Here is a 56,451-nt window from a genome sequence, read left to right as displayed (position 1 = left end):
AGACAGTTGTAGGTAAAGAAAAGCAGATTTATGGCTGGGCACGGTGGCTCACGCCTGCAATCCAAGCACTTTGGGAGGGTGAGTCAGGTGGATTACTCAAGGTCAGGAGTTGAAGACCAACCTGGCCAACATGGTGAAACCCTGTCTCTAACAGAAGATACAAAAATTAGCCAGGAGTGGTGGCGTGTGCCTGTAATCCCAGCTACTCGGGAGGCTGAGACGGGAGAATTGCTTGAACCCAGAAGGGGAGGTTGCAGTGATCTGAGATCACACCATTGCACTCCCGCCTGGGCAGCAAGAGCGAAACTCCATCTTAAAAAAATATATATATTTATTAGAGAAAGTAGGAAAATGTGTAGCAAGGAGGCAATGGGCAAGCCAGCAGAAGAGGAGCTGACTGCAAAGTAACAAAGGCTTACTGGAGATTTTATAGGCTAGTGTTTATGCCAACTGTTGAAGAGGGCTTTGTGCAGTACTGGTAAGCCAAGGTTGCAGTGAGCCGACTTGCAGGTGTCTGATGATAGCTGAGTGCGGGAAGATTGTGAGTTATTTGCACAGGAGGGCTTTGTGTCCTGGACCACGAAGAAAGGCAGACTTATGTAAACCGTGAAAATCTGAGACAGATCTCAGTTAATTCAGAAAGTTTATTTTGGCAAGGTTGAGGATGCATGCCCTTGACATAGCCCCAGGAGGTTTTGGTGACATGTGCCCAAGGTGGTCAGAGCACAGTTTGGTGTTTTGTTTGTTTTGTTTTGTTTTGTTTTTGAGACAGAGTCTTGCTCTGTCACCAGGCTGGAGTGCAGTGGTGTGATCTTGGCTTACTGCAACCTCCACCTCCCGGGTTCAAGCTTCTGCCTCAGCCTCCTGAGTAGCTGGGATTATAGGCGCCAGCCACCATGCCTGGCTGATTTTTGTACTTTTAGTAGAGATGGTTTTTCGCCATATTGGTCAGGCTGGTCTCAAACTCCTGACCTCAGGTGATCCACCCACCTTGGCCTCTCACAGTGCTGGGATTACAGGTGTGAGCCGCCACACCCAGCTGGTTTTATACATTTTAGGGAGAACATGAGACATCAATCAACATATGTAAGATGAACATTGGTTCAGTCCAGAATAGGTGGGTTAACTGGAAGCAAAAGCAGGACAACTCCAAGCGGGGAGGGGGCTTCCAGGTCATAGGTAGATAAGAGACAAATAGTTACATTCTTTTGAGTTTCTGATTAGCCTTTTGAAAGGTGGCAATCAGATGTGCATTTATCTCAGTGAGCAGAGGGTGAATTTGAATAGAATGAGAGGCAGGTTTGCCCTAAGAAGTTTTCAGTTTTGACTTTTCCCTTTAGCTAAGTGATTTGGGGGCCCCAAGATTTACTTTCCTTTCACGCTTACCTGCTTTCTGTTTTTGCTTTCCCCTGCTCCCACCAGCCTGGCTCACTTTCCCTAATTAGGACTCCACAATAAAGCTCTGTGTCCTATGGCCTTTCATTACAAGAGACTTATTCTCTAGGCCAGTGCCCCTTTCCCTGACCTTTGACTCCAATCTGGTTCTCTCCCAACACACACCCTGGGCACCCCATGGAATGCCCCTCTGAAGGTGAGGATGGGAGTCTACAGTCTCAAGATGGACTTAGAGCCAGAAGTTTGTGTATGTATTTGAAAAGAAATCTTGGACAACTTTCTGACCAAGTTCATAAGGTAGCTTCCTGAAAGAAATAGAATTACTGTGTTAATGTCCAGAGGCATTTTTTTCTGCACACACACACACACAAACACACTCACACCCATGTGCACACCACATACACATGCACAGTTTTGGTTCCAACAACACTTCATTAGTCTTGAGCTGATGTGCTTGCTCTTTCATTTTTGTTTTCTCAAACTAGGAAGAAATTAATTAACTTAAATATGCATTTCTTTATTTTTGGACTTAGGTGTCACATGTTTATTAGCTGTTTGATTCTCTTTTCAAACTGATCACTTACAACTTTTATCCTGCCTATTGAGATACGGGTCCCTACCCATGCACTTTCTCAAATGCAGATAATAGGTTTCTACTTTCTTGTTTGCAATTTTATTTGGTCAAAGATTTCCATGTGCAGAATTTTTAATGTTAAGAAGCTTAATCTATTGATATATCTATTTTGTCATTGATTATAATCTTATGAAAGTCCCCTCCTGGACAAAAGGTAATGTAAACTTCTTTAGTTTTTTTTTTTTTTTTTTTTTGAGATAGGGTCTTACTCTGTCACCCAGGCTGGAGCACAGGGCTCAGTGCAGCCTCGACCTCCTGGGCTCAAGCTTCCTGCTTCTGTCAAGGGTTTATCCTTCTATTTTATTCTTTGTAGTCATCATGAATAGGATTGTCTTATAGTTATGCCATTTCTCATCAGACCAATAGAATCCTAAATCCTCTTCTCCCACCCTTTTCTCCTCCCCCTACTGTATCCGACCTTGTCCCCTAACAACACCCTACACCGATCTGTCTTTCCCTTCCTCTTTCACCTTCCCTCCTGGCTGTAGTTCAGGGCCTATGTCAGGTAGAGGGCCTCCTGAGGGCCTGCGGAGTCCTGCATGACAGGCACTGGCCCCCGGATTCCTGAGCACTGGAGCTGAGGCTAACCTGAATTTGATGAGCAATTTGATTGCCCTGTTTCAAGAATTTAGTGTACTAGGCCGGGCACTGTAGCTCATGCCTGTAATCCTAGCACTTTGGGAGGCAGAGGTAGGCGGATCACCTGAGGTCGGGAGTTCAAGACCAGCCCGACCAACATGGAGAAACCTGGTGTCTACTAAAAATACAAAATTAGCCAGGCGTGATAGTGCATGCCTGTAATCCCAGCTACTTGGGAGGCTGAGGTAGGAGAATCACTTAAACCCCGGAGGAGGAGATTGCGGTGAGCTGAAATCGCCCCATTGCACTGTAGCCTAGCCAACAAGAGCGAAACTCTGTCTCAAAAACAAAACAAAACAAAAAAAATTTAGGCCGGGTGCGGTGGCTCACACCTGTAATCCCAGCACTTTGGGAGGCTGAGGCAGGCGGATCACAAGGTCAGGAGATTGAGACCATTCTGTCTAACACGGTGAAACCCTGTCTCTACTAAAAATACAAAAACAAAATTAGCTGGGCGTGGTGCCGGGCGCCCGTAGTCCCAGCTACTTGGGAGGCTGAGGCAGGAGAATGGCATGAACCCGGGAGGTGGAGCTTGCCGTGAGCCGAGGTCGCGCCACTGCACTCCAGCCTGGGCGACAGAGGGAGACTGTGTCTCAAAAAAAAAAAAAGAATTTAGTGTACTAAAGAATGTAAAATGTTTCATTAATACTTTATTGTGCATTAATTACATATTGAAATGAGAAAAGTTTGGCTATATTACATTGAATAAAATGTCATGAACATTAATGTCGTGTACTTCTTTCATGAGGATATTAGAAAATATAAATTTGTGTCTTGGCACAGTGGCTCATGCCTGTAATCCCAGCACTTTGGGAGGCCAAGACAGGCAGATCACAAGGTCAAAATATCAAGACCATCCTGGCCAACATGGTGAAACTCCATCTCTACTAAAAATACAAAAATTAGCTGGGCATGATGGTGTATGCCTGTAGTCCGAGCTACTCAGGAGGCTGAGGCAGGAGAATCACTTGAACCAGGAGGTGGAGGTTGCAGTGAGCCGAGATTGAACCACTGCACTCTAGCCTGGTGATGGAATGAGACTCTGTCTTAAAAAACAAAAAAACAAAAAAACAAAAACCCAGAAAATATAAATTTGTGTTCCTGACTCACCTTATATATCATCGGGTAGTGTATGTAGTACATTTCACACACATCTCATTTAATCCTCCTTATAGTCCCTGAGCTGGTAATTCTTGCTCCATTATACAAGGTAAATTATCCCTCAGAGGCTGTTTCCCCCCACCTAGCTCTGCACAGTACCCATGAGTGAAGCTAAGTTAGGTTTAAAACCAAGTTTCTGTCATCAGCAAGATAATTCTACAGGAGGCTCTCCACTTTTCCTCTCTTTGTGGAAGCACCAAATAAACATCTACGCATGAATCAGTTTTATCTGAGAGAAACCCAGAAACTAGTGGAGAGACTCCAACACATGGGGAACTGAGAAAACTCCACATTGAAATGGGCAGGAAAAGCTGGGACACATTCACACACAAACACCACCCCGTGTGCAGTGCTGTGCAATCAGGAGAAAACTCCCAACCCCCAGCTTCTCCCCCGAGCAGTCAAGTGCTTAGGCCACCCAAATAGTACCCCAACTTTTACAGCTCCCCTGGAGGGTTTAGCTTTTACATTACCTAGATGTGGGAGTGACAGGCACCTTTCCTGCTCACTCTTCAAACTGCAACCTGGGCCGGACACCCACCAGAAGGACAACTGGAAATATGGCAGGTAAACCAGGCTGTGGCCCTGCAGTGCCATCGCTGTCCTCACTTGCAGTTTGGCTCTTCTGTTCCTCCATGGCCCCTCCCCATGGCACTCCAACCTAGTCTTTAGAAGCTTCTGCCCCAAGCTGAGGGAGCCGGTACTGAGGTGCAGGTAGGAGCAGGTGCAGCTTCTGCTGGGTGGAGGACATGTGCCCCGGGAATCCAGTCCAGAGTGACTGACACAAGCCCTGAGGATGTGGTTTGTCCTCCCACACAACCTCACACTGCCAACACAGTCCACTGCAGTTTATACAGGCCCTCTGCATAAATAAGGCCTCTCTGTCTTATTTTACAAGAAGGAGCTGGGCAACACCAGAGTCACAGAGTTGAAGAGGAGCACCGCCAACCCTGGCCATCTTTAGCCTCCAATCTCTGGGCTCTTTGACAGCCTGAGTGTCTAAGCTTCTGAGCCTTCAGAATTTCTCAGTTCTCACTTTGATAGAGAGAGGGGCGGGGTGGAAGGACCTGGTACAGAGATTGGACCAGCCCAGCACTGACAGAGCGAGGACCTGGGGTCAGGAACTGAGTTCAGCTCCAGACTCATTTGAGGTCATCCTGACAGCTTGAGGACAGAGACCTTATCTCTATTCACAGCCATGGCAGGTGGTGGGGACTGGCCCCAGCTGACCACGGTTTTCCAAGTGCACAGCTGGGAATTCAGTCTTCCCTGCCACCCTCCTCTGCCATCTCATCTGAGGTCTGCGGATCATTTACACTCAGTCTCAGAAAACTCCCGGACCCTGGAAAATCCTCAAATAATGCTGAGAAATCAAAACCACAACAGTGAGATGTACCATTGTTTACTTCTTAGACTAGCAAAGAATGAAAGTTCAGAGTAGCAAGGGTGTAGGACTCTTGGTGTGAGAGTAAACTTGTTGTAATTTTCTTTTGGAGGACAATTTGTCAAAATCTAAACAAAATTTTTAAATCATTAACTCATCGACTCCGCAATTCTGCTTTTAAGTAGTGCACATGACTATCTGGATATGTAATACCTACAAGATGATTGCTGTTAGAATTTTCAAAAACAAATGCAACTATCCACAGAAGGCAACAGTAGAATGGACCATAGTTCCACTATGAAAGAAGCTACTATGCTTTTGTTAAAAAGAATGAGACAAATGAATGTATTGACCAAAACATCTAATATAATATATTAGCTTCAAAGTTTGGTTTTTTTTGAGATGGAGTCTTGCTCTGTCACCCAGGCTGGAGTGCAGTGGTGCGATCCCAGCTCACTGCAAACTCTGCCTCCCGGGTTCATGCCATTCTCCTGCCTCAGCCTCCCGAGTAGCTAAGACTACAGGCACCTGCCACCACGCCCGGCTAATTTTTTGTATTTTTTAGTAAAGATGGGATTTCACCATGTTAGCCAGGATGGTCTCAATCTCCTGACTTCATGATCCACCCACCTCAGCCTCCCAAAGGGCTGGGATTACAGGCGTGAGCCACCGCGCCCGGCCTAGCTTCAGAGTTTTTAAAAAATAATTATGCCTGTAAATACATCTTTCTGCCAGTGTTTCCAAGGCATCCTGCAGGGTGTGGACCAAGGGGCCCCACCTGGTTTTGCTGACCCATCTCACTAGCATCCGTACAAGGCATTCCCAGGGATCGCTGCATCAGCTCTGGCCATGAGGATCTCATTGTCCATGAGGCTCGGCTGCCTCATGAGCGGGTTCCAGGAGTTAAAGGGTAGGATCTGTCCAAAGTTGTAGAAGCACAGCCTCTGAGCTGGGTGGAGAAAGCCATGTAGAGAGCCAGGTGAATTGGGACTCAGTTCAGAAAGGACAGAAGTTCCCACATCGGGCCCAGAACCCAAGGGGGGAACCTGGAGAGCCCCCTGCATGGATGAACCTACTGCTCCAGCGCCCACCTGCTTCCCATCCATAGAGAGCGCGCCCACACTGCCTGGCCTCCCTGGCACCCAAGGCGCTGCAGGGAGTCAAGGTCATCAGAGAATCAGCCCTCACACAGGGCTGAGAACCCATCCGGTGAGGCTGAAAACAAAGTGGGTGAGAGTCCGAGGGAGGGAGAGAGAGTGGCTGCAGCAGGAGCTCAGAGGAGGGAGGAGGCTGCCTGGGCTGCGCTTGTCATGGGAGCAGGTCCCAGGGTGGCCACTTCTGCATCTGTGGAAACCGCAGGGTCTGTGGTGGGGGATCTCTGTTTACACCCAGCTCAGCCTCATTCCCTGAGGCCGGGGCAGAGGTAGGTGGGGGCAAACAGATCCTGAGCAATAAGTCACCCCAAGAGGGAGCAACCCCACCCAGATCTCAGGACCGTGAGGGTGCGAACCCAAAATATCTGAGACAGGTCTCAATCAAGTTAGAAAGTTTATTTTGTGGCCAGGCACAGTGGCTCCTGCCTATAATCCCAACAATTTGGAAGGCCAAGGCCAGTGGATCACTTGAGGTCAGGGGTTTCAGACCAGCCTGGCCAACTTGGCAAAACCGTGCCTCTACTAAAAATACAAAAATTAGTTGGGTGTGGTGGCACATGCCTGTAATCCCAGCTACTCGAGAGGCTGAGGCACAAGAATCTCTCGAACCTGGGAGACAGGGGTTACAGTGAGCGAAGACCCTGCCACTGCACTCCAACCTGGGTGACAAAGCGAGACCCTGTCTCAAAAATAAATACATAAATAAATAAAAATTTTTTAAAAGCTTATTTTGCCAAGGTTGAGGACACGCCCATGACACAGGCTCAGGAGGTCCCAACCAAAATGGTTGGGGTCAGCTTTCTGTTATACATTTAGGGAGAGATGGGACATTAATCAATATGTGTAAGATGTACATTGGTTCTGTCCAGAAGGGTGGGACAACCAGAAGTGGAGGCTTCTAGGTCATAGGTAGATAAGAGACAAAAGGTTGCATTCTTTTGGGTCTTTGATCAGCCTTTCACTGAATACACAGCTTATATGTAAAAGAGTAGAGGTGGAGGAATAGTCACTCATGCCTTAGTCTGGCTCAGTGAATCTGCATTTTTCATAAACAATAGGGCGGAGGAAGCAGTCAGATATGCATTTGTCTCAGGTGGACAGAGGGATGACTTTCTGTCCCACATGTGAAGATCAGCTATCAATTTACATTGCCAGAGTGAAATTCAGCAGAACTGTTTTAGGGTAAGGATCTTGAGGCCCACAAGGAATTCCCTCATGGGTGAATTGTGAGGGAGGTATGTAGCTTTTTAATCTTTGTAACTATCTTATTTAGGAATAAAACGGGAGGCAGGTTTGCCTGACAAAGTTCGCAGCTTGACTTTTCCCTTTGGCTTAGTGATTTTATGGTCCCAAGATTTATTTATTTTTCACATGGGATTCAATAAAATGTGTGTGCATCACACGGCACACCGCCTTCCTTAGAGAGAGAGAGGGCCAGGAATACGAGCTTATGTTTTGTACAGCCTCGTTTAAAGAATATAAAAAGAAACAAGTGACATTCACTGATATTCATTCACCTTTTTCATCTGAGACCCTTCAGCTTTTAGGTGTCTGTAAAAGACAGTGGGCCGGGCGCGGTGGCTCACTCCTGTAATCCCAGCACTTCGGGAGGCCAAGGTAGGTGGTCAAGGAGGCCAAGGTCAGGAGATCGAGACCATCCTGGCCAACATGGTGAAACCCTGTCTCTACTAAAAATACAAAAATTAGCTGGGCATGGTGGTGTGTGCCTATAATCCCAGCTACTAGGGAGGCTGAGGCAGGAGAATCGCTTGAACCAGGGAGTTGGAGGTTGTGGTGAGCGGAGATTGCGCCACTGCACTCCAGCCTGGTGACAGAGCGAGACTCCATCTCAACAACAAAAAAAAAAAAAAAAAGACAATGGAGAACCCCCTTGATCAGAGTCAGAAGTCGTGGATTCCAATAGTGACCCTGAGAAGCCACCAGCTGTGGGACCTGGTTCATGTCACCTCCCCTCTTTGGTCTCCATGTAAATAATAAACCACCCATCCTGCAGAGCTCACAGATTCTCTGTCCCTGTTTGGTCACTGAGATGTAAGTTAATGCAGTAAACTATTCACTTAAAAAACAAACAAACAAATAAACAAACAAAAAACAACAGGGTCTTACTCTGTCACCCTGGCTGGAATGCAGTGCTGCAATCTCAGCTCACTGAACCTCAGTCTCCTGGGCTCAAACAATCATCCCACCTCAGCCCCTTGAGCAGCTGGGACTAGGGGCACACCACCACCCCTGGCTAATTTTTGTATTTCTAGTAGAGATGGTATTTCATCATGTTGCCCAAGCTGGTCTGAAACTGCTGGACTCAAATGATTTGCCCATCTCCGCCTCCCAAAGTGCTGGGATTACAGGTGTGAGCCACTGGGCCCCAGTCTCAGCTGTTCATTTCTTAAGTGTTTCATTTCCTCTATGACAACTGTATACTCACATGTAACCATTATGCAATCAAGACAGGGAATTTCCACCATTCCCAGAAAGTCCCTTTCTGCCCCTTTTAGGCAATTTTCACCACCCCAACAAGACACAGCTACCTCCTCCCTGGCTTTTAGGAGACTAATGACTTCCATATATATGAGCGTACTTTGGAAAATCTAACGTAAAAGCTCATGCAGAGAATGTGAATGTGTTCAAAAATAACGTACCGTATCAATAGTGTCAATAAGCAAACATCATATCGTCTCAATGGAGGCTGAGAAGCCATTTAGCAGAATTATTCACCTATTCTTGTTCTTAGAACAGAATAGGAGGACAATTCACAATGATAAGAATTTTTGTAGAAAAACAAGAGCCGGCCAGGCGCGGTGGCTCACGCCTGTAATCCCAGTGCTTTGGGAAGCTAAGGTGGGTGGATCACCTGAGGTCAGGAGTTCAAGACCAGCCTGGCCAACATGGTGAAACCCCGTCTCTACAAAAATACAAAAATTAGCCGGGCTTGATGGCGGGTGCCTATAATCCCAGCTACTCGGTAGGCTGACCCAGAAGAATGGCTTGAACCCGGGAGACAGAGGTTGCAGTGAGCCGAGATCCTGCCATTGCACTCCAGCCTGGGCGACAGAGGGAGACTCCAAAAAAAAAAAAAAGAAAGAAAGAAAAGAAAAGAAAAACAGAGCCAATTAATGGTGAAAGACCTAGGTCTTCCCAATGAAATGAAATCAAGATTGGGCCAGGTGCGGTGGCTCATGCCTGTAATCCCAGCAGTTTAGGAGGCCGAGGCAGGCGGATCACCTGAGGTCGGGAGTTTAAGACCAGCCTGACCGACATGGAGAAACCTTGTCTCTACTAACAATACAAAATTAGCTGGGCCTGGTGGCGCATGCCGGTAATCCCAGCTACTTGGGAGGCTGGGGCAGGAGAATCACTTGAACCTGGGAAGTGGACGTTGTGGTGAGTCGAGATCACGCCATTCCACTCCAGCCTGGGCAACAAGAGCGAAAACTCCGTCAAAAAAAAAAAAAAAGAAAAGAAAAAAAGAAAAAGAGGCCGGGCGCAGTGGCTCACACCTGTAAGCCCAGCACTTTGGGAGGTCAAGGTGGGCAGATTAGTTGAGGCCAGGAGTTCGAGATCAGCTTGGCCAACATGGCGAAACCCCAGCTCGCCGGGGTAAAAATACAAAAATTATCCGGGCATGATGGCACACATCTGTAATCCCAGCTACTCGGGTGGCTGAGGCAGGAGAATTGCTCGAGCCTGGGAGGCGTAGGTTGCAGTGAGCCAAGATCATTCCACTCCACTCCAGCCTGGGTGACAGAGTGAGACTCTAACTCAGCAAAAAAAAAAAAAAAAAGGAATAACTTATCTGAAGAAAATCACAAGACCTAATTGAGTTATAAGAAAATACTTGAATTGAAGCATGTTCTATGATTTAAAAAAGTATTGAAGAGATCTTAATTCTATCTTTTTTAAGTGTTTATTTTTAAGTATATAAATTTTTTTTTGTCTCACTAGGTTGGTCTTGAACTCCTGGCTCCAGTGATCCTCCCTCGGTCCTTCCCAAAATGCTGCGATTACAGCATGAGCTACTTAGCCCAGCCTCTTATGATCAGCTTTTTGGTAAGGAAACTGCTCCTCATTGTACAGTTTTACAAATGGCCCTTGTTCTCATTAATCTGAATTTAAGATGTCATATGTTATCCTTCTAGAGGCAGGTGGCACCACATTAGTTAGAAATTTCATGAGCGGATTCTGGTAGGAGTGCCCAAGACATCAATGGTGGACAACATGGATGAGATGTCTATTCTCTTGTGCCTTCTGAATGACACAATCCGTCTGTCCTTCCTTCACGCACTCGTGCAGTAAACATTTACCAACACCTGCTTTGAGCCAGGCACTGCTCAAGGTTCTCATGGCATATAAGGTGATAAAACAAGATGGGGCACCTCCCACACGGAGGTGACAGTGTCCTGTGTAATATATGTAGTCTGGGCTACGTCGTCCAGGCAAACTTTTTGGTGAATTATCAAGTAGACAGGAAAAGCAGAATTGGGAATCAGACAAGGGAGGCTCAGGTGCAGCTGAATTGTTAAAGGCAGGGGCCTTTCCTGAACACATTGAATTGTCTTTCTGGGTCTCGGCTTTCCTTATCTGCAATAATGGGCTGCTAATACCTCCTTACGGAACTATTGTATTAATTAAAGAAGGCAGCGTATATAAAGCAGTTAATTCACTGTCTGTAAATATTGGGAGCCCAACAAAAGCTGGATCCCTTAAGTCTGTGATATAGATATTTTTGATGAGACAGAGTCTCACTCTGTTGCCCAGGCTGGAGTGGAGTAGCACGACATTGGCTCACTGCAACTTCTGCCTCCCAGGCTTAAGCAATTCTCCTGCCTCAGCCACCCGAGTAGCTGGGATTACAGACGTGTGCCATCATGCCCGCATAATTTTTGTATTTTTGGTAAAGCCGGGGTTTCACCATGTTGGCCAAGCTGGTCTTGAACTCCTGGCCTCAAGTGATCTCTGCTTTGTGGCTTTAGCCATTGGCAGTTTGCACATTCCTAAGGAACACACCCACAGTGCCGCAGGGGGTTCTGGGCTCTGTCCATTGACAGTTCCCTTTGACTGTGAGGATGGAGCTGTACTGCTTTACACAGATGTCTGACAGCAGGTCCTCAGGCTGTGGTCATCCATGTCAGGTCACAGATCAGGAAGTTGCAATATCAGAGCCAACTCTGAACTTTCTAAAGTCCTCAATTCCTACCTGTGGCATTACCATTATCATCATTTCCATGTACAAGATTGAGGATGAAAAGGATTTCCACCAGATTCAAGTCAGGTGTGGCTGAGAGGGAAAGGCCCTAGGTAGATCTTTTTTTTTTTTTTTTTGAGATGGAGTCTCGCTCTGGCTCTGTCGCCCAGGCTGGAATGCAGTGGCGCGACCTCGGCTCACTGCAAGCTCTGCCTCCCAGATTCACGCCATTCTCCTGCCACAGCCTCCCCAGCAGCTGGGACTACAGGCGCCCACCACCATGCCTAGCTAATTTTTTTGTATTTTTAGTAGAGACAGGATTTCACCGTGTTAGCCAGGATGGTCTCGATCTCCTGACCTTGTGATCTGCCTGCCTCTGCCTCCCAAAGTGCTGGGATTATGGGCGTGAGCCGCCGCGCCCAGCCTCATCATTATAAGCTTTTAAATGATAAATTCCAATTCTTAGATAGCTGTAAAAATATTTAAATGATCTTTACCTCTTGTGACTATTTTGCTAAGTAGGGTTTTTCAAGAAATTTCTCTATTTCACCTAAGTTGTTGAATTTTTTTCGCATAAAGTTATTCATCAGATCCCACTATTATCCTTGTAATAGCTGTAGAGTTTGTAATAATATCCCATCATTAATTCTTGATATTGGTGTTTCATGCCATTGTTCTTTTTCTTTTGAGGTTTGGTTTATTAATTTTATTAATTGTGTTGATCATTTCTGAGACCCAACTCTTGGCTTGTTGATTCCTTTTATTCTTGTATTCTATTTCATTAATTTCTACTCTATTATTTCTTTCCCTTCCTGCTACTGCCTCTGAGTTTAATTTACACTTATGTTATGGGTGAGTAATGCAGACCTCTGAGTCATTGATTGTGATACCATTCTTCTTTTAATCCTTAAGAATTTTACAGAGATATACTTCATATATCACATATATATCATATAATTCTTCCGTTTAAATATATTTATAGACGTGTATAACCATCAATAAAATCAATTTTTGAACATTTTCATCATCACCCCAAAAAAGACTCCACACCCATTGGCAGTCGCTGCTCCTTGTTTTGTAATTCCCAACTCTTTTAACAGAAGCCTTGAAAGCTGTGCATTTCACTCTAAGAACTGGTGTAGTGGCATCCCACACATTTCTACATTTTATATAATCATCATAATTTATTTTGAAATATTTTGAATTCTCTTTTGATTTCATCCATGAACTATGAATTTTTTATAAGTATGTTCCTTAATATTCACATATTGGGAGTTTTTCTAGATATAGTTATTAATTTAATTTCATTGAGATCAGAGAACATATTTTATATAATTTCCTTCATTTCAAATGTTTTTAGATTTGTTTTATAGTTCACAATGTGGTCTATCTTGGTGGAAGTACCATGTTCATAGAAAAGAAGGAATCTCCGGTACATGTTGCATGTGTGCGCTATAAATGTCGATTAACCCATTTATGCCTGAGGTTGCAATTTTTTGAAATTTTACAATTAGACCTTGGTGATGACCTTGAGCAGTAGGATATAAATCATTCCACATGTTTAGCGTTCCAATAATGGAACACTAGGCATAAATATTTGTCAAGATGGTTGAGAGTGTTCAGATCTGTTGTTATTTTACTGTTTTCATCAGATCATTCTATCAATTGGTAAGAAGGGGGTGAGATGATCTCCCTTTAATCCTTTTGAGTGTTGCTTCATGCCTTTTAAAGTTCTATTATTAGGCATATACACATTTATGATTATTATGCCTTCTGATAAATTCACCCTTTTAACACTACAAATAGTGCCTTAAAAAAAAAATCTCTGCGAATAGCAAGTGAAAACCTGACAACAAGCTCTTGGTGACTCTGGACCTGGGCAGTCCTCAGCCTTCTGTTCAGCTGCTCTTCCCACCTCTCACATGAAACATGTCTATGAAAGGCTGAGGACATCACATCTGCATTCATGCGGGCTTCCTAGAACCCACATTACTCATTCATCCAAGGAGAGCATGTCAGTGCCTGGTGGCCACACTATACAAGGAATCGTGGAGTATCAGGAATAAGGCACGACCCTCCCTTTCCTTAGGACAGTTCCAGTTCACAGGGAGATGAGGCACAGACATCAATAACCCCAAAGTCCATGAAGGTGCAAAGAGTCATGTGGGGCTGCCCAGGCAGAGGTGACAAATGCCATTGGTGACAGGACACTGGTGGACATAGAGGGAAAAGTCCACACAGACAGGTTCCCAGGCAGACAGGAAGTCAAGGCAGTTGGGGACGGGAGTCAAAACAAGTGATGCTGGGACACAGCTCTGAGGTTTGTGGGTATCTCTGATTGAGGGAGATGGAAGGTGAGGTCAGAGAATGAGGTTCTCAGTTCATAGATTTGGGCTCATAGGGGTGTGAGTGTGTGTGTGTGTGTGTGTGTGTGTGTGTGTAAGAGAGCAAGAGAGAGAGGTCTTGTTCCAGGTCTTCTCCTCCATAGACTCTCCTGACCCTGCCCTGCCTCTTCCTGAGATGAGTCATTCACCAGGGGGTTTCCTTGCCTTGTTCCTCCTGGACCAGTGTTGTATTAGGCTGTTTTAGAGGGAAGTTTGCCGTTCACACTGATTTCCTCTCTCAGGCATACATGCCCTAAAAATGCCTCGTTGATCTTAAAATGAGCAACTCAGAATTGTTCTGAGGTTGTGCTGTGGTGGGAAATCTGCTTCTTTTGAGTCTTTCGTGGCTTTTTTCTTTCTTTGTTCTTTTGGTATAAGAAGAACCTTGGATTAAGAAGCAAGCCATCTGTCTTGTAGTCTTGGGCCAGCATCATGGTCCAGGGGAAGCCACTTCTTATCTAAATATGTCTCATTCCTGAAATAAGAGGTGACCTTAAATGACTTCTCAGGGACCCCCAGCTGTGACCCAGCACTAGGTGAATGCAGGCCTCACGAACAAGCACCAAATACTCCCCTGGGAAAGGTCAGCAGAACCCAGTGACCCAATCATTGCTGCTGCCCCTGAGGGTCACTCATCTCTGTGCCCAGCCCCTCCACTGAACGAATGTTCTGCGTCTCATGCTGCTTGTCTAAGACAAGGACAATGAGGGTTCCTGTACAGTCTGGTTGTATGAGGATTAAGTGTGTTCATATGTGTATAAAGTGCTGAGAACAGAGCTTGGCACGCGCAAGTACTGTATTTCAGCACATGCTGTTGTTAGTACAATCATTCCCCTCAATGTTGATTTTAATGAAACCACATCCTCCAAGCCACCAATATCATGACCTGGGGCCTTGCAACGGCACAGCCTCCCTCTGCCAGAGTCAAGTAGGGAGGGATGACATTCCTGGAGCCGGCACAGTCTCTCTGGAGGTGCAGGGAGCGGGGAGGTAGCCCCCATGCTTCCTGATAGCTATTTAGGTTCCTGGTGACACCTCCTCCACCAGACTGTGGGCTTCAGGGAGCAGGACTGACACAGGGCTCATTTGTCCTCCCACCGCCACCAAGCGCAGACATTCTCAGAGTAAAGGGCTCATCACCTACTTTCTGGGTGAATGACTTTCCCTCCAAGCCCATGAGGTGAGCCCAGTGGTGGCCTCAGCTCACTGCCTCAGGTCACAGGTTCCAGGCTACAGCACAGGGAGGGGACCCCAAAGAGCCCTGTGGACTCTGCTGAGGAACACCAGGAGCTCCGAGGCCGAGTGCATGGCAGAGATGTGGAGAAGCAGCTGCTCAGAAGACTTTAGCCCTGCAGAGGCCAAAACATGGCTGCTATTATACAGAAGGGGAGGCCACAAATGCTACAGACATGGCTTCTGCAGCTCCTTTTTGCCTCAATCGAATTGCTGAAACCACTGTTAAGGAGAAAGTCTTAAAAGCAGCCAGAGAACAAAGATCTCCCCACAGACAAGCCAGGTGAGAGGGGCAGTCTAAGCCAGAGAAACCACAGCAGGAAGAGGCAGCGGCAGAGGCCCCACTCCAGCTGGTGCTGCTCCCCCCTCCTCTTCACCAGGACTATTGCCCCTCCCTCCACCCAGTGCTGAGACCAACAGCAGACATGGGGTGAGGGGGTGATGCGCGTAACATGACCTAAGCCATACAAATATATTACCAACGAACTCCAATGACTTAACTTTGAAATTCTTTCTTTCTTTCTTTTTTTGGTTGTTTTTTTTGTGTGTGTGTTTTTTGAGATGGAGTCTCGCTCTGTCCCCCAGGCTGGAGTGCAGTGGCGCGATCTCGGCTCACTGCAAGCTCCGCCTCCCGGGTTCACGCCATTCTCGTGCCTCAGCCTCCCACGTAGCTGGGACTGCAGGCGTCCGCCACCGCGCCCGGCTAATTTTTTTGTATTTTTAGTAGAGATGGGGTTTCACCGTGTTAGCCAGGATGGTCTCAATCTTCTGACCTCGTGATCCGCCCATCTCCGCCTCCCAAAGTGCTGGGATTACAGGCGTGAGCCACCGCACCCGGCCTTGAAATTCTTCTCATCTAACTTTTTAAAGTGGTCATTCCTAGTTTCCCTCATTCCTACCAGTGCTCTGGACAGACTTGCCTGTGGCCTGGTGCACACACTTCCCCCACTCTGAGCTGCAGTCTCCTCCTCTGTAAAATGTGATGATTCCTTCAATTTCCTGCCCAGAGACCTGGATGGGCTGTGAGTCTCTGTTACTCAGGGTCCCCTTGTGGGCACTGTTCTCACCCACCCAGGCCTTGGTGGGCAACGTGAGTGCCAGAAAAAGACCACAGGAAGGCAAAGAACTGACTCAGGAGTCCACATCCAGGGCTTGCTGCAGGGTCCCCAGTACGCAGCTGGACCTGCCGTCCCCACCTCCTCCCAATGAGGTCAACCCAGGCAGCCCAATCTCAGCACATCCAGGACCCGCTGCTGGGGCCAGGCCCCTGATGCTGTGCTCAGGCGGACACCCCATCCTCAGGGTGCAGGCTGTGGAGTGAGGGTGTCCAGTGAGGGTCACTCACTGTGGAGTGAGGCTGTGGAGTGAAGACTACAGGAAGGACAGGACTGCAGCAGGACCCGCCGGTCTGTGTGATGCTCAAGATGGCCATGTGTCCCCCACAGTCAGCCCAGAACCCCAAGCCACTTCAGAGAGTCAGGGCAGCCATGAGGAGAAGGGAGTGTGTCCGCCCGGGCTCTGCTGTGGGTGGGAGGCAGTTCCTCAGCCCATGAGGCTTCCAGTTTCTGGAGAAACCAAGTCACTCTGTCTACACGCTCAGGGGCCCTTTCACCACTTGGAAGAGAACGAGTCTCCTTAGCAGGTGGGGAGGGGCCCATGAAGCACCTCCTTCCCAGAGGACAGTGGGGCACAGGGCTGGGCTGGGGGCTGGGACACTGGACAAGGAGCCCTGGGGCTGGAGACAGGAATGGGGCCTTGCAATTAGGGGACACCCTGAGGAAGGGGGATGAGAAGGGGAACTAGAGTAAAAACCAACAGGTGGAAAATCTCTGTGTTCTGCTCTGACCAAGGCTGAATAAATCCCGTGACCACTTCTCATCCTCACCCTTGTCACCCAGTTGAGGAGCCGACTGCCCCCTGCCTGGCTGGGCCTGAAGATGGGAGGAACTGGCCCTGCCCTCTTGGACTTGGCTGGGAGATGTGTGGACCCCCAGCTCCAGGAGAGGGACTGATGAGACCAGGGTCCTGGGGGGTGCACGGGATGTGGGGATGGGACGATCACAAGGAGGAGGATAGAGCCAGGCTGGAGACACCAGGACTTGGGGCAGGGGCAGGCGTTTCTGTCTGTGGGAACACAGCAGAGGGAGGCAGGGCAGAGAGTGTCCAGTGCCCCCGCCCTCAGCCAGCGCCTACCTGAACCTTTCAGGTAAGGAAGGAATTTCTTCCACAGTGAAGTCTTTCAAACAAACACAATCAGAAGCACAATTAGAACTATGATCCCTACGATAGTGCATGAGAGGTAATGAGAAGAGGCAGGAGTCCCCGGGCTGGTGGTCATTTTCTCTTCAGCAGCTGGGGCAGGAGTCCCCGGGCTGGTGGTCATTGTCTCTTCAGCAGCTGGGGCAGGAGTCCCCGGGCTGGTGTTCATTGTCTCTTCAGCAGCTGGGGCAGGAGTCCCCGGGCTGGTGTTCATTGTCTCTTCAGCAGCTGGGGCAGGAGTCCCCGGGCTGGTGTTCATTGTCTCTTCAGCAGCTGGGGTTTCCACAGTGGCACTGGCACCAAATTCTTCAACACACTGGATATCATCCCAGGACGTACAATTACTGACTTGGACTTCCCCACTAGGGCACCTGGGTACACACAGAGAGGGAGGTGAGGACTCCTGAGGGAAAGCTAGCCAGGTGGGATAAAAGGGGAGCCACCCTCCCTCTCCAATGTCCCTGAGAAGGCGTCAGGGGAAGGACAGCCTCCTGTCTGGAGGGGGTCCCCCAAGTTCCCTTGTTGAGGCTGGGGAAGGGTCTGAGCATGCGCATTTCAGCCCCTCAGCCTCCCTGCTCTGGGGCCACAGGAGCCTTCTGGGTCGGGCACACACTGAGCTTCCCTGGGCTGCAGAGGAGGCCTGCGTTAGGAGGAGCCACACTCCAGGGGAAGGTCACGAGCCCTTGTGGCCACAAGCTGAGCCCCTTCCTCCAGTCAACCCACAGTACAAGTGATCTCTCACCCCCAACTGTCTGCTGGTTCCTCCCAATCATGGCAAACATTAGGGGGCCAGAGAAGAACAAATTACTCTTGGCCCTTAAAGCCCAAATAGGGAAAAGACAGGACTTATTGAGGGATTGGGGCCAGGGGTGAGGCCGGCTGGATTGGCTCAGGCCTTCATGGGAACTTGAAGGAGCTCCACCCACAGCCTTCTTATGACTTTTGTCGGCCGTGGCCACTTTTGTCTTGATGGGTCCTGCCTGCATAAAAAATATTAAAAAGAACATTTTTTAAAACAGCTTGGTATAGCAACAAATACAACCCAGACTGGATTCAAGTGTTTTCTTCTCATTTCAAAGGGAAATCGCATTTCCTAGGTTTGCTGAAAAGGATCAAGGGATCCAGAAAGTTGCCTCTTGTGCCCAGTGAACAAGTTGGTCTGGCCAAGGGGACTCGTGCTGGGGAGGGTCTGGGAAGGGGCTGCTGCAGGGGGTAGGGGTGGGGACAGGCAGATGGACCAGGAGCGGCCACTGCAGACCCAAGAGACCCCACAGGCTCAGGGACACCCCATGGGTCTGGAGGCTCCATGGGGTCAGCGGAGAAATAGGGGTACCAGGTGACTCAGGTCTTCTCGGGTTCCTGAAAGCTGTCAGGAGCCCCTGGCTGCTGTCTCACCTGCTACACTTCCGGCACATCTCTGGGGAGTTTTCATTCCGGAAGGTGCCTTCTTTACACTGACACACTGTGTCTCTGGTCATGGTGCAGGAACTTTTATGTTTTTGATCTGACAACAGAGCATAAGGTTTTGGGAATGTGTTTCCCTGATGTATCCCTCGATCTTCCTTACCATCCACCCCCTCCCGCTCAGCTCAACCAAGTTCACCAAGGAGTTCTAAGGGCCAGTTTCTGCACCAGCACACTCAGGGCTCATACAGGACACCCACCCTTCAGCTGTCACCAGCACTCAGAGGAGTCATAAAAAGGAGCATAATTCATTATTTATTACATCAGATTAGGGGAAAAGCATTGTTTAGATGCCATGGTCAGTAGCAAGGGAGGTGCAAGGGCATCATCTGAGAGACTCTGCAAGGAGACGGAGGCCTTGGGGGACTTCCCCAAAGCCTGGGCCTGCTGGGGAGGAGGAAGGGGCCTGAGAACCTGAAGGCTGAGTGAGGCCGAGCACCTGCCAGGAGCACAGAGCCTGGGGGAGAGAGCCTGGCCCTGGAGCAGACCCGTGCCACTGCTGAAACCTAGCCCTGTCCACTGGGCCAGGCCTTCTCTATGATCTAATGATCCCCCCACCCTCTTGCAGCTGACAGTTTAGACGATTTCCCAGCCAGGTGGCATGCATTATAGAAAAGATTTCTTTCTATTTTTTTAATCAGTCAAATATATAATCATAGAACAGGGTGATGAAGACCAGGTTGGGCTGGAACTTGGTTCCCTGACTCATGTCGGCTACAACTCCCACCTCATTGCCCCACATTCCACCTCTGGACAAGAGGTCCACACATTCTGTACCTGATTTACAAACTGTACATGGGAAGCAAGAAGGTTCATTGTTGGAAGCGTTGGTGTAATCCACACCCTCTGTGCACGGGTTACAGGCTCCAGTATGTTCTGATCTATGAGATCCTGGGAAGGGAGAGAAAAGCCAATGAATGAGTCACCACAGAATTCCCAGAGGCTGACAGTGGTGGGGAAACTTCTTTTTTGGCCCTCACTGGAATTGAGACAGAGAAATCCACTGTTACAGGCTTGGTCTTGTCATCCATTCAGCATCTATTACATACCTTTGACTGGCACTGCTGACAGAAATATAATACAAAATTCAAATTCTATGCAAAATTCAAATTCTATGAGAGCCATATTAAAATAGTAAAAAGAATGAGGCCAAATTAATTTTAACAATATAGTTTTAACCTAAAATATCTGAAATACTACGTTTCAACATGTAATCAATACACATCATTGAGATATTTTATTTTTTTTATGCCCTGACTCACAAAATAACATCCAACCTACTGTACATGTGATCTGCCCATGCTGGTCCACCTGACCTGTTTGCTGTCCACTCACCACAGTGGCCCCCTGTCTTCGCTCAGTCTCCCCAAGCCCCCAAAACCTGGGGTTCTCATTCCTTCAGGGCCTTCTCAAGAGCACTCTTCCTGGCTCTCTGCAAGACTGGCCCTGTCCAACTTTAAATATCAGCTCAAATCACCATCCCTGAGAGGCCCTACCAACCTTGTCTATCTCACCTATCACTTAACTATTCTTCATGGTTCCCATCAGGACATCCTGACTGTTATGTATATTCATGTGTCTTTTTTTTTTTTGAGACAGAGTCTTGCTCTGTCACCTGGCTGGAGTGCAGTGGCACAATCTCGGCTCACTGCAACCTCCAACTCCCTGGTTCAAGCGATTTTTCTGCCTCAGCCTCCCGAGTAGCTGGGATTATAGGCGACGCACCACCACGCCCAGATTTGTATGGAACTACAAAAGACCTCAAATAGCCAAAGTGATCAAACGAACAAAGATGGAGGCATCATACTACCTGATTTTAAAACATGTTACAAAATTATAGTCATCAAAACTGAATGGTAATGGCATAACAATGGTAAATAAACTGATGGAACAAAATAGTGAACCCAGGTATAAATCAATGCATTTACAGCTTATTGATTGTGAGAAAGATACCAAGAACACAAAATGGGGAAAGGACAGCTCTTCAATAAATGGTGTTGAGAAAAGTAGGTTATTGACATGCAGAAGAATGAAATAAGACCTTTATCTCACATCATATGTAAAAGTTAATTCAAAATGGACTAAAGATTAAAACATAAGATCTGAAATGGTAAAACTACCACAAGAATACATAGGGGAAAATTTTCATGATGTTGGTCTGGGCAATGGTTTCTTGACTATGACCCCAAAAGCACAGGCAACAAAAGGAAAAACAGACAAATGAGGTTACATTAGACTAAAAAGGTTCTGCATGACAAAGGAAACAATGAACAGAGTGAAGAGACAACCTACAGAATGAGGGTCAATATTCAAAAGATCCAAGATTTTGGTTAAAATCCAAAATACACAGGAACTCAAACATCTCAGTAGCACACAATCAAATAATCCAAGTAAAATGGATACATGGGCGTGGGACCTGAATAGACACTTCTCAAAAGGAGACATAGAAGTGGCCAAAAAGTATATGAAAAAAATGCTCAGCATCACTAACCATCAAGTGCCAAATATCACTTCACACCTGTAAGAATGGCTATTACCAAAAAGACAAAAGATAACAAGTGTTGATGATGATGGGGAGAAAAAGGAATGCTGGTACACTGTTGGTGGGAATGGAAATTAGTACAGCCATTATGGAAAACAGTATGGAGGTTCCTCAAAAAACAAAAAATAGAACAACTATATGATCTAGCAATCCCACTATTGGGTATACATCCAAAGGAAATGACGTCAGTATATTGAAGAGGTATCTTCCCTCCCATATGCATTGGAGCATTATTTACAATGGTCAAGACATGGAATCAACCTACGTGTCCATGGATGGATGAAAAGTTAAAGAAAATGTGACACACAGATACAATGGAATACTATTCAGCCTTTAAAAAGAAGGGAATTCTGTCATTTGTGTCAGCATGGATGAACCTGGAGGATACTATGCTAAGTGAAATAAGCCAGGCACAGAAAGGCAAACACCTCATGATCTCACATATGTGGAATCAGAAAAAGTTGGTCTCATAGAGGTGGAGAGCAGAATGGTGATTACCAGGGCTTGAGTTGGATGGTGGGATGGGGAGATGTTAGTCAAAGGATACAAAATTTCAGTTAGACAGGGAGAATAAATTCAAGAGATGTATTGTGGAACATGGTGACTACAGTTATTAAAACAATGTGTTGTACAGTCCTGCCTTCTATCCACAGGGAATATAGTCCATGGAACAAACTCTGCATATACTCAAGTCCCTGATATAATTTGGGATAGTATTGCATAAAACCCATGCACATATGCTTTAAATCATCTCTAGATTACTTGTAATACCTAATGCAATAGACATGGTATGTAAATAAGTGCTATACTGCATTGCTTTTTATCTGCTTTTATTGACGTATTATCATTTTTATTTCTTCTGCATATTTTTGATCTGTGGTTTGTTGCAACCATGGATACAGAACCCATAGATAAGGAAGGCTACAGAACCCACAGATAAAAAGGGCAAAGAGGGCTTATCCCAGGGCTCTGTATCCATACAGCTGAAAATTGCTGAGCAGATTTTTAAGTGTTCTTACCACGAATACATGATTAAGTATGTGAATTAGCTTGATTTAGCCATTCCACAATGCGTACATATTTCAAAACATCATGGTGTACATCATAAATACATACAATGTTTATCTATCAATTAAAAATAAACTGATTTTTAAAAATAAGAGTGCACCTGCTGGACACTCCTCCCCCTCGAAGCTGTGCCTCTGTTGCTGTGGGGCCACTGTCTGCTGGGGAACTTGTTCCTGCCGGGCAGTGGTGGCAGAGTAAGCTAGGACCTGTGGGGACAAAGGAGTGATGGGCGTGAGTGACTTCCAGACCTCAGCTCTCCCAGGCTCCATCTCACATTCCCTTCACCCCAAGTGACAAAACCCATCAGAGCTTGGACATTTTTTCCAGCTCCAAACTTTCATTCTTTCGTACCTGTGTTTGTCCCTTGGCCTGTTAGGGCTAGCTATTTTCTAAAAAAAAAAAAAAATACAGGCAAGCGCGATGGCTAACGCCTGTAATCCCAGCAATTTGGAAGTCCGAGGCAGGTGGATCACAAGGTCAAGAGATCGAGACCATCCTGGCCAACACGGTGAAACCCTGTCTCTACTAATAATACAAAAATTAGCTGGGTGTGGTGGCACACACCTGTAATCCCAGCTACTCAGGAGGCTGAGGCAGGAGAATAGCTTGAACCTGAGAGGCAGAGGTTGCAGTGAGCCAAGATTGCACCATTGTACTCCAACGTGGTGACAGTGCGAGACTCCGTCTCAAATAAAAAAAAAAAAGAAAGAAAAAATGACAAGAAAAAGAAAAACACTTCTGTATCCTTTTCTCATATTATAACATAAAATACATTTACGCCAGATAATGGGAGCAAGAAGAGCTATTTTGTTTTTTTGATACAGAGTCTTGCTATGTTGCCCAGGCTGGAATGCAGTGGCTATTCACAGGTGTGATCATATCTTACTATAGGCTTGAACTCCTGGCCTGAAGTGATCCTCCTGCTTCAGTCTCCCAAGAAATGTGGATAAGAGGCACATGCCACCATGGTTAGAGAGAAAAGATTTTATAAGAATTTTAAAAAACCACACACATATGAGCCCTTCATGCAGAAATAGCATTTAATATATTTAGTTTCACCGAGTGTTTAATTGACCAATAGGTGAATTCTGTCTGTCACTCACACACACACAAATACACACAGACACACACATAAACATACTCAGTTTTACAAATGAAGGTTATAATATATATAACCTTACAGAAAGTCAGGATATAGCATCAAACATTAAGTAATTACTGCTTTACAAAGGACCTTGACAAGCTGCTCCCACTAAATATCAAAGAGTGACAAAAAAGATGAAACAGCAATTCAGGGATTCTGGCCATGATCTCTATGTTATAAATGACAACTAGAAGACAACTGGAGAAATCTGAATAGATCGCGTATAGATAGTGGTAATGTGTTGATGTTAATTTCCTTGTTTGTAGAAAATACACAGTAAAGAATTCAATAATAGCTTTCATCATGCCAACAGCCATTTTTTCAAACGTTTTTATTGTATAGTTTTTGTAACTTTTCTTTAAGTTGGGAGTGTTTTAAAGTAGGAAATTAATTTAAGCAAAACCAAAATGGTTACAATGAAAGCTGCTTATGTTGGGCTCAGTTCAACTGCCTGGATCTAAGCAAGACAAAAGGTAGCTTTCTTCCACATCAAAGCCTGCCTAGCAGTTGGTGACAGTGAAGCTAACGCACGTTTCCCAAATCATTCCTTCCCGGGCTGGAGTCCCTCTAGGTTCAGGAGATGTCTGTGTCTCCTTTCTCTGCTCTCACACTCTTACACCCTCTCATTTAATGAGGGGTTTATTGGTGTTTTTTAAAATCCTTTCAGAAGACCAACTTTTCATTTTGTCTTTTTTTTTTTTTTTTTTTGGAGACAGGGTCTCCCTCTGCCCTCCATGTTGGAGTGCAGTGGTGTAATCTCAGTTCACTACAAACTTTGCCTCCTCTGCCTCCCAGGCTCAAGTGGTCCTGCAACCTCAGTCCCCAAAGACAGGTGTGTGCCACAATGCCCAGCTAATTTTCGCATATTTTGTAGAGCTGGGGTTTCGCCATGTTGCCCAGGGTGGTTTAACTCCTGAGCTCAAGTGATCTGCCTGCCTGGGCCTCCCAAAGTACTGGGATTACAGGCGTAAGCCACCGCACACAGTTGGTTTTGTCAGTTCTTTCTGTGGTTTGTATTCTTTGATTTATGCTCCTTCCTGTTACTTTGTTTGGTTTAAATTTACACTTATATTTTATGATTGATTAATGTAGCTCCTCAGGCCATAATTTACTTTTTCTTTTTCTTTTTTTGAGACGGAGTCTTGCTGTCTCCCAGGCCGGAGTGCAGTGGCACAATCTCGGCTCACTGCAAGCTCCACCTCCCGGGTTCATGCCATTCTCCTGCCTCAGCCTCCCAAGTAACTGGGACTACAGGTGCCCGCCACCACGCCTGGCTAATTTTTTGTATTTTTAGTAGAGACAGGGTTTCACCGTGTTAGCCAGGATGGTCTCGATCTCCTGACCTCGTGATCCACCCTCCTCGGCCTCCCAAAGTGCTGGAATTACAGATGTGAGCCACCGTGCCCGGCCCATAATTTTCAAGTTTTTTCTTTTTTTGACAGCTTTAGTGAGACACAATTCACATAATTAATAATTATGATTATTCATATAATTCACCCATTTAAAGTCTACATTTCAGCAGTTTTTAATATACTTATAGCTATGCAATCATCACTATAATCAATTTTAGAATATTTTTATCACTCCAGAAAGGAACTGCATACCCTTCAGTAGTAACTCGCCATCTCCCCAACCCCCAATTTTTTAATACAAACATTGAAAGCTGTATATTTCACCCTGAGCACTGTTAGCCATTTCGCACCACTTTTCATGTGTTATATTGTCATTATTACTTACTTTGAAATATCTTACCTTCCCTTTTGATTTCCTGTCTGAACCACAGATTTTTAGAAGTGTGTTGTTCAATATCAAAATTTTAGAATTCTCTGTGGATATTGTTACTGATTTCCAGTTTAGTTTCATTAAGTTTAGAGATCATATTGTGTGTTTTATAGCCCAGAACCTGATCTATCTTGGTGAAAGTATCATGAGCATAGAAGGGAATGAGTGTTCAGTGGATGCTCCACTCCTGCTCTTTAAATGTCAGTTAAATCAAGGTGGTTGATAGTGTGCAGATTGCTTGCCACTTTACTGGCGTTTTCACCTAATCATGCTAGCAAGTGCAGAGAAACAGCTGATTTAATCTCTTTTTAATTCTACTTTTGTGTCATGTGTTTTGAAGATGTATTACTAGGCATATACAATTTGTTGTTATACTCCTTGAAGAATTAACCCTTTTAACTACAAAGGTCCCTTTTCATCTCCCATAATATTCAATGCCCTAAAATTGTTACAGTAGGCAGCTAGTTAGGTATGAGCAGGACAGGAGAGGGGTCCCCGCTTCTGACACCAGCAGTGTTGGGCGACCATCAGGTAGTTGATAACTGTGTCTCTAAAGTAATAACTGGTTACAGCCGATGCCAGAAAAAAGCAGTTTCCTAATACATAGAAAACACCTGAAACTGATCAGCAGCTTCCCAATAAGATTTCAGGAGTGGGGAGAAGTAAGGCAAGATCCTGGAAGTATGCCAACCTATAAAACCCCAACTCAGGCAGTCCGGCTGCGCACTGTTTCTCAAGTCACCTGCTCGGCCATCTTCCAAGTGTACTTTCCTTCTTTTCTTTCTGTTCCTTCCTTTCCTTCCTGTTCCTTCCTTTCCTTCCTGTTCTAAAGCTTTTTAATAAACTTTCACTCCTGCTCTGAAACTTGCCTCCATCTCTGCTTCTGCCTTACGCCCCTCAGACCAGTTCTTTCTTCTCAGGAGGCGAAGAGCTGAAGGTGCTGTGGACCCATACGGATTCGCCGCCTTCAACGTAGGGTAACTCGGATCTCATCCACCGCTAACAAAATCAACTTCATGTGATACTGAGATAGCCATGGCAGTTTTCTTGGCCTTACACTCTGCGTGGTGTATCTTTTTCCATCTATTTACTTTCAACAGACAACATCTGTGTCTTCCTTTTAAGGCCCATCTCATATAGACAAGATATAGCTGAGTCTTGCTTTCTCAGCCCTTCCAAACATTTCTACCATTGAACTGTAGTGCTCAGTGGATTTACAGGGAGTGCAATAATTGATATAGTTGAAATAGACCTGTACGTTTACCATTTAAGCGATGATTGTCTAGTCTAATTTTTTTACTCCTTTTTCCCCTGCACATTTTAATGTTAATTACCTTTTAGAATTCCATTTTAATTGGATAAACTGACTTTTTATGCATACATATTTCCATGATCTATGTGCAAGTGCTATAGGGAATACAGTATACACTCAAGTGTTTACATTCTATTGAAGGTTTTTTAAAAATGGATTCATTGAGGTATAATGGGCATGAAACAAAGTGTACATTTTTGAAGCATGTAGTTTGGTAGATTGAGACGTGTGTATACATTGTGGAACTACCACCACGATAGGAAAATGACATGTCCACCACACCCCAGAATTTCTTCATTCTTCAATGTAATCCTCTCTTCTGCTTTGCTCCTATGTCCCCAGCAATAATTCTGCTTTTTGTCAGAATAGATTGGTTGAATTTTAATAAGAAATGGAATCAGATGGTAAGCATTCTGTGTGGATTCTTTCACATGACATAATTTTCTGTGTTTTTCTGTTTTTTTGTTTGTTTGGTTTTTTGTTGTTGTTGTTGTGACCGGGTTTTGCTATGTTGCCCTGGCTGGTCTTGAACTCCTGGGCTCAAGTGATCTGCCTGTCTTGGCAGGACTACAGGTGTGAGCCATCGCACCCTGCCCACCCTGGTCAATTGACTATTATGAATTAAAGGCTATTGAAAAACAGCAGGTGCAAGAAGATCCTTTGACCTCTTTTGTGTTTCCTAAAAGCAGGAGATGAAAGTCCCCAGGGAAACATAGGACAATCTCCTTTTTTTTTTTTCTGAAAGCTCTGCCTCCCGGGTTCTCACCATTCTCCTGCCTCAGCCTCTCCAGTAGCTGGGACTACAGGCACCCACCACCACACTCCGCTAATTGTTTTGTATTTTCAGTAGAGATGGGGTTTCACTGTGTTAGCCAGGATGGTCTCGATCTCCTGACCTCGTGATCCACCTGCCTTGACCTCCCAAAGTGCTGGGATTACAGGCGTGAGCCACCGCACCCGGCTGACAATTTCCTTATTTTTAAGGATGAGAAGTCGAGGCCAAGAGGGTACTGTGCAGACCATGTTAGAATGGATCCACTCTCATCTTTTTAGCTCCTCACATAGTTACTTGCTTCTTCATGAGTTACTTGGTCTAATTCAGTAAATAAGTAACTGACTCTCACAGGTTCTTCCATGCCAGGTAAAACTTGAATTAAATAAATGTGTGTGCTTGTCTCCTGTGGACCTCTCTTAGGTGAATCAAATTCTCAGGTCCAGCTAAAAAAAAAAAAAAAATCGGGAGCGGGGGCATCTAAAGGAGAGCTTCGCTCCCCTCCCTGACCCTCAATGGTGACTGTAATCAAACCACATCTTCCAGGCCAACAGTACCACATCCTATGGCCCTGCAACAGCATGGCCTCTCTCCAGCACAGCCTCTCTGGAGGAGGGGGAGGCAAGGGTGGTGAGATCTCAGGCCTCCCTCATGCTACCTCCTATTAGTTATATAATCCCTGGTGTCACCTCTCCTACCACACTGTGGGCTCCAGGGAACAGGATTCACATGGGGTTCATTTGTCCTCCCAAACTCCGGCGGACTCCGGGCACAGGTGTTCTCAGAGTAAAGGGCTCACTGTTTACTTCCTGGATGAATCACTTTCCCCTCAAGCCTATGAAGTGCGCGCAGTTGTGGCCTCAGCTCAAGCCGAAGGACAGGCTCCAAGAGCCCTGTGAACTCTGCTGAGGAACCATAAGAGCTCCCAGAGGCTAAGGGCAGGACAGAGATCAGAGAAGCAGCTGCTCAGAGAACTCTAGCCCTGAATCTCATTTTGCCACTTGTAAAACAGGAAAAACAACCTACCTTCATCTCCCCGGGTTGTTAGGAAATCCACTACATGAAGATGTGCATTCTCTGGCTGGAAGCAAGACACCAGCTGCCCAACGGCAGAGGCTCGGGGCATGGCACTGTCCCCACTGTCCCCATCCCTGACCTAGAAGCTAGAGCCTCACTGCCCTGCCACTCCTGGATACACGACAGAGGACCAGAACTGGGACTGTGGCCTCTCAGTACGGCCTGGGTGAGTAGCCATCTGCAGCCACCTGGATGGAGACATTTCCTGCTCACTCTTCAAACTACAACCCGGGCCAGGCGCCTACCAGAAGGACAACTGGAAGCATGGCAGGTAAACCAGGCTGTGGCCCTGCAGTGCCATCGCTGTCCTCACTTGACGTCTGGCTCCTCTGTTCCTCCATGGCCCCTCCCGTGGCGCTCCACCCTAGTCTTCAGAAGCTTCTGCCCCAAGCTCAGGGAGCGAGTACCAAGGTGCAGGTAGGAACAGGGGCAGCCTCTGCTGGGTGGAGGACAGGTGCCTGGGGATCCAGTCCAGAGTGAGTGACACCAGCCCTGAGGCTGTGATTTGTCCTCCCACACCTGGTAACACAGCCCTCTGAGGTTTACACAGGGCTGCTGAAGATTTTTATCTCCTCTTCACTTTACAGGCAGGAGCTGGGGCCACACCAGAGTCACAGAGCCAGAGGGGGAGCACGGCAGGGCCCAGCCATTCACAACCTTCAATCTCAGGAGTCCTTGACAGCCTGAGAGTCCGAGATTCTGAGCCGTTGGAACTTCTCAATTACTACTTTGATAGAGAGAGGAATGGTGTGGAAGGACCTGGCACAGAGATTGGACCAGCCCAGCATTGACAGAGCCAGGACCTGGGGTCAGGAACTGAACTCAGCTCCAGGCTCATCTGAAGTCACCCTGACAGGCTGAGGATGGAGACCTTATCTCTATTCACAGGCATGGTGGGTGGCAGGGACTGGCCCCAGCTGACCAGGGTTTTCCAAGTGCACAGCTCGGAATTCAGTCTTCCCTGCTGTCTCATCTGGATCCCCTGGTCATCTACTCCCAGTACCAAAAAACTCCTATATCCTTGAAAATTCCTAATACCATGAAGAAACAAAAATACATAGCAATGTGATGTGTCATGTTTTACATCTTAGACTAGTAACGAATGAAAGCTAAGTGTAGCAAAGGTGTAGGGACACAGGCACATTTGTGGACTAGGTGTGACTGTAAGCTGGGTTCAGTGGTTTTTTGGAGGAAAATTCGTGAACATTTAAAGAAACTTCTGAAGTCATTTATCCCGCAGAAGGAGAAGTAGAATTCAACTTGGAAGGAGTTGCCCAATAAGCTGGTGTGCATGGATATGTGGACACACGATACATACAAGGGTATTTAGTACAATGCTGTTGGAATTAGCAAAGGCAGTTAGGATGGGATCTGACCAGCTGCCCCTAGGCGGCAACAGTGAATTAACCTGTGGCTTACCCATGCAGTAAAATACAATACCCTTGCTTAAAAGAAGATCAATCTGAATGTACTGCCATAAAACATCTAATGTGATTTGTGTTAGCTCCAAAATTTAAAAAAGCGATTGTGCATTGAAATGCATTTAATAAGGCAAGACTGATGGAGGGATCAAAGCCTCCTTTGGGACGCATAGAGTTCACATTCCCAAAACCGTGAAACTGATGTTGCTGGCCTTGTCTACGCAGGTCATCCATGCATTCTCTCTTCAGGGCCACTGTCCTGACACAGCCATTCTTCTAGCTGCCTCAGGTAAGTCCACCCACTAAAAACTATTTTAAAAGTCAGTTGTGTAATTTTTGAGAGGTGAAAATGTTACTGCTTTTCTGAATTTAGCATTAATTTGTAGAAAGACAACATGCAAACTCTCATGGTTTCTGTAACCTTGCTTTGGCCTTTTCTTTTTCTTTTTTCTTTTTTTTCTTTTTTCTTTGTATTACATAAAGAATCTTAAAAAGGGCTGTTAGCAAAAACCTCAATCAATCTGAAAGAGACCTAGAAGTCTGCACATTTTATACATAATATGTCCTTGCACTCACACTACTACCAATCTCAGTTTCCAAAGCCAACTCACAACAACTTTACACCGTTTATGCTGAAGGAAGGGGCCAGCCCCGGTCCTGCCTATGGGATACAGAGGGGACACACGGGTGGTAGTGGAAGACATTAACCAAGGCAGCACCTTGGTTAACCGCTTCCTGCCACTTTCCGGCTTCCTGCCACTTTCAGGACAGAGGAGGTGAAAGTTGCAAAAGACAGCGCTGAAAAGTTTTTTTTACTGGCTGTTGGTTAAACCGATCTCCAAGGAACACGTTTAAGAATGTAAACATGGGGTTAATTTTATTAACTAATTAATTAATTAATGAGAGAGGCAACCGCTCTGTGTCTTCCGGAGGCTCACTCTATGGGTTCCACCTTGACTCCCTCCCTCTCTGGATTCTGGAACTTCCCTCCCTTCGCGGGCTCGGGGCAGCCAGGGGGACCGCCTCTCTGCTCCCTCGCGGCCGGGTCGCTCCTGCCCAGCCCGGGGACCCAGTTCTTCCCCTGACTCCGACGGCGAGTTCGTCCTGCCCGGACATGCCCGGCCGCAGGTGACCAGGGCCAGGCATCCCTGCCGTGTCCCCGTCTCCCTGCCCCCTCCCGGCGCCAGGTGCTCTCTTCCCCAGCCAGGGACCGCGGCGGGGACTCACTGGCAGCAGGACCACGACGATGACGACGACGAACTTTAGGGTGTTGGGGATCCGGGCCACGGTATGGTTCCCGACGCCGTCCTGGGTCCTGGGTCGCACCCTGCCCCGGCCATCAGGCGGCCGGGGCGCTCTGTCCCCAGAGTTCCCTAGCGGTAGGAAGCGCTCCTTCACCCCTTGCATCTCTGGTCAAACTCCCAAAAATCTATCAGAAATCGTTGGCTGAGTTCGTGCGCGTGGAGAGGTTCCCACAGCTGCACTGCCAGAATCGGAGCGCAGCGCCTCTGAATTTATACCCGCGGGGAAAAAGGCGTGGTCACTTGTCACTTGCAGCGGTCACTTGTCACTTGCAACAGTCACTTCCAAGCACTCAGAAAAGGGGCATGGCCTCCCCTAGCACCTCCAGGAAGGCCTGGGTTGTGGTGGTGGGTGCATGGACGGACAGGAACTGGCTCTTTCCGGCAGCGGTGACCCAGGTCCTGCGGTTTGATTCCGGGTCCTGTCCAGGCTGTAGCCAGCAGAAGGCGAAGGAGCTGAGGCGCTGCCCACTGCGCTGCTGTAGTCTGGGTAGTGAGCTCCAGAGGAGGCACTGGAGGCCGGCCCATCCTGAGCCTGCTCCCTCCCCGGGCCGCCTGTCGCTCCTCTTCTTAAACCCTGAACTATTGAGACAAGCTCTAGACAGTAGCATGCAGTCCCACAACTTGGAGCTTGTCTCAATGGATCTAGAACTTCATCGCCCTCTGATCGCCGATCACCTCTGAGACCCACCTTGCTCATAAACAAAATGCCCATGTTGGTCCTCTGCCCTGGACCTGTGACATTCTGGACTATTTCTGTGTTTATTTGTGGCCGAGTGTAACAACCATATAATAAATCACCTCTTCTGCTGTTTTAGCTGAAGAATTAAAAAAAAAAAAAAAAACCCTGAACTACTTCCTGGCCTAAGGACTTCAGTCCACTCTTAGCTTCTGCTCCCACTCCCTCCTCCTACAGCGGCCTCACTGACCAGTGCACTGATGCCTCTGTCTCCAGCCTCCTTGCTGCTGTGACCCAGCTCCAAGCTTCTCTGGCAGGGGCTTGGTATCCCTCAGTAGCGGGTGCCTGGCACCAAGGAGGGGCCCAGTGAACACATGAGTGGACAGAATGAAGGACACAGGGGCCATGACGGGCACATGCAGAGGCTGAGGAGTAGGTAGGAGGGAGAGGAACCCCGGGGGCATCCCTAGCCACAACCTGGCACCCTTTGCATGGTCGAGGCATAGACACTCTCTGGCCGACCTTGTGGGCTCTAGTATTGAGGCCCCATGGACAGAGGAGGCCCAGGGGAGTGTCTTCCAAAGCCTGTCCCCCAGTCAAGTGTCTATCCAGGTCAAACTGTCTGACCTTGGGCTACTCACCTCCCCATTGAGTTAAGCACACTGCTGCTGTGTGGAGAGATCCAATGTGTGGTACTGAAGGATGCCAGCCTGTGATCCTAGGCAGTAAGGTCAGTGGCACAACTCCTAGACCCTTGGGGTGAGTCAGCTCCTGACCTCTCACATGGTGGATAAAAGAGGATAGCACTATAGAAACAAAGATTTTTTTTTCTGCTCATCAGAAACCTGGAAATGATATGTCATCCTCTCCACAGGCTTGGATTTGAGCAATGGAGTGCCCTGGGCACCTGCCAGGCCCCAGGCACTGAGTTCGGATCAGAAATGTGTGCCAGGTCGCAGGCACTGAGAAATGTGTGGAGTCAGGAATGTGTGCTGGGGGCAGATCCAGGCAGGAGGTGAGAGGACAGGGACTTCAGGAAGACTGACAGCATTAACACAGAGCCACGAGGGCCTGCAGGAAAGTCTTTAGAGCACTCCAGGCCCCTTGGCCCTGGAGGGTGGACCACACAGTGTAGACTAGAAACCAGACTGCAGGCAACACACATTCTCTGTGCCCTGTGTGGAGCACTGCCTAGGGCTAATGGCAAAAGGCTCTGAGCACCTCCAGGGAACTGGGCCTTTAGACTATAAAGTTTCCATTTGAGAGGCACTTACTAGCTTGCGATGGAACACTAACTGAAGTTCCCCCTGTGACTGAAGGACATAAAATAATCTTGAAACCTGAAAAACTCATGATGTCTTCAGAGATCTTGGAAAATCTCTAACGGGGAGGGCAGTCCCCGAAGAGTTCTATTACAAAATGGAAATGGTTGATACGGGATCCTGGTGCCTGAGGAAGGCAAAGAGGAGACACTCATGAGCAGGGAGCCTCTGTTCCCCTCAGACTGAGTCTGGAACTGAGTGAGGAGCTGCTGGATTCTGTGGTCACTTGGACACTGCCCTATACGCAGCTCTTTACTGACCGACCAAGAGCTACTTAGTTTGTAGACAGTCATTCCTAGGTGAATGGTCAACATCCTATTTGGAAGGCCACCCCTCTGATGGAAGAAGGCAAAGGCAAATTGGCTAGGTGGGTTGGATTGCATGCTGTTTTCCTAGCGTGATGGAAGAGTTGACAGCAGCAAAAGCCCCTGTACTTGAGTTTTTTTCTGGCTCATGAACAGTCCTCAACGTCCTGGTCATAGAGTTGGGAAGCAGAATGTGAAAGTTGATTGCACAAATTGGGTCATTCTTGTCACACCCAACTAAAACAGAGTCAAGAGGCCATGGGGAAGAAAAATCACTGTATTACCCCCAAACTGCAATTCTCTGTAAGCCTGGCAGCTGTAACCTGAAACTATTAATAGTCCTATCTAATATCTATGGACACAACCGGCTGCTGCTCTAAGACCAGCCTGACCCACTGCAGTCACTCACCAGTCAGAGCACGCCTCTTCTTCAAATTTGACAGTGCCAATGAGCTTCCTAGAAAAAAAAAATAATTAGTATTTCTCCTTTTTTTTTTTTTTTTTGAGATGGAGTCTCGCTGTGTCACCCAGACTGGAGTGCAGTGGTGCGATATTGGCTCACTGCAAGCTCTGCCTCCTGGGTTCACGCCATTCTCCTGCCTCAGTCCCCCAAGTAGCTGGGACTACAGGCGCCTGCCACCACGCCCAGCTAATTTTTTTGTATTTTTAGTACAGATGGGGTTTCACCGTGTTAGCCAGGATGGTCACGATCTCGTGACCTCGTGATCCGCCCGCCTTGGCCTCCCGAAGTGCCAGGATTACAGGCGTGAGCCACCGCACATGGCCAGAATTTCTCCTTTTAAAAAAACCTCTAAACTTCTCTTTTTGGTCTTTGGACATATCAAAGACAAGTTGGTCTTTGTGTATGCCAAGCATTGCAATTCTTGCTTTTCAAATAAAGTGTATTAGATTTGGATATTTGTCTCTACATTCCCCATTTTTTCCAAGAATAATGGAAAACTGGCCTATTGAAGGGATGTCCATATGAGGCCTGACCCTATGGCAATCTCTAGGGGGACTTGAGGAGTGCATTAAAGTAGGACACATCCATACTGCTCAGTAGAACCTGCCTCAGGTTTGGAAAGTGATTGACATCAGCAAGAGATACCACCCACCATGTACTTCCTTGAGGTGGTCACCAGAGGCCATTAAATAAAAGGAGTGGATATGGGGGAACCACAGTGATGCAGAGATGGGCTGAATCGAAACACATTCCTCTTGCTCTCTCTCAGGCACATAACGCCAATAAGAGCTGTTCTGTCTAGCAGCGGGAGAGACAGAGACTGCCTATAGCTATGAGGCACATTCCCTGATGGGGAGGCCCTCAACATACTTGGAAAGTGAGACTGAGGGCAGTGCCCTGGGGGGTACAGGTGAGTCTCGACAGGAACAGAAACTGACTGTGGATTGTCTTTTGCTTACCTGGTGGAGGCTGCAAATGCCCAGAGTGCTATTAATATAAAAGAACTGAAATAAGGTATTATTCTAGTTTGGACCACTAAGTCGCACTTCCTTGGACCAAGAAACATGCCGTTCAGTGCATAATGTTTAGCAACGGGCAGAGAGATACCCTCCTTAGAGTAATAATTTGATAGGGAAGTGGAACAGTCAACTGAAACATTGATTGTCTAAAATGGGGGGAGATACAGGCATGAAGGGCTGGCTTCCACACCTTCACCGGTGTGTGCCCCCACTCCATACGAGTGGGCTAAAGGAGTGTCCCCACCAGACTTTCCTCCATTTTTCCAGTGGATCTGGGGATGAGGAGGCAGGGAGGGTGCTAGTGTGATGACTGTCATTTTGTTGTTGTTGGTGGTGGTGGTAGTGGTTTTTTTTTTTTTTGAGACACAGTCTCGCTCTGTTGCCCAGGCTGGAGTGCAATGGCGTGATCTTGGCTCACTACAAACTCCACCTCCTGGGTTCAAGTGATTCCCCTGCCTTAGCCTCCCGCCACCACGCCCAGCTAATTTTTATATTTTTAGCAGAGATGGGGTTTCACTGTGTTGGTCAGGCAGGTCTCAAACTCCTGACCTCGGGTAATCTACCTGCCTTGGCCTCCCATAAGTGCTGAGATTATAGGCATGAGCCACTGCGCCCGGCCAGTGACCGTCATTTTTGTCTGTCTTCCCTGTATTACCTCACCTCTCCCCTTCTCCCCACCCACCACCTGGTACCTTGGCCACAGGGCCAGGGCTACAACTATAAATGCTGGAAGCAGCGACGACCCCTAAGCCAGGAACAGACTATGTGTTTAGACTTTTCTGTCAATTTTCTTATGGACCTGATGGGACCCCAATCTTGCAAAATTGGGGCTAACAGTAAATGCAGCTACATAGCCTGATACAGTTTGCATGTGTGTCCCCTCCAAATGTCATATTGAAATGTGATCCCTGAGGTTGGTATGGGCCTGGTGAAGGTGTTTGCGTCATGGGGGAAGAACCCTCATGAATGGCTCACTGCCCTTTCCACAGTAATGAGTGAGTTCTCACTCTGTTAGTTCACTAGAGAGCTGGTTGTTTAAAGGAGTCTGGGACCTCTCACCTCTCTCTCTTGCTCCCTCTCACCATGTGATGTGCTGGCTCCTCCTTTGCCTTCTTCCATGATTGGAAGCTCCCTGAGGCCCTCACCAGAAGCTGAGCAGATGCAGGTGCCATGCTCATGCAGCCTGCAAGACCGTAAGCCAAATAAACTTCTTTTCTTTATAAATGACCCAGCCTCAGATATTCCTTTATAGCAACACACAATGGACTAATTTGTTGCCTATTGGTAAAATAGCCCACTAGTTCTACACCTGTGTAACCCTGCCCTGTATGAATGGATGTGCACTGAGGGGACACACTTGTTACACTAGTATTGCTGCCAGCCCATCATAGTTATTTCCAAAGTAGAAAAGTTTGAGTAGAAATGAAAACGAGGAGGAGGAGTTGCTGAGAGTAAAGGAATGAATACATGGTTTATGTAATGAGGGAAATCTTATATTACAGTAATACTGAGAAGGAGATGACATTGTCTCTTAGCTCAATTATTCCAAATATCTGGGAGGGGGAAGCTCCATGTTTGCTGAGACCTGTCCTGCTTTTAGGACCTGACAGAGGGAACAGAGGCCTGCAAACCTGAGTGGCCTCATGCTAGGAGACATTTTCATATAACATGATGATGGACTGGACTAATTATCAATGACTGAGGAGGACTAGTAACCTACCAGTATCTTTTGAGTTGCATATCGTTTTGCTGTAAGAGAGTCCAGAGACCTGGTTGTGGACCGTGAAATAATAAGAGATACATATTTGATCTCAGCTCCTGTTTCTTGCCACAAAGCTCCTGAAATCCTTGGAATCTCTGAAGTGATCAATGTTTCTTTGTACACCAGTGAGATGACTGATGGTTAGCGGCTCCTGGACAGCCTCGGGAGGGGGAACCAGCCTATGATTAGAGGGTTGAAACTTCAACCCCTGCTGAAGTTTTGCTTGGGTTTTGCTTACCTGGTGGAAGCTGCAAATGCCCTCCCCATGTCCCAGCCTCTGGTGAGAGAAGAGGGGCTGAATGTTGAGGTGATCACCAAAGGTCAATGATGTAATCACTCAAGCTTGAGCAATGAAGCCTCCAAAGAAGCTTAAGAGGACAAAGTTCAGAGAGACTCTGGGTTTGTGAACAAGTACCCATCCACATGTTGGGAGGGTGGCACGCCCTAATTCCACGAGGACAGAACTCCTGCACCGGGTACCCTCACAACCCTGACCCTATGTATCTCTTCATCTGGCTGCTGATTGATAATCATTAAAAATATCCTCTGTAATAAATTGGCAATAGCAAGTAAACTATGTTCCTGGCTTCTGTGAGCCGGCCTAGTCAATGATGAAACCTGAGAAGGGGATCATGGGAACTTCCAGTTGGTGGCTCCCATGTCGGGTTCCAATTAGCCTAGTTGTGGGGGGAACAGGAGGTTTCACAATGACTCAATGGCCAATGAAATTCTTATGAATTTGAAGTAGAAAAATTAAAAGATATTAATTGTCCTTATAAAATGAAAAAATACAGAAAAAGTAAAGCTGTAATGGGCATTAGTGACCATCCCCCCAAAGTAAGAGCTAAGAAATAATATTAACTGCCTTTCTGTAAAGACTGTGAGACATTAACCTTGTCTCTTTCCACATACCTTGTAGTTTCTGTTTCTCTTAATTTATACTTACTAAATAAGCATAAGTTACAGCACATGCTTTCCCAAAATGTAAGCTAAAGAATGTTACATGATAATTAACTGTCTCTGTTCTCCCTTCTGTAAGTCTGCTTCCAGCATCGGGTAACTCCTGCCACAAACTGCTTAAAAGGTGACTGGTTTCTTTGTCTGCTGCTCAGACTTTCAGGACACATGTCTACTGAGCCGGTGTACACCTAAAATAAAAACTCTCCTGCACCCTGATCGGTCTCTCTGGTTCCTTAATTCCCTGCAGCAAATTCACAGTTTATTGTGTGGCTTTTGCACATACACACCATGCAAATATAGTCAACACACACAGGTGGTGATGAGACGGTGGGGAAGGGACCACAGTGAGCATCTCAGGAGACCAGCATGCTGACTGACACACTGGCAGGTCCGGGTTTCCTCAGAACATGGACCGGGGGCGGGGGGCGCTGTCGCTGCTCTTCTTCCATAGCCCATGGGAAAGAGGCCTCTGAGTTTTCATGGGCAGAGTTGCAGCAGCTGCCTGGCTGTGGTCAGAGTCTTTGCAGTTTTTATGGCCCTCTGCAGGCTTGTCTGTAGCCAAGATCTCAGCTGCCTTCTGGCTTCACTTGCTTGTCTGGTCTAGGGGGTGCCTGTCCACAGCAGGTCCTCTCATCACCTCAGTCCACCACACATACGCTTCTCACTCTGAGGGGTCAGTAATTTCAGTGTGGGCTGATCACCTGTCATAAGTGACTCCATTTTTAGACATTTAGGGTCACCAAACACTATTATGTATCAGTAGCTAAGTCAGACAGAAGGTGTGGATGACTTGGGGACCCTGTTTTAGTCCATTTTCACCCTGCTATAAAGAGATACCTGAGACTGGGTAATTTATAAAGGAAAGAGGTTTAATTGACTCACAGTTCACCATGGCTGGGGAGGCCTCAGGAAACTCACAATCATGGCGGAAGGAGATGGGGAAGCTGGCACCTTCTTCACAAGGCGGCAGGAGGAAGAGAAGAGAGTGAAGGAGGAACTGCCAAACCCTTATAAAACCATCAGAACGTACTCATTATCATGAGAACAGCATGGGGAAACCACCCCCATGATCCAGACATCTCCCACCAGGTCCCTCCCCTGACCCATGGGGATTACAATTCAAAAGGAGATTTTGGTGGGACACAGAGCCAATTCAAGATGAAATCTGGATGGGGACACAGACCTCCTACTTGTGATTTGCCCCTGAAGTGGGGGGAGTCTTGTGGGACTGAGTCTTTACCCTGTGAGGTCAGCACTACCTCTGATTAGTGTCAGAAGTGAATTGAATTATGGGCAGTCATCTGTTGTGGAAGAATTGATCAGGGTGAAGAAAATCCACACATCTGTTCACAGAAGTGTCTTGAACTATGAACATATTGCTCACTGTAATTTGTTAATATTCTCTCAGCTAGAATTTTGCCTTTTTGTCTGAGCTTATAGCACTCAGAGTTTTGGTAGTAGGGCTGGTACCTCGTGTTTCTTAGATCTGTTAGTGAGTGGGACCAATGTCTGAGCTCAGGCGGTCAGGCCAATATCAGATGGGTCCCTGGCAGAATATTTTTTCCTAACACATTCCTCCATTAGTTTCTAGGGGTCAGTTGATGTCAATATGGGTTGTGTGGTGTAATTTCTTTAAATATTTCATGGCTGGGAGCGGTGGCTCACGCCTGTAATCCCAGCACTTTGGGAGGCCAAGGCAGGTGGATCACGAGGTCAGGAGATCGAGATCGTCCTGGCTAACACGATGAAACCCCGTCTCTACTAAAAAATACAAAAAAAGTTAGCCAGGCATGGTGGCGGACGCCTGTAGTCCCAGCTACTCGGGAGGCTGAGGCAGGAGAATGGTGGGAACCTGGGGGGCGGAGCTTGCAGTGAGCCGAGATCGTGCCACTGCACTCCAGCCTGGGAGACACAGCAAGACTCTGTCTCAAAAAAAAAATTTCATGAAGGCCTCAAAACATAATTAAATATAATTTTTAAATTTTTCTTTTCTTCTATACAGAGTATTTATGCTAAATCTTTATGCAGAAATCTAACGACTGCAGAGAGACCAGGTTCCTGAAACAGCCAATCCACACTCCAGTATGTAGTGCTAGAACTCTGATTCAGGAACCACCAGAAAAGACAGGGTCCAGCTAGTCCCACATTAGCAAACATTTGCCATCAATCACACTCCTCATCCACACTTTTTCCTTCCGACCATGGCCTCTCCCCTGAGCGCCATGGTAAGCAGCTTCTGAAACGGCTCCAGTGATCCTCTCTCTTGGTATTCATGGCTGGGATATAATAAGGAACATCTACTTTTTTTCTCTGCTCCTGGCTCTGGGAACAGAGCTTTAAAACATTGAAGTTTCTTGAGTAACTGTGGTGAGAGGGGCTTTATTTTTTATTCATAAAATGATTTCCAGCATTCCTGAGTTGATACTGATGAGGTGGCTCTTGCCAGAGAGGGACCAGTTGCCAGTGGAACCAACCACGTGATCAGAGCACTGCAACTTTCAACACTACCACACCCCTCAGCTCAGAGCAGGGAGATGCCTGAGGACTAATCACTCGAGATTAATGATTGACGCCTTCGTGCTATGGAATGAAGCTTCCATAAACACCACAAGGTTCAGAGAAAGGGAATAATCAGTGGCTCGCTGGGGTTGGACAGATGAGAGTAACTCAGAACAATGAAGGGGAACACTACACTTTCTATATCAAAAATAATGTCCATGTACTTTACACGATGATATGCTATAAATCTAATCATTTAATAAAACCTCCCTAAGAAATTAGAGTTCATCTTATTTTATACAACTATATGCTACAAATCTAATCATTTAATAAAAATCTCCCTAAGAAATTAGAGTTCTCTTATTTTATGTTGGGCAAAGGACTTTCTAAGCTTATGACCATAAAAAAAATAAGTGTACCTATAGATTCAACTACTTAACATTTAAAACTTCTGTACATTAAAATCTAAGACAAAAAGAAGAGGCAAATTAAAAAGACTAGAAATTTGTTATTAGTATTTGGGAAGCATGGAGTCTGTCTTCCCAGACAATACACAAATCCTAAAAAAATCAGCTTGAAAAAAGAAATTCAAACAACACATCAATACATGGGACACAATTCAATAAGCAGAGAAATGCATATCGGCGTCAATTAATTATTTCCTAGTTAGCAGAAGTGAAAATCAAAGAGCAGTGATGTCAGGTCTAAAGTGATGTATTGTTGGTAGGAATCACAGCTCTGTGTGTGTGTGTGTGTGTGCGCGTGTGTGTGTGATATTCTACTTCTAGGAAGCCACCTAATGAAGGTGATTAGAAATGTGGCCAAAGATGTATTCACAAATATTCACAACTTCTTTGCCCTCAGCATAATGGTGATTGAGGTTTTGGGGAGAGGAGCTGGTATTTGGGTGGAGCAGGACACTGAACTCTCACCTTTGCCCATCTCGAGAACATAGGCCATCCTCTCCATCTTTGGAGGGGGACTCACAGAATTTTATTGACTGTATGTTTTGGGGGGCTTCGAGTAGAGGCCAAATGTTAGGGAAAAGGGCACAGAGTTGAAGAATAAGGGTCGCCTGTAATGAAGGGTCACACATGTAGAGCCCTACCTAGTGGTGACTTGGAGGAAAAGGGAAGAAAAAAAAGGGAGAATTGAGCAGGAGGAAAAGCATGGTCAACTCTAAGAGGAGGAAAGATGAGACTGGAGGATTGTGGAGGATTCAAACCATAGCTCACAGCCCATGACTCCCTCAAGTGAGGCTGAGGAGCTCATGGGCAGGGCAGGAGGGAAGCAGTGGGGAGCACAGAGCAGCCCCACCTCTCCTCTGGGGAAGGTGGACAGTGGGTGGCACGCCTGGGCCTCCCAGGAGCTGTGGGCGAGAGGGAGAGCGGGTCCTCCAGGGCAAGGGGAGCAGGAAATGGGTCTCCCAGGTGCTTCCAGGTCTGAGCAACCTGGTCCCACTGATGAGGATGCAGGAAGGGTTGACGGAGAAAAAGTGAAGGTCCGCCCAGGGTTGGAGGAAGCCACAGGAGAGGGACCATAGGACTCCCCCAGAACCAGGACTTCCCCAGAAACCAGGGCCAGTTCACCACTCAGGGACCCACTGCCTCTTCCCTGACAGCTCCATCAGAGCTGGACTGCAGCACTCAGTAGCCCCAGGTGCAGCCAGAGGACCCCGGGGGAGGCTGTGGGTGAGCCAAGCCAGTGCTGGTGTCCCTGTCCCCACAGGGAGGGGAAGAAGGAGGTGCTGGATTCCAGTCCCCAAGACTATGTCACTTTAAATTCCAGGGAGTCCGAGGCAGGAAACAAGCCCCCACCGACTTCAGCAAGCCTAAAGGAAGAGAAGGCAGGGAGGTGTGAGTCACAGCAAGAACACAGCCTGTGTTACTCAGAGCTGTTTCAGGGCAGAATGGGAGGACAGGGGCAAAAAGAAAAACAAACAAAGCCTCTACACTTCTTATGTAAGTTTCCATAGTTAATTTGGTCATTAACTCATACATACCTCAGGATTTTACCCCTAATTACTGTCTTCTTATGCTTGCTGTTAACAACACACTCTTCAAAGATAGGATCATCTACTGCTTTCTCTAGTGTGAGAAAAGACAAGCAAGGGAAGGTCTGCTTTTGTGAAGCAGTTCTGCCGTCCGTGCACACTGCAGAGGCTCTCTGGCCTGTTCTTTTCTCCTATCTTCAAATTAGCAGATTCTTTCTTCTGCCTGATGAAATCTGCTGTGGAATCCCTCTGCTGTGTTGTTTACTTCAGCTACTTTATTTTTTTTGGCCCCAGGATTTCCACTGGGGACCTTTTAATAATTCTTATCTCTTTATGGATATTCTCTATATGTTGATACAGGTATGTATAGATATCTATAGATGCATTGATGTTTCCCCAAAGGAAAGGTGTAGGTGCTGCTCTGGGTTTCCCTAGAATATTTCCCTCCAGCACCTGCCCATCCTGGAAGCCATGGGCTGCGAGCTACTGTTTTAATCCTCCGCAATCTTCTAGAACACACACACACACACACACACACTCACATACACACACACACTTCCTTTAAATATCTGAGCATATTTAAAATTGTTAATTTAAAGCATTTGCCCAAAAAGTCCAATGTCTGAGCTTCCCCAGGTATCTGTCAATTTCTTCTTTCCCTGTACATGAACCATATTTTCTTGGTATGCTTTTGTGGGTTGAATGTGTCCCCCTAAAGCATATTTTGAAGCCCTACACTCTGGTACCTGTGAATGTGATCTTTTTTAGAAATGGGTTCTTTGCAGATATACCTACTTAAGAAGAGGTCATATTGAATAAGTTTGGGCCCTAAACCCAGTAGCTGGTGTCTTTATGAAATGGGAAGACTTCCCTTGCCCCACTCATAGGGTGTGATCTTTTCACACTTGCTGTTTTTCAAGTATCTTTAACTTAAATAATCAATATGCTAAAATAGCATATTTTAACCCCCTCATTTCCCTCGTCTGGAACTTCCCGAGAAGTTTCATGTATTAAAAGTCGAGTTGATGGCTGTGGAGAGAAGAATCAGGTTAGTAACTGAGTGGCAAGAGACCTATAAAGGAAAACAGGAACATAAATTGCAACAGGCAGGACATAAGTCTAACTATAGTGCCCCATACCTTATTGAATAAGTCTCTTAGTCACGAGAAGAGTTTTATCCAGTTAGGCAGTTGTATCTCATTTTAGGAGGTGATGTTACAGGTGGTCTTTCACCTAGGTTAGGCCTCTATAAGGTGTGGTCAGTCAGGTATTTAATAAGAGGCATTTCTATGGAAACAAAAGAAAAGTAAAGGTTAATGGTTGGAGCAAATGATACAAGCCCAGTTTTTGAGTCCAGAGGACAGTCAGTTGAGATTTCTAGATGTTGGGCTTGAAGCATCTTTAGATGGAGGAATGACAAAAAGTAGTAGTAATTTTGATGAATTTCCTGGTATGTAGTTTATATTAGCTGTGGTGAACTTTCTAAGCAACCCATAGAGCCACAGGCATGAAAATTGTCCATAGGTAAGTTGTTCTTGTTCCTGAAACGCCAGAGTTTTGGTCTAGGTCCTGCTGCTTGATGCACAGATGGCCAATCACTGAGACAACAAGTATTCCCAGGGAAAATTAAAGGTTTATATAGCAGGGAAGAAATGTAACCATGTGCGGGAAAACAGGAATTAGAGAGGGGCAAGGAAAGTAAACATGTGTGAGAAAACAGGAACTAGAGAGGGGTAAGGAATGTAACCATGTGCAGGAAAACAGGAATTAGAGAGCAGGTAAGGAAGAGAGGCTGGTCAACAGGAAGCATGTGGTTGGTTAGGCAATTATGGTGGTGAGGGGCCTGGCATCTCACTGTTCAAATGCAGTGATCTCAGGAAGTTTCAGCTCCTTGATATTGTCTGGGAAGCTTGATGGTGGGTTTCCTGATAAAGGAACTCAGTTAAGACAAACATAACTTTCTCAAGTTTTAACACCGGGAGGATAAATTTCTATGTTTTTTCAAAGAAAACATAAACATCAGCTCTATGGGAGAATTGGGCTGGTTTCAGTCCTCCTTTCTACTTACCAACTCCCCATTCCTGGGGAACCTGGCCCTGGATCTTTCAGGATGCTTCACGCTGAGAAGGGCGTTGTGGGCAGCTCCATGCCATGGGTGACCTCGTGGCCAGCCAGAAATCACAGGTTAATCTAATCCTGCCGTTTTCTTCTGAAACACAGATTTATAAATGTTACTATTCTTTTCAAATAGCTATGCTGTCTGTGTTAATTTCTTTATTACTTTCAGGGTGTTCCTGTTTCCTATTCTATAGTTTTCCTCTTCTGATTATTGCCTTTCTTATACTTATTCTGGGTTTATATTACTCTTCTTTCTCCAGCTTTAAAGTGGAAACCTGGATCATTGTTTTCTATCTTTTTTTCTTTACTAATATAAGCACTCATACTCTCTATGTCCTGTAGTTACATCCTATAAATTTTGATATTTTGCATTATCATTTAGTTTGAAATATTTCTGATTTCCATAAGGTTTCTTCTCTGGCCCATGGTTGTTTAAATTGCAAATATGAAAGTCTTTTCTGTATCTCTTATTCTTACTGATATCTAATTCAGTTCCTCTGCAACCTAAAGAATATATTCTGTACAATTTCAATTCTTTTGAATTTATCAAGACTGTTTTTAAGGCCCAGAATAGGGTCTACCTTAGTGAACATACTATATGCACTCAAAACGAATGAACATTCTACAGTTGTTCAGTATAGTACTCTATAAATGTTTATTACCTCAAGGTGGTTGATAATTTTTTCAGATTGTCTATGACTTCATTGATTTTTTTTTTACTGGTTCTATCAGTTGTTTAGCGGGAGATGTTAAAGATCTCTAGCTATGATCATGCATTTGTCTGTTTCTCTCACTAATTCTGTCCGTTTCTGCTGCAAATCTTTGAAGCTCTGTTATTAGGTACACACATATTTTTAATACGTTTTTAAACTTTATTTTAGGTTCAGGGGTACCTGTGCAAGTTTATTATATAGGTAAAATTGTGTCATGGGGGTTTGTTGTACAGGTTATTTCATCACCCAGGTACTAAGCCTAGTATCTAATAGTTACTTTTTCTGATCCTCTCCCTCCTCCCACTTTCTACCCTTAAGTAGGACCCAGTGTCTATTGTTCACCTCTTTGCATCCATATTAGGTACACACCTTTTTTTTAGTGTTACGTCATTCTGATGAATTGATCCTTTTATCATTATACATCCCTCCTTATCTTTGCTAATATGCCCTATCTTGAATCTACTTTGACATTAAGAAAGCCACACTAGCTTTCTCATGCTTTACAGTTGTGTTTTATATCTCTTACCATCTTTTACTTTCAATCTATCTGAAGCTTTATATTTAAGGTGCATATATTTTAGATAGCTTATAATTTCAGCTTGCATTTTTTTCCAGTTGGGGAAACTTCCTTTTAATTCGTTTGTTTATTCTGGTTACATTTATTGTTGTGGCCAAATTTGGAAAATACAATCTCTCACAACTTATTCCTTTCTCCTTTGTTTTTAAAGGATATTTTCACGGGGTGTGAATAATAGGTCAACAGGTTCTTTCACCACTTCACACATCCTGGGCCTCCGTTGTTTTGGGTCAGCTGTCGTTCATATCTTTGTTCCCTGTGAATGCACAAAATTTGCTCTGTATGATTGACTATGATGTGTCCAGGTAGGGTTTTCTTTACATTTATTTTTCTGAGGGGTTTATAAGCTTTTTGAATCGGCAAGCTGATGTTTTTTCACTACATTTGAGAATAGAGCAACCATTTTTTTCCTCATGTTTTCCAGCCACTTCTTCTTGGTCCCTGGTTCCATGTGTGGTGCATGATATTGTACCACAGGTCACTGAGACTTGCTTCCTTGTTTTCTTTCAGTCCCATTTTCCCTTGTACTTCAGATGGAATTGTTTCTATTGATCTCTTTTCAAGTTCACTCATTCTTCTATAATGTTCAATCTCTCTCTCTCTTTTTTTTTTTTTTGAAACAGAGTGTTTGCTCTTGTTGCCCAGGCTGGAGTGCAGTGGCATGATCTTGGCTCACTGCAACCTCCGTCTCCTGGGTTCAGGCGATTTGGCCTCAGGCTCCAGAGTAGCTGGGATTACAGGCATCTGCCACCACACCCGGCTAATTTTTTGTATTTTTAGTAGAGACAGGGTTTCACTATGTTGGCCAGGCTGGTCTCGAACTCCTGACCTCAGGCGATCCACCTGCCTCGGCCTCCCAAAGTGCTGGGATTACAGATGCGAGCCACCGCGCCCAGCCCTGTTCAATCTCTCTTAAGAAAATTCAAATAAATTTTTCATTTCAGAGAGTGGAATTTTCAGTTTTAAAATTTCCATTTGGTTTTTGTTTTATAGTTATCATATGTATGCCGAAATGGCTTATCTTCCACTCATGTCAACAACCTTTTCTGTAGACCCAGCATATATTTTACAGCTCCCTAAAAGAGATTCTATTATGAATCAGCATTAAAAACCACTGTGAAGGCAGAAACTCTACCTAGAAGAATGAGGTTTTCTTGTTTTTGTTTTTTTGAGACAGGATCTCACTATGTTGCCCAGGCTGGAGTGTAGTGGCGCAATCATGGTTCATTGCAGCCTCGACCTCCTGGGCTCTCAAGAGATCCTCCCACCTCACCCTCCTGAGTAGCTAGGACTACAGGCACAGGCCACCACGCCTAGCTAATTTTTGTAGGAACAATGTTTTGTTGTATTGCCCAGGCTGGTCTCGAACTCCTGAACTCAAGCAATCCACCTGCCCCAGCCTCCCAAAGTGCTGGGATTACAGGCAGGAACTACCGTGCCCAGCCAGGAATGAGTTACCTAATGAGGAGTAACAATAACAGAAAATGTTTATTACCTCCTGCATACAATGATTTTACAAGTATTTAGTGAGAACTGATTTTGTACCAGGCAAAATGTATGCCAAGATTAAAATATGCAGTACCTGCTCTAAGGGACTTCCCACATTAGTAGGGAAATAGTAAAACAATTGTAATAAAATGTGCTATTTTTCATAATGCTCTCTCTCCCCCCACTCCACTCCAATTATTGCTATTTCTTACTAAGGCTGTTTCTTTGTATATTATGTGTTCTGTAACCCTTATGAAATGAAGCTCTTGTAAATACATTTTCTAAATGGTTATCTGCTATATTTTGTGCATATTCATCCACATACACGTTTTAAATTACTATTGTTATAACTTGCAGTTTGTAAGTATGCAATCATACCGAATATCATGATTTTTTTTTCTTCTCCCTTTCAGGAGACCTGTCTCTGTTTTTGTTCTATGTCTTGTGGCATAGGTCAGAACTCTCAGGATGATGTTGAAGGGTGTTGAGAGAAGGCAGGCATTTTGATCTTGATTTGATTTCATTGGGAAAACCTAGGCCTTTCACCATTAATTGGCTCTTGTTTTCTTACAGAAATTCTTATCATTGTGAAGTGTCCTCCTGTTCGTTCTAAGAGCCAGAATAGGTGTCTAATTATCCTAAATGCCTTTTCAGCCTCCATTGAGACTATCTGATGTTTGCTTATTGATACTATTGTTATGGTACCTTATTTTTGAACACATTTACATTCTTGGAATACGCTTTTACTTGAGATTTTCCTAAGTACCCTCAGATATATGAAAATCATTAGTCTCCTAAAAGCCAGTGAGGAAGTAGCTGTCTCTTGTCCAGGTGGTGGAAATTGCCTAAAAGGGGCAGAAAAGGACTTTCTGGGGGTGGTGGAAATTTTCTGTGTCTTGATTGCATAATAGTTACATGTGAGTATACAGTTGTCATAGATGAAATGAAACACTTAAGAGGTGAACAGTTGAAGCCAGATGCGGTGGTTCACGTCTGTAATTCCAGTACTGTGGGAGGCTGAGGTGGGCAGACCACTTGAGCTCAGGAGTTCGAGACCAGCCTGGGCAACATGGGGAAATCCCATACCTACCAAAAATACTAAAATTAGCCAGGCGTGGTAGTGTGCACCTAGTCCCAGCTACTCAGGAGGCTGAGGTGGGAGGATCGCTTAAGCCCAGGAGACCAAGGTTGCAGTGAGTTGAGATCGCACCACTGCACTCCATCCTAAGCGACACAGTGAGACCCTGTTTTTCTTTTTTCTTTTAAAGTGAACAGTTTACTGCAGTAACTTATGCCTCAGTGAGCAAACAGGGACAGAGAATCAGTGAACTCTACAGGATGGGAGGTTTATCTTCATTTCCATGGAGGGGAGGTGACCTGTGCCAGGTCCCACAGCTGGCTGCTTCTCAGGGTCAGTGTTGGAATCCAGGACTCCCGACTCTGACTAAGGAGATTCTCCATTGTCTTTCACAGACACTTAAAAGCTGATGGGTCTCAGATGAAATGGATGAATGAGTATCAGTGAATGTCATCTGTTTCTTTTCGTGTTCTTTAAATGAGGCTATGCAAAACACAGACTCGAATTCCGGGCCCTCTCTGTCTCTAAGGAAGGTGGTGTGCAGTGCATTGCACACACATCTCATTTAATCTCTTCTAAAAAGAAAATAATACCAGGACTCCAAAACCACTAAGCCAAAGGGAAAAGTCAAGCAGGGAACTGTGTCAGGCAAACCTGCCTCCCACTTTACTTCTAAATAAGATAGCTACAAGGATAGAAAAGCTACATAGCTCCCTCCCAATTTGCCCACAAGGAAATTCTTTCTGGGCCTCAAGATCCTTACCCTGAAACAGTTATGCTGAGTTTCACCCTGGCAATGTACATTGATAGCTGATCTTCACAGGTGTGGGACAGAAAGTCATCCCTCTGCTCACCTGAGACTGCATATCTGACTGCTTCCTCCGCCCCATTGTTTATGCAAAAATGCAGATTCACTGAGCCAAAGGCATAAGTGACTATTCCTCTACCTCTACCCTCTTACATATATGTTGTGTATTCAGTGAAAGGCTGATCAAAGACCCAAAAGAATGCAACCTTTTGTCTCTTATCTACCTATGACCTGGAAGCCTCCACTTCTAGTTGTCCCGCCCTTCTGGACCAAGTGAATGTACATCTTACACATATTGATGAATGTCTCATGTCACCCTAAAATATACAAAAGGAAGCTGACGCCAACCACCTTGGGCACATGTCGTCAGGATGGCTTAAGGTTGTGTCATGGCCGCTTGCTTAACCTTGGCAAAATAAACTTTTCAACTTGATTGAGACCTGTCTCAGATATTTTGGGTTCATACCCTCATAGGCCCCAGATCTGGGCAGGGTTGCTCTGTCTTCGGGTTCGCTTCTTGCTCAGAGTCTGTTTGCCCCCACCTACGTCTGTACCAGTCTCAGGGAACGAGGCTGAACTGGGTGTAAACAGAGGTCCCCTGCCCCAGGCCCTGTGCTTTCCACAGATGCAGAAGTGGCCACCCTGGGACCTGCTCCCATGACAAGTGCAGCCCAGGCAGCCTCCTCCCTCCTCTGAGCTCCCGCTGCAGCCACTCTCTCTCCCTCCCTCCCTTGGACTCTCACCCATTTTGCTTTCTCCCTCTGTAGGGTTCCTCCATACTCCCCGGGTGGGTTCTCAGCCCTCTCTGAGGACAGATTATCTGGTGACCTTGACTCCTGGCAGCGCCTTGGGTGCCAGGGAGGCCAGGCAGTGTGGGTGGGCTCTCTGTGGACGTGAGGTGGGTGAGCGATGGAACAGTAGGTTGGCCAACGCAGGGGGCTCTCCAGGTTCCCCCACTGGGTTCTGGGCCTGTTGTGGGACCCTCTGCCCTTTCTGAACTGACTCCCAACTCACCTGGCTGTCTCCATGGCTTTCTCCACGCAGCTCAGAGGCTGTTCTTTGATAACTCCTGGAACCTGGTCATCAGGAGAGAGCAGGCGGTGGGAGGACAAACGACTCTCACCCTGGGGGAAGCCATGTTGTTCAGGCCCAGGCCTCTCCAGGACTGTGGCTGCCTCCCCTCCACGTCCTCCAGGGCGGCTGGCTGGGAAGCCGCGCGTGTGCTGCCCTCTACAGGCTGCTCAGCCTCCCTGCAGCTCAGCCCAGCCCAGCCCAGGGCTCCAGGTGAAGCCCAGAAACCCATGGGCAGGGCAGGGGGACGCCCCAGAGCACCCCCACCGCCGCTCTGGGGAAGGTGGATAGCATGGGGGCACGCCTGGGCGAGAGGGAGAGCGGGCTGTCCAGGGCAAGGGGAGCGGGATATGGGTCTCTCAGGTGCCTGCAGGGCTGAGCAACCTAGGTACACTTATGGGGATGCAGGGAAGGCCGGGACAGAGAAAGTGAAGGTCGGCCCAGGGCTGGAGGAAGCCGCAGGAAGGTGTCCACGGGACTCCCCCAGCGACCAGGGCCGGCCGCCTCTCAGGGACCCACTGACTCTTCCCCGACAGCTATCAGAGCTGGATGCAGGAACCCGGCTGCCCAGAGAACCCTCCTGAGAGGCTGTGGGTAAGCCAGGCCAGCACTGGTGTCCCTGTCCCCAGACGGAGGGGCAGGCAGAAGAGAGAGGGGGGAAGGAGGTATGAATTCCAGTCCCCAGGAACCTAGCACTTTAAACTCCGGGGACTCGGATGCAGGAAACACCCCCAGCAGGCCAAGCCTGAAGGCAGGGAGGGGAGGAAGGCAGGAAGGAGTCCTAGCAGGAGCACAGCCTGGCCTCCTGTCACTCAGAGCTGATTCACAGGAGGAGGGGGAACAGGGGGGAAAAAAAAACACACCTCTTTTAATATAAGATTTCATATTTATTTTGGTCAAAATTCATAAACATATGAGCATTTTCTGTATAACGTGCTTCCTTGTATTGTTTGATATTACAACATAGTCTTCAAATAGGGTCCATAGGGCAGAAACATCAAAGGACTCTAACCACGAGTGACACACTGTCTTAAGTGGCTGTCGTGTGTCATGTGCTGTTTGGCCTGGGGATAAAGCAAATCCCATACAAACCAAACAACTCCAGAAAACCCCAACAATTTCATGTTGTCCGGAAGCTTACTTTAAAAGAATAAGCTTAACAAACACTGACAAGGCTGACGCTCTAGATGCATCTTCAAGGAAGGCCTCTACGGAAGGCACAAGGGAGCTGGGGCTGGACTGGCTCCCTCTGGGCTTTGAGGCCAAGTGTCCTGCACAGAAGGCCCTGCAAAAGCAAAGACCAGGAGGCAGCAGCACCCTGTGCCTTCCAGACGTGCAGGGGACAACCCATGGGATGCCAGATGGAAGTGGGAGAGGATGGAAGTGCAAAGACCAGAAAGGCCACCCCCTCCTAAAACTCCATGGACACAACACTGAATGTGCCTAAATCTTCAGGCAATTCTAACTTTGTCCCAGCCAAACCAGTCCCGGAACAAGACAACACACATGGCTTGAGATGGAAAAGACCAAAATCCCTTGAACGACTACATCCATAATTTATCCTACCACTACTGGACTACTATGGAGAAGAGTTTGCTGGAAAGAGGCTAAAATGATTACTGAAGTTTTTAAATAAAATAATAGAGCGTGACACAAGGACAAAGCCTTAATGTGTCAGCCATTCTAGGTCCTGTTGTCACAGTGTTTAAGAATTGATATTTCTGAGATGAGTCAGATGCTGCAGCTCAGGAATCTTTACCGTAAAATGCAGCTCAGGGGCTCAGGGTCACAGACCACCAGAAGCGAGAGGGGCCCATCCACTCCTGAGTCAGCAATCATTTCACACCATTCCCAAGCACCGTCCACTCTTCCCTCTTGATGCCATGGCAGATGCTGGGGCAGATAAACACCTGCTCTGCCCTGAGCCCAAAGAAGGCCCAAGATTCACTAATGTTCAGCTGTAATGGCGCTTGAAAGAGAAGCTATTTGTAGTCCCAGATCTAACCTAATTCTCACTGTCCTCATCTGCTGTGGACAAGGACGAAGATGCAGTCCCATGACTGTCCCAGCAGGACAAATCAGACACATGGCTTCCCAAAGATACCAGGCTTTTCAAAATCCTGGGCATATGTAAACATCTACTTATAAATAAATATTTGTTTATTTATAAATATATATAAATATTTGTTTATTTGTAAATAAATACCTCTATATACCTCTAAAATCATCAACTAAGACAGACCGGCCCCTTGAGAAGTTGCCAGACATCAAACCCTGGTCCAGTCTCAGGGCGTAGGAGGGAGAACTGGAATGTAGTCAGTGCCTCCCACAGAGAGAGGATTTCTCCTCCCATTGCTAGTTGTGTATCTAGTCATTTTTGACTGCTGATTTGCACCAGGCAGCCCATGTAAACAGCCTAATAAATACATTTCCTAAAATTTTTCCATGCTTACATCAACATGCACAAAAATAGGAAAACAGAAAGATGTACATCATATAGTATTACACAATACAGATGTTTCTCTACTTAAGATGGGGGTAAGCCCCAATAATCCTATCTTAAAGCCGAAAAATCTAAATTGAACCATTATAAGTCCACATGCTCATGAGTTAGCATGGGGCTATGTCTTGATAATCTCATCGTAAGTTGAAAAGATCCACATTTAAAACGCATGTAATACCCAGATAAACCAGTTATAAAGTTAAAAAACTCTAAGTCAAACCACCATGGTATTACACCATCTGTAGTTGGATGTCATTAAATGCACATACCACTATAGAAGGAGCTTACAATATAAGAAAGTTTTTTCTCATGTGACTTCTCTCATGAAAAGGACTTCTGTCATGATGAACTGAAAAAAAAATGACATCCCAGAACTACCCTTAATACACAATCGTATAACTCTATGCCACCAACATCTTATATAAATTTCCACAGTTTGCTTATCACACACAATATTTCATAAAAATTACTCCAAGTGCGTTGACAAAGTTCTAGGACCTTTGGTAAGCTGCACCATATTGATAGCAGAGTTTGTTGGGGCATGGGTCAAGTACTGGACTCTTTCTTCCAGGCTGCTTCCCTTTGTAGGAGAAAAGGTAAACGAGGGAAGCTCTGGTTTCCTGAAGGGATTCTTTCACAGGCAGGACGTAGCAGAGCCTGCATTCACCTTCCTCATAGAAGAGCTTTTTGGAGCCCACCAGTTGGTCCTGAATTATTTCCTTTGCATGTCTTTCTTTCAGTGTTTGAGGCCTCCAGCAAGGTGTTGGCTGAGAAGAGGAAAGAGAGGGATTTAGGGTCTTCATGCTCCAAAGATCATCAGCACAGGATCGGCATAGGACCCCCTACTTCCAGCAGGGAATGCTCCAGAAGAGCCCTCTCAGCTATGGGGCCAGCAGTTAGGACATTGTCCCTATTGCCTCCATTCCTTCTACATCTCCAGGCACAAAACACTTACTCTCAGTGGGGTCAGCGCCATTCACTGGAACCAGCAGCCTCCTCCCATGACCCTTTCAGCTTCTGCCTGTTCCTGTAACACACAGTGGGGAATGCTCTGGTCAGAGTCAGGAATCCTGCAGTCTAGTACTGACCCCGACCACCAGCCAGCAAGAGACCTACAGCGCTTCCCCTCTCAGGTCTCCGTGGAGATGGAGACAAACCTCTGGTCCTGCATAGCTCTTGGGCTCTGTGTGCTGGTGACTCATTGAAACATAAGTGACAGGTAGTAAAGGCTCACTTCATAAGTGTTCTGCCCAACTTTGACTACTGTATACACCTGTGTAATAATCCTATGATCAAGATATAGAACATTGCCATACCCCAGAAAGTCCCTTTCTTCCCCATCTCATCAATTTCCACCCACCCTCACAGGAGAGAATCACTTCGTTACAGAATTTTTACCAACAGAAGTCTCAACAGAGGACTATGTATGAGAGCGCTCAGGAAAAATCTAACAAAAGAATTTATTCCAAGACTCCAAAAGTTCTTTGATCATCAATACTGTACCATATCAACAATCTAAATAAGGAAATAAAGCATCAGTCTCTATGGAGGCTGAAAAGACATATGGTAAAATTAAACACCAATTCTGAATTTTTGAAACCCCTTTAGAATAGGAGGCTGCATTCTTGATGATGTGAATTTCTTTCTATATGAAACCAAAAGTGAACATCATTCCTAAAGGTGGCATGTTAGAGGCCTTCCCCGGAAATCAAATCAGGACCCAAACACCTGCCTTCCCTAAGTGCAGCTGAACATGGTTCTGAAATTTCTGGCCTGTGCAACAAGATGGAAAACAAAAATGAGGCAAGATTCTTGGAAGTGGGCAGACACAATAATCATTATATTCAATATCACTTAAAAACCCTAAGAATGGGGCCTACCAGGCACAGTGGCTCACGTCTGTAATCCCAGCACTTTGGGAGGCCGAGGCAGGTGGATCACGAGGTCAGGAGATTGAGACCATCCTGGCTAACACGGTGAAACCCCGTCTCTACTAAAAATACAAAAAAAAAAAAAAAAAAAAAAAAAAAAATTAGCCAGGCATGGTGGCACATGCCTGTAGTCCCAGTTACTCGGGAGGCTGAGGCAGGAGAATCGCTTGAACTCGGGAGGCAGAGGTTGCAGTGAGCCGAGATTGCACCACTGCACTCCAGCCTGGGCGACACAGCCAGACTCTGTCAAAAACAAACAAACAGAAACAAACAACCCTAAGAATGAAACTATGATACGGAAATATAAATGTATGTCTGAAGGAATGTTAAAAACATAGCAGATGCAATAAATTAGCAAAAAGAATTACAAGGCTATGCAACTCATAATGATTACAAAATACCAAACAGCCATGAAAAGAAATAGGAATAAATTTATCTGAAGAGGAAAACAAATCACAACTCAGTTATAATAAAATACTTGACTTCAAAATGGATAAGGAAATACTGAATATTGATAAGATATTAAGTATTTCTAGATTAATTTTTAATTTTAAGATAAATTGATAAAAATGCCACTGATTGGAAGGGGAGAATGGAAGAAATCTTACAATTATAAGCTTTATCTGGGTAAAATAATAAATTTTGAAAAAGTACGGAAGAGGTGTTTGCTCTCTTGGATATTAAAACACATTAGAAAGTTCCCATTGGAACATGCCTTAAAATAATAAGAGCCATCTATGACAAATCCATAGCCAACATCATACTGAATGGGCAAAAGTTGGAAGCATTCCCCTTGAGAACTGGAACAAGACAAGGATGCTCATGCTCACCACTCCCATTCAACATAGTACCAGAAGTCCTAGCCAGAGCACTCAGGCAAGAGAAAGAAATAAAAGGCATCCAGATATGAAATGAAGAAGTCAAAGATATATCTTAATGGACAATATAATTCTGTACCTTGAAAACCGTAAAGACTCCACAAAAAGGCTACTGGAACTGACAACAACTTCAGCAAAATTTCAGGATACAAAATCATTGTATAAAAATTGGTACCATATCTATATATCAGTAACATTCAGGCTGAGAACCAGGCCAGGCATGGTGGCTCATGCCTGTAATCCCAGCACTTTGGGAGGCTGAGGCGGGCAGATCACGAGGTCAGGAGATGGAGACCATCCTGGCTAACATGGTGAAACCCCGTCTCTACTAAAAATAAAATAAAATAAATAAATAAATGTCAAATCAAGGTGGTTGATAGTTTGCAGATTGCTTGCCACTTTGCTAGTATTTTCATTTGATTGTTCTATCAATTGCAGAGAAAGAGCTGATTTAATCTCATTTTCATTCCATTTTTGCTTCAAGTGTTTTGAAGCTGTATTACTAGGCATATACAATTTGTGATTATTATACTCCCTGATGAATTAACCTTTTTAATTGCAAAGGTTCTTTTTGATCTCCCATAATATTCTATGTCCTAAAATTGTTACCCTGTGTAGCTAGTCAGGTATGAGCAGGGCAGGAGAGGGCTCCCCACCGCTTCTTACACTAGGAGGGTTGAGTGAACATCGGGTGATGGTTAGGTGGTTTTTAACTGTTTCTCTAAAGTAATACCTGGTTACAGCCGATGCCAGAAAAAGGCAGTCTCCTAATACATAGAAAACAACTGAAACTGATCAGCAACTTCCCAACAAGATTTCAGGAGTGGGGAGAAGCAAGGCAAAATCCTGGAAGTATGCCTACCTATAAATCCCCAAGTCACAAGATCAGGCTGCACACTTGGCTTCTCAAGTCACCTGCTTGGCCATCTTCTAAGTTGTACTTTCCTTCTTTTCT

The 56,451-nt window shown here is 45.9% G+C and overlaps 1 protein-coding gene and 1 long non-coding RNA gene across 2 annotated transcripts; both read right to left on the bottom strand.

Annotated features, from left to right (window-relative positions):
* Positions 1–17,285: 17,285 nt before the first annotated feature.
* On the bottom strand, positions 17,286–31,683 carry TNFRSF10C (TNF receptor superfamily member 10c). The gene is made up of 5 exons (XM_528085.9): positions 31,256–31,683; positions 22,621–22,726; positions 19,688–19,801; positions 18,842–18,950; positions 17,286–17,817 (listed from the first exon to the last, which is right to left on the bottom strand). The coding sequence occupies exons 1-5, from the start codon at positions 31,433–31,435 to the stop codon at positions 17,427–17,429; spliced, it is 900 nt and encodes a 299-aa protein (XP_528085.3). The 5' UTR covers positions 31,436–31,683; the 3' UTR covers positions 17,286–17,426.
* An 11,787-nt stretch (positions 31,684–43,470) lies between these two features.
* Positions 43,471–50,318, bottom strand: LOC107976263 (uncharacterized). The gene is made up of 3 exons (XR_001720092.4): positions 50,128–50,318; positions 44,400–44,540; positions 43,471–43,618 (listed from the first exon to the last, which is right to left on the bottom strand). It is a non-coding gene; the product is annotated as an uncharacterized LOC107976263 (long non-coding RNA).
* Between the last annotated feature and the right edge of the window lie 6,133 nt (positions 50,319–56,451).

This window comes from Pan troglodytes, chromosome 7 (genome assembly GCF_028858775.2).
Source record: "Pan troglodytes isolate AG18354 chromosome 7, NHGRI_mPanTro3-v2.0_pri, whole genome shotgun sequence".
NCBI classification, from domain to species: domain Eukaryota; kingdom Metazoa; phylum Chordata; class Mammalia; order Primates; family Hominidae; genus Pan; species Pan troglodytes.
This window is presented reverse-complemented; position numbering and strand designations above follow the sequence as displayed.

Bases quoted from the DNA above. Each gene is read 5' to 3' on its own strand.
- TNFRSF10C (XM_528085.9), bottom strand. From the start codon at position 31,435: ATGCAAGGGGTGAAGGAGCGCTTCCTACCGCTAGGGAACTCTGGGGAC. The intron at 22,727-31,255 runs GTGAGTCCCCGC...TTGTCCCCACAG, and splicing joins TCGTCGTGGTCCTGCTGCCA to GTCCTAGCTTACTCTGCCAC. The intron at 19,802-22,620 runs GTGCACTCTTAT...CTCCCTTCCCAG, and splicing joins GGGGGAGGAGTGTCCAGCAG to GATCTCATAGATCAGAACAT.